Here is a 69,109-nt window from a genome sequence, read left to right as displayed (position 1 = left end):
TGGCAAATGATCCCAGGCTTCCTAACCTTTCATCACCCAACCTGGCACCAGCCCAGGGTGGAAGAAAAGAGGAAAAAGCAGGAGAGGGGGGAAAATAAGTGAGTGGTGTTTGTGGGCAGAGGCCTTCAGGTGCCACAGACCGTCTAAAACAGATTTATTTTTAACTGGTACTGTTTGTGACCTCAAACATGGATATAAGTTTTATATTAAAAGTGTGCAAGTTCTCCAATAGAGACAGAAATCAGAAGATGGTTACAAGGGACTGGGGTGAAGGGAGGGAAGTGGCTGCAAATACTAGGAACTTGAGAGAACTTTCTGGGGTGATGGAAATGCTCTGTATCATGACTGTGATCAGGAATCCATTTGTCAAAACTCATCAAACTGTACTCTTACGTGAGATGAATTTACTCTTGGAGGTATAGTTAAAATACCTCTTAATGAACCTAACTTTAAAACATGTATATACATTTTTAATTCTCAAAGCACCCCAGCAAAATGTAAAGCAAAAAAAATTAAGCCTAAAGCACGATACTATGCACTAATGACCCCAGAGACCAGCTATGCTCATTAAACCAATATTTACGTAAAGGCCATGTAAAGAAACTCTGAGCCCGCCCCCACTCTCACCCCATACCTGCTCCCCCACCGACACAAGGGGCCGGTCAGGAGACAAGAGGGGGTACACATACTGTGAAAATCTTTCTTTTATTACTGTCTCTTGTGGCAAAATAACATTTTATACAAATAAGTCACCTAAGTTTACTTTGGACACAAAGACAATACAAACTGGAATGAGGAGCTTGGGGGAGGCGGGGAAGGCAGATCAGGTCACTGACATTTCTTATATTCTGTGAAAAATAGATTTACAGAGAAAAAAATAGACTTTCACAAGTTCAATGACTTTACATGATCCTTTGTACAACAAGGGGTAAATCCACCTCCACCGGACCCTTCTTGTTCCTAAGACGTCCTGTAACATGGAATGTAAGTAACACAATGATTCGATGACCCAGCTCCTATGCCAGGTACAGCGGCACCCTCTGCATCGGGATCCTCGCCCACAGGCAATGAGTCTGTGCTGTGACTCTGAGAACTGTCCACATCCCCCTAACTTCACTGAAGTCATAGTGACAGTGGCCACCAGAAGAAAGTGACTTTACACAGGAAAAAAAAAAAAAAAAAAAAAAAGAGTACCCTGGGAGCCTAGCAAGGGTGGTAAGACCTACTAAGGCAAAACGCACCCAATTTGTACATTAGACACAGCCTATTAAATCCATTCCAGAAACGAGTCCCACTTCAACTGAAAAAACAAGTTGAAGATTCCCCCAACTTTGCCACACAAAATCTCCAGTCTCTGGATCACCCGAGTCCCCAAATCACTGCCCCTATTTGAGAATCAGATGGCCCGAAGACTGTGGGTGTCTTCAGGAAGTCTTCCATGCTCCTGAAAACTGCTTCACTGCAAGACAGCTTTGAGCTAACACATGAGGAGAGGATGACCTATTTTATTCCAGAACTACTTTTAGATATTTCCTCTGTTCACTCTTTAAAACGTAGAATGAAACAAACCAGAATCTTCTTTGCAGAAGCCAAAAGGTCATCTTAGCCCAACTGCTCTACAGAAGAGAGGTGCTATACCAGGAGGTTCCAAGGCTCCAAGGCAGAGTGACAGGAGCAGGACGGGAGAGGGAGGGCAGGCAGCAGGCCCCCTGGCGCCAGCTGGGCCTGCCAGCCTGCTGGAATGTGTTCCCTCCAGGAGCTGCCTCTCAGGGCATGGTCTCCCCAGGAAGGCAGGTTTTTCCTCCCATTGCATCACCCACAAGGTAACTGCTACCAGTGGCCCAGATTCCTTAATAACACGGCCTCCTGATTCAACTTCTGATGAGTTCAGCTACTTTCAGAGAAAGTGTGACTTCCAACTCTCTCTCCAGTTCAGACACCAAAGCTTGAACTTCCAACTTACCCTGCTGGTTACCACCTCAGAGTTGTAATGCTTCTCAAGGTTTCATGCCTAGCTGGACACAAGAATGCAGAGTCTCAGGTACAGAACACCAGACCTCAGGAGCAGAGAAGGGCAACTCCCCATCCTGCTGGGCGCAGACCGAGCGCTCAGGCTCCAAATGGTCTCCAGTCAGATGGAGGTGAGCTCTTGGGGAGAGGGATACAGCACTATTATGCCAGAATGCCTGCCTTCTCTGCCTTCCTGGGCCTCCTCTCAGCAACAGCTAATACTGCAGATAAGAGACAGCCCACCCGCGCACAAGCTGTGGTCTGCCCTGAGACACGTTTCCAAGGCAGGCGCTACGGAGCAGAGCTCCAGGCAGCTCCAGAAACCACAACCTAGGTTATAATTAAATTTCAAGAATTAGAAATTCTCCCAAATGGGCTTCTGTCACAGAGAGAAGGGGCTATTCTGAAGCTCAATGAACACAAATCCGTTAAAGGAGCCCCAGTGAGAAAGAAGGGAGAGAGGCAGTGCTGGTGTCCGTCCGCCGGCATCTGGACGGAGCCACACATAAGGCACCTGGATTTGGAGCCGACTCCAGCTCTCGGATTCGCCCCATATGGGGATGTGCAGCCCACAAGGAGCTCAGTCTCCTCTCCCTCAGGGGCTGGGTCCAGCGCCAGCACACAGGACTAACCAGGGTTTCCTCAGTGAGCAAGCTGCCAGCATCTGGTACAGCCCAGACTCTGGCCTGGCGCAAAGCACTGGACCAAGGTGCAAGGCCATTCACCCTCTAGAATCCAAACAGGGAGCAGCACTGGTGAGTGAGTGAATGCACAGGGCCTTCTGCGGCCAAGTGCGGGCCCTTCTTCCCCTGGCCCCAGCTGGCCTTTCTCCCGAGCCCCTTGGGAGACAGCTCTCCTGTCACAGAAGCACACACCTGGGCCCTTCCTGCCGTGACCTTTCTAACAAAGCTAAATCCTGGCCATAGCAACCATCTCATCAGAGGCTCAGGAGTTTGGGCTGAGCACCTAAATCCACCCACACAGCCAGGCAACCCTAGGGAGCTGAGGCAGGGAGAGTCTATCCAATGAGGGTCTGAGGGATGTGCAAAAAGCTATTTCAGAAACACCTTTCTGACAGGCCACCTCAGCTAATTTCCCCGGTTCCCAACACCCAAAACCATTCCAACGGGCAGTCTGAAGGACCAGAACACACATTTCTTAGGTCTGACCTGCCAGGATGGTTCCAGGAACTACTTCAGTACAAAAGCAGATGGGACATGAGCCTGGTTAATACTATCAGAAGTCTAGCGACACATCACATACGTTGGGAATACCACTGACATTCTATAAAACCTCCCCCTCAAAGAGCCTGGAAATAAAAAAACCCAAAACACTGAGACCTGCTCTGGCCTTGAGATACTACAGTTCCCAGAGCAAAACTGACGCATTCCACTTCAGGAAAAACTCAAAAGTCAGGAGCCAGGAGAAGCAGAGCCAGCTCATCTTTCTTCCAGAAGGAGAGCTGGAAGGCGCTGCCAGGCTGGAAGCACGGTGCAGCCCCGGGACGATAGGCTACGCCCCCTGGCGTCAACGGATGAACAGCTTCTGCATAAAGATCTCTTGGTCTGGCCCCCCTGCCTGCCCAGCACCTCCACTCTGGGCACCACTCCTTCCTGCCGTCCCTTTTCAAGTTTCTCTCCAGCGGCTGTAGGACCACGCGCAGGCCGAGGTCAGAGTGTGCTGATGGTGGCCCCGCGAGTCAGGAGGCTTGGCGTCCCTGCACCTGCAGAAGAGCCTTCTCTCCCCAGCACAGCTGTGCTTGGAGAGACGCAGGCTTGTCAGGACAACCAGGAGCGATGACTACCTGAAAATAAACTTTCTTTTTTTCTGGATTCCAGGAGTCTTACCCTAATTTTTTACTTTACTGTAGTACCTCTGTGACCTAAGGGACAGGGAAAAACGGGAAGAAAAAATACCAGGGAAGGAAACACAGCACTGCTTGGCCCCTCTCTCAGAGCGCAGAAAACTGCCACCCCAGCCTTGGCTTCTAGGGCCGGGTTCCAGATGTGTGTTGACAGGCAGCAGCTTCAACCGCCTCCGGGTGCCAGGACCTCGGGCCGCAGCCAAGCACCTCCCCATCCGCTCCTGCTGCAGCTACTGGCCCCCGTTATAGGCATAGTCAGCCTTGTTGTGCATTATCAGCTTGTTGTCGACGAAGTAGAAGCTGTCAGAACGGGTCTCATAGGGATTTTCAATCATCAGACGAACTGCAAGTGGGGGAAAGGGAAAAAGCAAAGACTCATGTGTGAGTCTGCCGTGTGGGCCAGATGAGGAAAAAACTTAGCACCCCCTCTAAAATTCAAAAGCCAGCCCTTCCCAAAAATGTGTATTTGCTGTTAGAACAATGAGGTCAGAACAGAGGGAGACAGGCCTTGAGAGCTGGGGAGAACTGGGGACCCCAGAGGCCCCCAAACTGAACATGCGATCCACTTCAACAGAAGGATGCAGCCCGTTCTATGGCCCGGCCCTCTGTAGCCACCGCCAGCCCGCTGCTCATCAGAACCCCAGGGAGGTGTGCTCACCCTTCTGCCAACACATACCACGGCAGCCTGTTTACTCAGTGCTTCTGGTCTGTTCCCCACCTCCAGACACTCAGAAAGCTGTGCCTCACTGTGCCCACTTCCCACAGGCCCCCGACAAGGGAGTCCTAGGCATGCGCCAGCACAGGGGCACAGAGGGCAAGGAGACTTCTTCAGAGACAGCTCAGGGTACTAACTCGCAAATGATCCATCAAAAGATCTGCTTGTCTTGGGAATCAAGATTTAAATCTTCTGTTTGTTCAGGCAGTTGCCCTGACCTCGTTAACCATAACTGGAGACTCAAGGGAATTAACAGTCACTACCTCTGGTCAGTTTTGAGGTAATGACTACATGCTATTTTGAATCCTCTGGAGGAAATGCTATTGCTCACCACAGTTCTCAAAAGGTGAATTGACTGTTTCAAGTTCTTTGAACCCACCCAGGCCAAGTTATTTAGTTTATATCCAGATACTGACCCCCACCCTCTTTCAGCTTATTTGGTTTCAAGAAGAAAAGCTATACGAGCCTTGGATAAAAACTCGAAATGCTATACGTCATCTTTCCTCGCAAGTATCCACATATTCCAGCCCAGCCTGGGGAGAGGACTTTAAGCCAGGGTCAGATGTTGCTGTCAACACCGTGCCCACTTCTCAGCAACCCTCACCTGACCTGGGAACAGCACTGCCAAGTGAGTAAAGAACACCTGTCAGAAAATGACAACTTTAAGGACCTGGCATTCTGAGAAGACTAGTCGGTGCATGTACACCCTTTCTCACAATCCAACTAAACTCCACCACTATTCACAGGATCCCACAGCCTCATTGTTCTGGAACAACTTTCCCTAATGCCTCGCAGCAGGTGCTAACATGAGAGAGCCAGACCAAAGCCATGGGAACTGATTCCACCTGTTCTTTCTCTGCCAGGAAGTCCATCTCCTCCCTTGCCCAGCCTTCTCCCTCAGGCGCCTTCCCCAGTCTCTCTTCCACAGAACCACAGGGTTACTGTTCCCAAGACGCTGCTTCCATCCTGCCACTCCTGCTCCAAATTCTCTAACAGCTCCCTATTTCCTGCTGGCTCTATTCTAACAGTTTACCAAGTGAACTTTCAACTTAACAGAGAAGGAGAAAGAGGTGGTCCTCAGACCTAGAATTCTATTTAGCCCACAGTTTCACATGCAGCTCTGATTAAGGAAAAAGCAAATGCTAACAGAGTGCTGAGCAGGAGCTGGTGACTAGAACACAGTGAGCACCAGGACTGACAGTGGGCAGGAGACGTGCTGTGTCTAATCGGAGCATCTAATCAGGGACTGGGCCTACTCTTATCTCCCTCAGCCACTCCCCTTCCCTCAGCAGGCATCTAAACAGGAGGCCTGTATCACTAAAACCTTCGGTGCTCCCATCCAGGCAGAGCCAGAGTTTGAAACCTGAGTCAGGAACCTGAGGTCAAATGACTAGAGATGCGTCATGTCACTATTTCCCTCCTCTGCAAAACAGGGGCGTTGGACCAGATGGATTTCAAGCCTGAGGAATCCAGATTGCTGTAAAACTCAGGGGATACGTACTGACATCCTCAGAAAGCTGGGGAAACTCATAGATGTGTTCACAAGTGTTCCTACTGCTGGGGATGCAGAAGCCGAAATCAAAGTCAAAGGTTTTCAGCAGGCGTTCCCGGAAATAGTGCCGTTCGATCATCCGGAAGTTTGACACAGGTTTGTCTCCCACCGTGAACTCCACCCTGCAAAATAAATCTCTGTGAGCCCAACTTTGCCTCCTCCCTCCTCTAGAGCCAACCCCAAACCCAACTGAGAACATTCTTCTCTGTGAGCAAGCAGCCGCTCTCCCCTCAGGACCTGCTGGTACTCACGTGGCCCCCACGGTCCGGAGGCGGAGAAATGCTGGTGTGAACTGGTAGCGGACAAAGCGGCCTGCGCTGGCATCCATGTCTCCTCCTGCTTCTTCCTCCTCCTCCTCCTGGTCTGAAAGAGCACACCGAATCGTGAGCGCACCATCTCGGCACCTCCAGTCCAGACAGCACAACCACTAAGCAGTCCCAACACCGACAGCAGGCCGGCCAAGCCTCACTGTGAACCCGCTGTAATGCCGGACCCCATGCGGACACCTCACAGGATCCCAACACCCCTGTAGGCGTTGTCTCTGTTTTACACATCAGGAAGCTCCAGCTCAGAGACTTCGCTGACGTGTCCCAAGTCCCCCAAACACAGGCAGACTCAGAGACACTGCAGGTGCAGTTCCAGACCACCACAATAAAGCCAGCCACGTGAATTTTTTGGTTTCCCAGTGCACATCAAAGTTATGTTTACACCGTACTGTAGTCGATTAAGTGTGCAACAGCCGTCTATCTAAAAAAACAATGTACATGTCTTAATTAAAAAATGAAGCTGTTGAAAAAGTGATGCCAATAGACTTATTCAATGCAGGGTTGTCATAAACCTTCAGTTTATAAAGCAAAGTGCAATAAAATGAGGTCTGCCTGTAGTAAATGGAGGAAGCAGGGATTTGAATGCAGGTCCTTAAACACTAAGCTTTTTGCCTTTTATGTAACTTGGGGGCTTGGGCTGTATGTAACAGTGACGTCTGGAACACAGGCTGGGTCCTGCACCCCTGATGTGGTCTGTGTTCTACAGACCAGGGCTGCTGTTGATCAGGTTAAACTGCTTGCTGCTAACCAAAAGAATGCGACTACAGAAGCTGAAATTAGTCAAAAGGCATCTTCAAAGAATGCAAAAATTTCTGACAGGCAGAAAAGACAAATTCCTAGAAATAATTTTGCTATTTAAACAGAAGGCACTGACCTACAGCCTCGGGATACTGTACGTCCTTGGACTAATGCCTATTCCAGCCCAGGCCCAACACTCCGAGCACCTGGGAAAGGGTGAGGCAGGTGGGCCATGAACCGATGTGTGGGGCCTGAGTGAGGGTCCGCAGGGTAACCATGGCCTCTGGTCTAGTCCATCCTCAGCACAGGAAATGAAAGATTTGAAAAATTAATCCAAGAACCATTCTAACGTGAGCAAGGAGTTAGTTCCTTCTAGCAGCCACCCAGTGTCCAGCAAGGGTATTTTTTCCAGGTCTGAGCCGAGCATATGTGCAGTATCAAAGAAGTCTTTTTTAGCGTCAAACATCTCTGCCTGTGGTAAGCCCAAGAGCAACTGAGCAACCAGACTGAGTAGGGGTTCAAAGCGAGGGACCCTAGAGCCCTGGCTCCAACAATGCAACGCGAAGAGAATCAGACCCAATCTTCTCAGGGATTTGAACTCCTCAGAACAGGTGCCACAGGAGGGCACTGGTTCAGTGTGAGCATGTTCTTAGTGAATCAAGAGCCTTAAAGGTCAAGACTGGACAGGTTGAAAATTAAGGTATTTTTACAGTATCTGCAGTTGACCTTGAGACAGTTCAGTTTTGTACTGAAATGACTACTGTGAGCCCAGACTCAGCCAAATCCACACACCTCAAGTAGCCCCAGGCGGTCCCTGGAACATTCTAAGCACTGGGACGTGCAGCCCAGGGGAGTGAACAGCACAGACCCAGGAAGCCGGCTGGCTCTGACCCTCCCAATACACGTACCCATAAGCTCAAGCCCTCAGGTGCCCCGGTCAGTACGAGGTCATGACAACACAAAGAACATGGGGTGGGCCGAGGAGGCCAGCGCTCTAGCTGTGAATGTGTAAAAACATGAGCTGAAACTTTTTCATGAATTACCTGGGATACTAACAACCATCTTATCAAATTTACTGGCATTTTCTGAATAGCAAATCAGATGCGAAAAGCTTGGCAAAAAGAGTTATTAACACAGACCACGGCGGATCCTCTGAAGGACTATGTTCTAATAGGCTGGTGTTCTAATAGACTAACTCCAGGGGGTGCTAGATCTCCAGGGATGAGCTCCAAAGACTTGCGTGTGGTCCCAGGTCTTGCAATCAGGCACCCTGGGACTGTATCCCAAGCACAGGAAGTGCCCGTTCAAAGCGGACTTAAGGAGTCCTAGGTAGATGAATTCACAGGTCTGGGTCTCTGTTCATCCAGAAAATGGTGGACATTAAAACCCAAACTACGGCTTTCTGGGAAGTCTGAGACGCTACTTAGAGGAAAGAGCGTGCCTCGTGATCTGGACTGGACTCTGTATCACCCTCCTCAGCGTCCCCAGGACTCAAGGCTCAGGCAGGCTCTCCTCATTGTAGTTTAATTTCAAGGATTCCTTTCCTAAGTGGAGGCAATATGGGAGGACGAAAGAGCACAGGACCTTAGGAAAGTCACCTGGAAATTTGGGGCTTCTGTTTCCTTATCTGTTAAAATGAGGATGATAACTCCCCACAGGGGTATGAGGATCACAAGGGCCGAGGTAAACAGAAGGATGGGGAACACAGTGATTAACACAGAGCAGATACTCAAAGCACATCAGCCTCTCCACTCAGCTTCAGGCCAGCACGCCTGCAGGCCAGGCATTAGCAGGAGGCATGGAAGCGGGCCTCGCTGGAGTCCATGACACAGGATGCACACAAAAATGAAGCTTCAGTGACCTTTTGCTCCAACTGTCAAGTGAGCGCTACAGTATTGAGGCCTACCTGAAACACAAGGCTTGGCAATCTCAAAAAGCACTGTCCCTGTCTCCAAATCTCGAATTTTGAAGCGAGTGAAATCAATACTGTAGACGTTGTCTTCAGGTTTACACAAATAACCTGAAAATGAGAGAGAAACCAATGCCATTAAGTGACCCTCCAAAACTACCATTTCTTCCTCAAGTTTCGAAGCAAACTCAGGGTTTTTTCTTACGTAATTTACTTAAAATACACCCCCAAAGCTTCCTCTTATAAGTAAAAGTTGTGTGGAGAGAATTAGGGGATCCAAGGAAGAAAAAATGCATGGACTTGGTTTGGATGAAAGATTATCGGGACACTTTAGGAGCAGGGATGGTAAAAGGGAATTTCTTTGGAAATACCTCAAAAACGGCCTGCAGACCTCTCATGACCTATTAACCCAGATGTCACAACAGGATAGAATTCTTTTAGAAATTCATTTATAAACATGTATCCTGATCTAATGGCTAATACAGTGCATGCCTGCTGACTGTATTACGAAGCTGGGATCAGCAAACTTTTTCTGTAAAGGGCCAGATCGTGAATAATTGAGGCTTTGAGACGAGTCACCGGCACAACTATTCAATTGTCACTGTAGCAAGAAAGCAGCCACAAACACACAAATGAGTGAGCGTGGCTGTATTCTAATAAAACTAGAGACACCGAAATATGAATGTTTTATAACCATGTGTCCCAAGATGTTTTTTTACAAACCATCTGAAAAGGTACAAACCGTTCCTAACTTGTGAGCTGCACAGAATCAGGCGGTGGGCCACACCCAGGCAGGCGGCAGGGCATAAGGCCAAAGTGAAGCAGGGCCTACGACAGCCCGGTTAGCTAAACGAAACAGTACTGATCACAAAAAATGTCACTGATTTCTTTCCACCACGACTCCCAACAGCATCTTCTCCACAACTCATTTTGGCACTTCATCTCATGTTACCTGCTTGGGTTAGTTGTTTCAGGTTTTACAAACTGTCTCTCCAGTAAGACGGCAAACTTGATCACTAGTGTTTATTCTCTAACTCGTAAGAGGGCTGAGATTGGTCCTGTATCTTTAGAGGGTACTCAAATAACACGCTGAATCGAACAGACTTTAAGAAGTACAACAAAATCCAGAGGTCACCAAGCTCTGACCTGTGACTTTCTTCAATCAGCTGCTGAGGTGGGTTTGAGTAACAGCACCAATCTCAAGTTCCTACACAGGAACTGAGTGCCCACCGAGAGTGCTGCTTAGGGCCAGGCATTAGAGGGACCTAATCCACCCTCGATATCAGGAGAAAGCATGAGGTTAGAGAGGTCAGGTGATAAGCATTTCTGTACCCTGAGCCCCAAATGAAAACTGGGTCAGAACAGAAGCAGCTTTTTCACAATGTTTCAATGAAACAGAATAGCAAGACCTTCTAAAGATATACTCAGGCCTGCAAAGAACAGCCCCAATTCAAACAGTGATGGAAAATGGAGTTATGAAAATGCCCAAAATCAAATTAAAGCTATTTCAGGAGATGGGCATTCCCTTTCATACAGGCTGGACCAAGGCCCGCCCCCTGCAAACTGCCATCATCAAATCACTGGAGCAGCCTCCAGCTCCCTGAGGTACACCTGAGCCCCCCTGGGCTGCCGACTCAATCAGTGCAACAGGTAACAGGACAGCAGCCTAAATCCATCAAGGGAGTGCTCCTGCGTCAAGGTTAGGTCTGAAGAACAGAGCGGATGGGTGGGGCAAGCAGGGTCTAACCCACTGAGTGCAAACTCTTAGGGGGACACAGCAGCAAGAAAAAGGGCATCAAGTCAGGGCTTGGCCTAGAAACGTACGGAAAAAGGGAAGAGAACCACGACAGGGGGTGGGCAATCATTACGTCCTACCCCGCCTCCCATCAATGAAAAGATGAAGGACGGTTGCATTTTATGCAAGAAATGCATTTCTGACACCCTGCCATGTTCTTAATTCACTAGAACAAGTGTCAAAAGCAGGATTCACATTTTGCATTTTGTACATAAAGTGAAACTTTATTAACATTTATTTTTTAAGGCGGCACAGTTTTAAATTGGCATGAAATGCTACGGCAGTGTATCTGAGGAAGAGCCCACCTGCACACAAAGCAGGACGCTTGGGACCCATAGAGGCAGGGGGCCAAGGCAGGTGGGAAAGGGGGAGGGGCCGGAGTGGAGGGAAAGGCCGAGAAAGCAGGTATGGGTCTGGACTGGCAGAGGGCTGCAGAAGCTGGCAGCAGACGAGGCGAGGGGGACTGGCTGAGCACGAACTTCACTAACAGCTGGGGGCAGCTTCCAGGAATGAGGGAGTAGCGGCCCATTTACCAGGGCCGGGAGGATCCGGTTAAGCTAAGGAGGCTCCCTACCTGAACAGATCCAGCTGAGAACGGCCCGGCCTGAGGGCCCAGCGGGGACCGGTCACGGGGAAGCCCGGCGTGGCCGGATTCAGGGAAGAGCAGTCAAGCTCAAGGAGAACCCCGTCCCAACCAGGTCTAGGTGAGGGTGGGGGGCGCAGACCCGGCCGGGCGGAGCAGTGGGCAGCGCGGCCTGGCCGGCCCGCGGGCGCCTGGTTGGACCCGCGGGGCCGGGCGAGCGGCGTGCGGCCGGCTGTGCTGAAGGCTACCCGGGGCCCGGGACCCGGCGCGAGGGGAGGGCGCGGCCGGCCCGCACTCACTCTCGGTGACCCGGCCGAGGCGCAGGACGTGCTCGGGCCGGATGGTGTCCAGGGCCAGCAGCTCCTGCTCCGTGACCGCTGCCCCGATGCCATCGTCCGCCGCGTGGTGGGGCGCCTGCCGCCGCGCCTTCAGCCGATTCAGGACGCCGCCGCCCGCCTTCTTCTTCTCCTCCTTGCCAGCCACCAGCGCCCCCGGCCCAGCCGCCGAGCCCGCGGACGCAGCCTTGGAGTTCGACCCGCTCATCGCTCCGCCGCCAAGATGGCCGCCGCCTCCGCAGCGCCGTAACTATGGAGAGCGGGGCCGGGGCCGGGGCCGGGGCCGGGGCGGGGCTGCGGGCCGCGTCGCCCCGCCTCTCGCCCATGTTGGTCCAGCCAGGTGGCGGGCATCTTTAGCGCTCCAGATTCTCCATCAAGCCCCCAAGGTCAAACTAAATGTTTAAAAAATATTTCGTACGGTCAAATGATTTTTCCGTCATATAAACTGTAGATGAGGCATCTTGAGAAAATGTTTTTTCATCTGTAGCCTAGAAGGTAAGTGAAGGCACTGCTTGTGAAAAGGCAGCTTTCCAATTAGATTGCCATTCCTAAACCCTACGGTGCGAGCTTTGGACTAGACGCTGGGCCGGGCTCCTGGAAATATAAGAATACAAAAGAGGGCAGGAATTGGGTCCACTTTATTCACCACTGTATTCCGGCAGTCTAGCTAATGCTTGACACGTGGTAGGCTCTCAATAATGATTGAATGAATGAATGAGTGAAGACAGGCCAGAAGAGCACCGCGCTACATAGGAGTTCCCACTTTGTTGGGAAAGACGGTGAAGTACCTAATCCATCACGTGGCCCTTCCTCTTGACCGGCCCAGTAAGTACGAATGAACTAGAAGACAAACCACACTGCTAACTGCCGTACACAGGAGGGGCCTGAGGGATCAGAGAGAGGCTTCATAGGGGTGACATCTGCACTGAGCCTTGGAAATTAATTATGATTTCACCAATTGGAGGAGGTGGGTGGGAGCGGGGAGAATGCTGCCCTCCTACCCCTAAGTGACTCCTTCTCTAGAAATTGTGGATTCACACTCTTCTGTGTTGGAGGCCTGGGCCTGAATGATGTAAAGTGTGTCTGCTAGGTCTGATGTCACCTCTTATCTGGATTTAGGCCGAAGTGAAACTCCAGCCCCTCCCCATGGTCAGCCTCAAGACATGATTTATGCAGGCCTTGCTGGATCCCCCTCACTTGACATGAGGGGTTTGGGAGGGGCTAACAGGCCTTGCCTGGTTCCTGGACAAAATCCAAGCCTGACTCTACCTCAGCTGCCCAGTTCCTATCTAAATGCTATCCTGTCTTTGAGAGATTACCACTTAGGTGGGACTTACCAAACTGTTCAGGGAAATTTTAAGATGTGTACAAAGAATTAAAGTCTTTCCCTTTGCAAACAATTCTTTTTGAACTACTCAGCAGTGAGTGGATACTGAAGAATTTCCAGAACTGTTAATATTTGATTGTGAATCCCCAAGAGGGGGCTTTAGCATACAGCCATTTTCCACACTCACTTGCTCACTGAACCATGTTCTCAGAGCATCAGGACGAGAGTTACCTGGACCTGAGATTTTCTCTTACTAGGGATGATAACAAACGTTATTAACCTCTTTACCTGCAGTTCCATATCCAGGAATTTAGCCTATATATATGAACTAAGATGTTTACTGTAAGACCATTCATAACATTGAAAAATGACAATAAATTACAGTTGCATCCATTCATGTTATGCAGCTGTTACGAAGAATGAGATCCAGCTCTATGTACTGGTGTGGAGAGATCACAAAGATAGGTACGCTAAAGGGGAGGGGGACAAGGCACATAATTCCATTTGTTTAAAATTTAAAAGAATATGAATATTTGTATTTGTAATTGCGAAGGAAGGGGTATTTTTTAAATATTTTATCTATCTATCTTAGGACCTGTGTCTGGAAGGCAGACTCTAAATCAAAGTAGCTTTATTATCTCTTAAGGTTTAAAAGCAACCTCAAAAAAAAAAAAAAAAAAGGTAACCTCAAACTTGACCACTTTTTTCCATTCAAAGAATTTTAAATAAATACTGCCTCATATGGGAGTAGAGGCCTATACTCCCTGGTCACTACCTACAAACTGTGGATAAAAAGAAAAAAACGCTATCTTTTGGAGAATAGAAAACACACCAAAAAGAAAAATCTATATATAAATATTCCTTTTTAAAAAGGACTAGGAAAAATTAGGGCTGAAACCACCAATCTGCCTCTGCCGCCCCACACCAAATCTTCCTAAGGTATGTTAAAAGGCTCTTTTTAAAAGGCTCTTTTTTTGGAAAGGACATATACTAGTAGCCTGTTTGGTGGAAAAAGGAAAATAGAGATTTACTGCATTAAATGGCAACCCCAAGGTTTCCTGGGGCCAGGCATGGGAAGACTGGAGTAGAAAGCCTGGCCTCCCTTTTAACCAGCTCGGGGCTTTACAGCTCCTCTCCTTCAGCTGGGTCTTTCCCTCACTGTGAGAGGTGCGACGCTGGCTGTTTTCCAGGGGAGTCCCACAGTAGCCAGGCAGTCTGCCTCAAATCAGGCCAGGCAGGTGGGGCCTGGAGCTGGTGCAGCCAAGGTAAGAAGGACATCAGAGGGCTTTTTTCTTTTAATTAAAAAAATTTTTTTTAACTTTTTTTGGGGGTAATTAGTTTTATTTTTTATTTTATTTTTATTTTTTTTAATGGAGGGACTGGGGATTGAACCCAGGACCTTGTGCATGCTAAGTATGTGCTCTGCTACTGAGCTATGCCCTCCCCCTCAGAGGGCTTTCTTCTGCTGAGATGGGGAAGTTCAGTCCTCCTTCCTGCTGCCTCCCTAAAGGTGGCATCCGCTGGATCAGTGAGTTGTGGCTGGACTGCAGGCAGGCTTTGTGGTCCGGGAAACTGAGAACTAGTCATTTCCCTAGTACCCAGTCACTTCTCTCCTTGGCTGAGGGCTGTTTGGGTTTTTTTGTTTTTTTTTTAAGCATTAATTTGTTATTTATATCCCACCTGTTTCCATGAAGGATTCCTGTTACATTCCAAAGTCATACAGCACAAGATTGCTGAGCGGAATGGAAGTGCATGTAATCTTGCTGAAGGCAGAACTTTCAAAATTTTTAAAGGCATATACTGTTTGATTCAGTAATTCCTTAATGGAATTCCAAAGGAACACTTGCACATGTGCACAATAAATATATATGTAGATATGTGTATATGAACCTATCTATACATACATATAAAACTCAAGATACACACCAAACTGTCACTTGCATTATCCTCTTGGGATTAAAGAGCTAGGACTAAGAAAGATGAATTTTCCCTTTTTGCAGCCCATACAATTTTTTTACATGTACTTATGCATTTTGTATCACTATGTCTTAAAAGGTTACTTGGTTTTTCAGAGAAAGAATAGTATGATAAACCTCCATGTAACCACCACCCAGCTTCCTCAGTTATCTATGTTATAAAAGGTTCCCTCTTAAAAATAGTACATCATGACGTTAAGAGCATGGGCTTTGTGGTTAGAGCTGAGTTCCGGTCCTCACTCTAGGTGACCTTGGGCAGGTCATTTATGCCCTCTGGGCCTTCGTTTTCTTATTTATAAGTCAGGCTAGTCTTTCCTCGGGTTATGGTGAAGAGATGAACATGGCAGTGAAAAGCCCTCTGCTGGCGCCAGAGAGAGCGTCCTGTGAAGGGTCACTGTGGCCATACGTTTAAGTGGCCTCTTTCCCCAGGACCCCTCTGCTAAGGGCGGGCAGGCACCCTGGGCAGGGAGAAGCCACGGAGCTGGATGGGTGAGTGCAGTGACTGAAAAGAACAGTCAAGTCAGAGCGGACAGGAAATGAGCTAGGGACCAAGGCTTAAGCAAGCAACAGATTCCAGTAGAAGCTGTGAAAAGAAACCCAGGAAAGAGAGTCTTAGGATGAGGCCCCAGCCAAGAAGCAAGTGGTCTATTTTTTACTAATGTAAGTGGTTAGCAACAGACACAACTAAGACTCTAGGGCCAGAGCAGACAGTGAGGTGCCTACCACCTCAGGTCGCTAGAGAACAAAGGCGCACCCGCTCCAGACCTCCCGCTCCACCTCCGTTCTGCCCTGACCCCTTGCCACTGCCATGGCAACAGGCTTTCCAGTAAATGGAGAAACTCATCTCTCTTCCTCTATGGCGGGTGGAGGGGCGTGGGGTACTAAGTATGGAGAAAGGTCCGACACTTTGGCTCCAGCCAACCGGGAGCCTGATTTCCTTAGAGATTAAGATCTGGACCCAAGAGTGGTTTAACCCAACCCCGGCTCTTGGCCCGAGACCTTCTGTCAGACGATTTCCCTGCCTGCGAGTGCCTAGAGCAGGGCTTCTTCAGGTCTCTTCCCCATTTGGCAGCTCATGCGAAGCTACTTGAAATAGTAACAGCCAAGTCTAAATTAGTAAAGAACTCCAGTTATGGGTGGGCTCAAACTAAGAAAGAGGCTCTGTGGGCCTCCTGGCTTATTTGGGCCCTGAGAACAGACTCCATCAACACTGGCTCCATTATTGGGGCTGAGCACTGAATTCTACCCTTCAAGGGATAACTGAGGGAGGGAGGGAGGAGGCCAAGCTCTCCCTCCCACTCCCCAAACCAGCAGCCTCCATTCCTGCTTGGAGAATCCAGCAGTAGGCACTGGAGCCATGTTGTGTGGCATCAGAGGGGAATGGAAAGCAGTAGAGAGTAATGATTTAAGATCAAGTCCTGGCGTAAAAATCTCACCTCTGCCTTTTGCTGGCTGTATGGCCTTGGGCAAGTCACCTGGCCTCTTAAAGGCTAATACCAACTGGTCTATTGAAGATTAAACAGAGATAACAACTGTCAAAGTGCTTGGCACTGTGCCTGGCGCATTTCAAAGGCTCAATAAGTGATACCTGTCATTACTATTCTTGTAGCCTTAGAGAGAACATGGGCTTTGCAGACAGACTGGGTTTGCATCTTGGGCTTGATCGTTTACTGACTAGCTAAATTACTGAAGTTTTTGTTCCTCAATTGTAAAATGTGACGGATGAATTATAGGGGGAAAAATCCTTCCTGCTCTTTCTGCCCCTTCCCTTGATCAACACCGACAACACACCAGAAAAGGAAAAAGCAGAGAAAACCGTCCCATGGCTTAGCCTGTCCACAAGCTATCGTGGAAGCTGAGGGGAAAACAGGAGGGGAGGCAGCTACCGGCTCTGTGTGCCTTGGAAGTGAGAGTCATGGCCTAGTGCTCCAGTGAAAGTGGAAACAAAATAACTGTTTATTTTCCCTTGAATGCGCTGCTGGGTGAAATGGCCAGGCAGCGTTTTACAGAACGTCATTCCCTTAACCAAACATCCCAGTGAAAAGAAAAACAAGACACGTGGTTAAATGGACAAAAGCTCCCCAATTCATCAGAGAGAATCCTCAGGCAACCTTAGGGCCTCCCTTTTCCCAACCCATCACCTCCCCTCTTTGTGATCAAACTCAATCCCGACACAGAGTGTCACTGCAAATTGTTTATTAAAACACAAAGCAATGGACAGTGAAAAACATCCTGATTTTGTAACTTTTTGGTGGGAGCAGGGTGGGACATGGAAGGGGTAGGGACAGATGGAGACAGCCCAGAAGGAAAGACAGCTCGATCCACCCCTACGGCTTGCCCGGGCCAGCCAGGTTCAAAGCCCCTCAATCACGTCTCACTGTGTCACCGTAAATGTGCTGTGGCTACAGACATAGTAGTAAGGTTTGGCCTCTGCAGGGAGAGGGTGGGAACCTAGAGTAGCAGCTACAGGGGCTACCATGAACTTGACACTATTCTCCAGTACTCGGTACAGAATAGGGCAGCCAGGCCCAGTCTGGGGGGCGCGGGGCTTGCTGGTTTCCTGACAAGCCGGTTAGGCCAATAATGGCTGAAGGGGCCGCCTGGCGCTCGAAGGGGCCGCTGGTCTGAGCGTGGGAGAACTTGGTGGAAGGAAAATCCAAGGAGGGAACTAATCCAGGGTCAAATTTCTTTTCATTCCCTGGATCGTGACACACCAGGGAAGAGAGGAGTCGAGCACACCTCATTCCTGGTTTGCTGCAACGTCGATCCCGCCAGCTCTCCCCTCCCGCTTGGCAACTCAGCCCTCCATTCCCGACAGTTGTCCTTTGAAAGGGCGGAAAGCGCACTCCAGTTTGTTGTTGTTGTTCCTCGTACTGAAATAAAGCCCTGAAGCTCAAAATAGAGGTGAGAATGGAGTTCTGCTTCTCCCGGTGCTCCGTGCCCCCCTCTCAAAAGACTGCCTGGATGCGAGAGGTGCCAAGGCCTCTCTGCCAACTCCAACAGGCTCTACTGTTTCCCTGGCAGCCAGCACCATCCTGGCTCCTTGTTTTTATGCTCAGGGGAGGGGGGACCCGTCCCAAGAGATCCAGCCTGCGCTCTTCCTGCCAACCCAGACAGTCCCCAGATCACCTGCCCGTATCAGAATGCGTTGGCCACCCAAAGCAGGCTAGGCACAGGCAGCTGGGCAAGGACAAACCCAATCAGCAGCAAGTTACCCGTGTCCAGAGAAGAAACCCGCCCTCGCCGGGCAGCTGACCCGGTGGTGCCAATCGAAGTCTTGTAACAAAATGAGGAAATCTCGCCCTCTTGCCTCAGGAGAGGTCTAAATACAGAGAGAGTCCTAGCTCGGGCTGAAAGGGAGCTACTCTGATCTCTCCAAAGCTTGAACATTAAGGCTTCTTCGCAATTTCTTTAGAGCTTTTTGATCCCTAATTACATCTTTCCATAGAAGATAAGCAGCTTTCTTCTAAGGTTTCCGAACTGATCCTGGGTGTTGCTGATTCTACTTCTGCACCATCACTTAGCCTCCCCCTAGGCTCCTACCCTCACGGCCACAGCAGAAGGAGGCCCAAAGCTCACCCTTGCTCCCACCTCAATCTTTTTTTTTTTTTTTCTTTTTTTAAAACAGGAGCATCTGTTAATCTCTCACTCTAGAACGCTCACCTGCTCTCAAGAGTCCTTTTGGAGAGGCACAGAGGACAGTATTACACATTGCCATTTGATGCCATCTAAGGCTCCTCGAGGCAAGGAGACACTTGAATTAGATCAGAGCTGGCCAGCCAAGGGGAGGGGGAGGGGGAGGAAGGGATGGGGAAGCAGCCCCATGGCAGGGACCATAAGACCCCCTGCCCAGACCTGAATCTGGAGGGAATGCCCACCCTGGCTCAGAGCAGGAGAGGAAAAGGCACTGTGCTGACCGGGTGGGTCCTTCCCCAACCCCCAGGGAGAGTCAAGAACTTGCGGATTCTCCCCCTGGGCTTCCCAAGATGAGCCGATTTCTAGGGAAAGGAATATGAGTGCTAGGAAAGGGAAAATACTGCTGCTGTTTTCTGAAGTTCAACTGAGATTCTAGAAGCCACGACCAGGCCTTCCCAGGAGAGGGTATAGGCAGGGTAAGGAGGAAGAGAAATTCCTTAAAACAGAAGCTTCTCCAAAAAGAAGTTAAATCATGATTCTAAAACTGGATTAAACAGTTCCCAGGCACAGAAAGGGGGAGGTAAACTTAACTCAAACTTCACTCCATCTGTTCAAAGCCTAAGTGACCTCTAATGTGATCCCCCAATTTCAGGCCAGTATTTCTTAGGCAAACAGTGGGAACAAGAAAACAAGGTCATGCTCTCAAACCAACAGGTGGGTCTGTGGGCCTGTGGGCCCGGTGATCCTCCTGCGAGTCTGACACCACTGACACTTAAAGAGAACCATCTTTCAAGTCACCAGAACTCAAGGTTAACACTGAGCAGCTTCTCCGCAATGGTGGAGATTTTTCAGAAAAATGTATCTGGTTTAGGGTACATGGGTCCCAAAGACTGTTTCCTGGCGTGTTTCCGTCAGCATGAGGGAAGCCTAGAAAAAGTCTGATCAGAGGCCAGCTGGTCCCCGAGCCAAGTCAAGGCTACGCTGCAGACTCTCAGCCCATCTCCAGCAGACACTTTGCCCGGTCCACCTGGAAAGTGAACCCAAGCCACGCTTCTGGCAAAAGGAGTTTCACCTTGGCTGTCTGCTCTTGGCTTGGTCCATTGGGCTCAGGAGGATCTAAAAACCTAGGACAGAGCATGGATCCAGCAGAAGAGCCCAGGCCTCTCCTTCCCCACCCCTAATGGGCATCACTCATCACCTCCCCAACTCCAGTCAGACTCCCTTACAGCGCAGCCTCTCAGTCCTAGCACCAGCTCAAACAGACGTGGGGACAAACAGTGCAAAAAGCAAAAGATGAACAACAGAGTAATTTTTGACACACACGATACGAAAATAAAAATAAAGTGTACCCCATCCCACCCCTTTAACCTAAACTTCATGTACCTATATCATTGTGAAGGAACCAAAAAAAAAAAAAAGCTTTCAAGTTCAGTATCACAAGCCAACTGTGACCAGCCCTGGGCAGCTCTGGGAGCTGGGTGGGCTTGGCTCCAGGGGACTCTACCCCAGCCCCCACCATAATTCTTCCTGTTTCCTCACTTCCCCTTTAGTTTTTGAGCCATAGAAAGAGGTCCCTTCCTTCCGACGCAACCAAAGAGGAAAGTGCCCATCCCTATCCCTGAACTCAGGGGGAGGGAGCGGGCTTGGAAACAGAGGCAGAAGCAAAGCTGCTTGGCTTACAGTACCGTTAGGAAATGGCCCCAGGAGCCAGGGTTTCCTTCTGAGACTCTGAGTCACTGAGGGGATGGCTGAGGTGAGGAGGCGGGGGCCCCTCCCTCAGAGAGACCCAAGCAAACTAATGAGCAAGGCAAAGTGGAGGCAGTGAGTCCACCTTCCTCACCCTGTCCACTCTGTTGGCAGTGGCCTACAGCTTTGGGGAGCTGTGATGGAAAAGGAATCGAAGCCACTGTCAGAAGCCCAATTAATAGGACGTCCACTGCCCCAGGCAGGTGGTCCCCAGGATCCAGGCCACAGCACGTCATCCTTTAACACAGGGAGCTGTGTGAAGCACTCCAGGAGTGTTCCTCTGATTACAGTTTCACGCTGCAACCGTCCAGCTGCCTGACTCAATACCTGAATACTGAGGCCCAAAGTCACAGCCAAAATAAAGGAGAACAACTCAAAGGACTAAATAATGACCTGGAGGAACTCATTAAGAACCGAAACCCAGGACATGAGCCTAAGAGCTATTTACTTTGTCACATAATGAGCAGTTCAAATACATGGAGTTCTTGGAAAACATATTTAAAAAGACAAAACTCAAAATCAAACACATTTCAAAAAGATGGGCCTGGCCTGAGACTCTGGGCTACTCTGGCCCAAGCATAAGCTAATCCTTCCATCCACATAATTCCTTGTAGCTCAGTGGGGTCCTCCCTCATTGCTACCCTACTTGGGAAAAGGATGGCGGGGACCAGAAAGGAGGGGAACAAGGAAGCTTCATTTCCTGCAGAGATGTTCTCAGGGAATTCAAGACAGACACCGAGATGCTAAGGGTGGCTTCAGAGCTGCCAGAACTATGGCTGACTGGCAATCTTTCAGCCCTGTCACCCCAAGAACCTGGCTGTGCCCTGGACAGGTAAATGAGAGGACCAGGGGGCACACCATTAGGGTCAGGGAGAGGCATCACTGGGCCAGATACAGACAGTCAGTCTAGCTCCTGGGAGCAGCTCTCTGCATAAACCAAAACCAGTTGGCTCTGATGCAGAGGGACATGGGAATAAATGAACGTCAGATACTAGGTACTCTCAACAGTGGTCAGTCACTTAGTAGGGCTCAAGTCTCTGAGGTTGCTCTTAAGTTATGCTAACATAAGCCTTTTCCAATCCAAAGACTAGAAGAGACTTTTAAGGTCAAGTGTTCTGTTGCTGCAGGCTGGAAAGCATCCCTGTCCCCTGGCAGCAAGACCCTACGGAGGGGCCAGTAAAAGAACTGCTGGGTCAGGTCCTCCTGGCTGCTGGCTCAGAGATCCAGGGAGGGAGGTACCAGTAAGGTGAGGTGGTGGAGGGGAAGACATTCAAGCAGAGGGAACCCCAAATCCCCAAGTCTCCTTCCCTTCTTGGCAATAACTTAGCGGGATGGTTGAGTGAGAAAAGAGTTTTCAACTGAGCCAGATTAAGACAAAAAGAAAAAAGAGAGAGAGAGAGAGGAAATCAAGTCCCCAACAGGCACTGAAATCAAAATGATCTGTTGCGGTAAGAAGCCAGAGGCAACTTGAGGACCTGACATAAACTAATTGTCTCGGATACCAGACAGTCCTCTCACCAGCACGCGTCAGGGAGACGAGCAACGACAAAGCTCGACACTTAAGGTGGAACCATTGCTGGGTTAAAACCAGAAAGGCTTCCAAGTGAGGAGGCGCCTACTTTTCTTCTTTTTTAATCCCCCTTCTGTCTTAAAATTTATCATACAAGTTACACACCTTTACACAAACACACACACACACTCCACTCTCAATCCCAGGACATCTGAAAACTTATCTGGACAAAACTTCAGAACACACCCAACTCCCAGCGCTGGTCTTTGCGGGTAAGAAGATGACATTGCCCTGCTGTTAATTTGTAACCTAAAGAAAAGGAACCGTGTCTGCTCTGAGTCCAGAGTCCTTTCCACTGGGTGTACAGACAAGGACCCCTGACCAGGGAGGAGCCGGTCTACCCTACGTACCCTAGAGAGGAAGAGGCAGTAGGAGACTGCTACACAGAGAGCTAGGACCCAAGCAGGTCTGCGACCAGGCGGTGGATGAGGGCCACTCTCTCCTCACTCTGCCTCTTTTCATCTCCTTTAAGTGTGTGTGTGTGTGTGTGTGTGTGTGTGTGTGTGTGTGTGTGTGTGTGTGTGTGTGTGTGTGTGTGTGTGTGTGTGTGTGTGTGTGTGTGTGTCTTTGTCTGTTTTTGTTAATCACTGTGAAAAATACAGAAACCCAAAACGCGTTTGGTTTCTTTCCCACACCCCTCCACCCTGTTCAGGACGGTACTTTGTTCTCACAACCGGCAGAGGCAGAAGAGGGTTGGAATGAAGACTCCGAAGGCCACCAGGATGGGAAACATGAGGCTGCTGTTGTCCGAGGCGTAGGGGTTGGGCGTGCGTGGGCCCGACTGCACCCGGTTCTTGTTGGTCTGTCTTTTGAGATTAGACCCTTCGTCGTACTCCTCCTCCTCCTCCTCCTCCTCTTTCTTCTCTAGTCCTGGATGGGGCTGCAGCTTTGGTACATCTGACGCACGACAGAGGAAACTTTTTAAGTTAGAGACCCACAGCACTTACAAGAGACCCTTAAGAGCAGTAAATGAGCCACAATAAAGAGACCCTACAACCTAAGCAGGTCCCACAGGAAGGAGCAGAAACAGCCTCCCACCCAGAGAACGGCAGACAGCTGCAGACACGTGCGTTCTTTAGATTTAATGAAAACATAGCCAAAGCCCTGCACACTGAGAGGCTCACTGTCTCCCCTTCCTGTCCTACTTCAGAGCCCAGAGGGAATCAGATCACACGAGGACAATGACCCGACACCCAGAACTTAACCTTTTCAAACCCCTTCTCCCCGCTCCCACAATCCCATGTTCCCTTCTGATCACACAGCAACCGAGGAAAAGCTAATCCATAGAGTTCCGGGTTCTCAGCACACACTGTCCCCTCCTGAGGGACTCAGGCTACAAATCAGTTTGGTGGCAAGACATCCTCTGGGATGTCACAACATCAGCGTGTGGGAGGACATCAAGACAACAGGATGAGAGCCTCAGTGTATCCAGGATGAGCTGAGGAAAGGCATGGAGGTGGGATGGGGGAGAAAAGTCACAAAAACATAAATAAGCTTTCTCTGCAAAAATCAGCCTGGGAAAGCTGGCAGCCAGGATCACCTCATCCATGAGAAGGAGAAATCCTCTAAGAACAGATCCCAAGGACAAGGGACACTAATAAATGAACTTCTGCTCAGTGCAGCCCGGCACACTGCACCCTCTCGGAGCATACCAAACACGCAAGGACCTTTCCTGTTGCCTTTTTCTCTTTCTGCCCCCAGGACGTCGATGTCAAAGAAACAGTACAAGGACAAGTTTTGGGCAATTCCAAATGACTGCGAAGGTCAGGGCACACCAATCGGTACCATTATTAATCCCAATTTACAGTGAGGTTAAAGCATTTGGGCCAAAACCAAACCACTGATTAAAAGGCGACAGCAAGATGGGAACACAGATCTATCTCCAAAGCTAGCACCCCACTACCCTTCAATCCCAGCCAACTGACTCTGCGCTCCCCACAATCTGGCTTTAAGTATTAGGGTTTTCAAAACAGCAGCCAGCTAAATCATCCCCCAGGGGTTTCCTCAATCATGTCCTTCAGCCCACGTCAAAAAAGCAGATCAGAAACACAACTCACCGTCCACGGTCCCGGCCATGATGTAGAGAGCACAGACCTTGGGATTGTCGTAGTACCCCTAGGAGACGGGAACAGCGGTCAGCCCCACGTGGCAGCAAACACCCCACCCCCTGCACCCACACCTTCGAGCTCCTCCCCCGCTGTGAGGGCAGAGGAGCGGCTTCACCTTGACGAACTCGATGTAGAGCTTCCCGGTGAAGGTGGACACCTCCCCCTGGACGCTCAGCTTCCCCTTCCTGATGCTCATCGGGATGATTTCATCGTGAGCTGTGCTGTGCCCCACGCGATCAAAGATATCCAAGTCCTTCACCACCACGTGGCCGTTCAGTCGCACATCAAATACCTTCCAAGAGAAGAAAGGGAGACAAGATCAAAATCACCTGCGTCACACTCCTTCAGCAGCTGGACATCATGGCCCTGCCCAGGCTTCAAGTTCAAAAGTAATTTAAGGAATGACAGGGCTGGATCTCTTCCAGGGCGGCCAGAGTCCTTTACCTGAGCCAAATCAAAGCCATTTTTTTTTTTTCACTGTCATGGTCTCATACTGGCCTTAGGGAACAAAGAATACAAACAAAAAGTTCAACATGGATAGAAGGAAATTCACAGGGACAAGAAACCAACAGGGCTGAAAACAAGAACATGCTGACAAGGAAGGAGAGATTATAACCAAGAGAGCCTTAAGAGTTGCCAAGAACGAGGATTCTGGCATTGCCTTCTGTCACCATCCCCAAGGCAAGTGCAGCCTTGTGAGTAACGGGACACCGCATCTTAGGGGGCAAAAGGAATCCAGCCTTTCCTCAAAGCTCCTCTGTTCCTCCCTTCTAGGGAAGCTCTCAGCAGAGGGCTATGGAAGAGTGGCAATGTCCGCTGGTTAAGCAGGGGTCCAAACAGGCCTCACCTTCTGCTGGGACTGTGCAAAGTAGACTTCGGCAAATTTCAACACCAGCACATAGTCCCCCTCTTCCTTGATGGGCACCTCATAGCCAAAGGTCTCCTCGTTGTACCGCTCCGTTTGATACAGGATCTGGTCCTCGGGGTTGGAACGCAGGATTGGCAGTTTCATGCCATAGTCAGAGGCTGGGGACAAAAGACAAAGAGAAACCACATCAGAGGCAAAACACACAAAGAAGAACAGAGACCCCAGAAACGCCAGAGGCATTTCCAGGGCAAAGCTAATTAACCCTCCCCAGTGGAAGGGGCCACCCCCACTGCACCTGGCTCCAAAGAGATCAGACACAAAGGCCAGAAGCAGACAGCCAGCACCTAGGAAGAGGAAAATGAAAGAAACCAAAAGCTAATCACCCCAACAGCTCCCGTAACTCTCATGGTGGAACTTTTTGAAAGCACGTGAAACCGACTTCCCCTAACTACAACCAGAGTGATGGGAAGGGAGCAAGTCTAACTCATTATGAGAACAAAGCACGGGGCTCCAGCTGCCGGTTCCCCAGTGAGGGAGAGCTGCACAGAAACCTCATAAAACAAGGGGGGGAGCCAGGAGCACTAGATTAAGTTCAAAGAGTGTTGTTTTCCTCATTCAGAAAAGCTCAGTCTAAATGAAAAACAGGATATCTGTTAGGAGAGTCTTCATTGTCTTTGCTACAAGTAAGATACCAGCTTTAGTGGCTTTTTACAACCTTTTTTTCATTCAAAAAGTCCCAAGGCTGGTCAAAAGAAACATGCTCATAAAAAGAAGGATCCGATGCTCTTGAATTTCCTTTGGGTCCAAGTGCCTTAGCTTCCCACACTCACAAAACTCAACCTCATCCAAGCTTTGAACATTCCTTGAGTCAAACCAAAAGAAGAAGTTTCCTACTGTGTCCCCAGCCCCTAACACAGTCCCTGACTCAAAAGGAGGCACCTGATGTGATTCGCTGAATGAACATATAGCAACAATGAAGGTGCGTGCAGCACAGTGACGCCTCACCGTCCTCTCCACAGGACGGGAGCCAGCCTAGTGGGGAAGGGAAATGTGCCCCGATCCTACTGGCACCTCTGGCTTAAGATGCCCAAGTCCAGAGGGAGCTACTCTACCCCTTTCAGACAGACTAGGAATGAAGCGGGGTAACAGCAAGAAGTTCTTACTTACTCGGGTGGCTATCAGAAGGGCCAGAAACCTCTACTGTGCACAACCTTAGTAGGAGACAGGTCTGCACGTGTTTTTCTTTCCCCCACATAACCAACTAAACCCAGGTCTTTCCTCAAATGTAAGATTCCAGACTCCGGCCCCAGAGATGAGTACTCATGCTAGCTACTGCTCCATAAATCTACTTTCCAAACTGCAGACTTGGTAGTGATTCAGTACAGGCCTCGTCTCTCCTCCACTTTGGAGGAGAAATCTTGGAATTCAGATTTCAAAGCCACCTTCCAATCACACACGGTGACTCTGAAGACATTTGACACCCAGCTTCTTCAAGAGATGTTCGAGAGCTGCCATCTGGGGAGCCTTCTCCTCTGGAACTCCCGGGGAGAGGATCTCTCCTCTCCAAAGGAAGGCAAAAGAGTAATTGAAAGACCCAGTGACTAAGGTCAAGCGCTCAGAAAAATAAACAGACCTGTTAACAGTTCCTGTAAGTGAACAGGAGCCACGAGATTAGATGAACACATGAGACAATGAACAGGAAACTCATTGCACTTTTGTCTCCAGACTTTTCTTCTGCCTGTTTCTCCTCAAGATATCAAAGACGGGCAGCTGAGTAGGACTACAAAGGATGTGCTGCCAGCAGGCTTCCCGGGGCTCAGACCACTACACCGGGACACAAACCTAGACAGATTAAAGGACTGCTACCCGCTTTCCAACTGAGTTCTGAGAATCCCCTTCTTCCATGAGGACCGTGATCCTTACAGATCTGGAACGGGAACGAGACTTGCTCTTCAGATACACAGAAAATGGTGTGCACGTGTGGAGAATCTTTTTTGTTCCCCTCGCAGCGTGGAGAAAGTGAGAAACTGACGGTGACACAATCCATGGCGGCCTCAGACACACAACTAAGAAAACTCATCCCTGTGAGCAAAACGGACTTAACTTTGGAAGAGCCTCTCAGTGTTTTCCCTTTAGAGCCCAAGTGGCTTTCCCACGCGATGTGCCACGTGCAAAGTGGAATCTGCCCAAGTCCCAGGAGAGACAATAGCAAAAAGGACTTTTTCTTCCACCCTTAGCCTTGATACAGTCACAGCTAACAGATTTCTCTAAGATACAGTGAAGTGTAGACAGTCGGCACATGACTGAAGTTGGCACAACAGAGCTCAGACTGTGGGGGGAGGGAAGAGGCCAAAGGGCTTATGCTACGTCCACTGCTTGTCTTATTCTGAGCGATGGAGTCACCAGGCTACCTGGAAAATCAGCCCAGGTGTGAGAGTGAGCGAGGCCTGGATTTGAATCCTGACCCTGCCACCTCTTATGCAATGCAGAACAAGCTGTCTTCTCTACATTTTTCTCAACCTGTAAAATGGGGATATCACCCACCTAAATGCTCCACCTGTGAACTTCTGCCCCTCGGAGGGCCTGCAAGTGAAGCCTGCCCCTGACACGGCAGTTCAGGGAGAGAATTCTAAACACATCTCTTGGCCTGAAGCAAATCAGAGGCAGGATTCTCAGGCTATCTTTCAAGCTCTTATCTCCCCGAGGCCAAACCCTTTCCCAGCCAAAAGGAAAGGGTCTTCCTTAGGCCTCCGGAATTTGTCATCCAACAGACTCAGGCCCCTCACCAGCTTTCCTCCCCTTCAGAGCCCCATTCTGGCCTTTTAATTCCATGTGAAAGGTGATCAAGCAAAGAAAAAGGTAGGGGACACTTTAACCTACTCTGGACAGGAGAATTTTCAGACTCATGTCACTGACTTCTAAAGCAAAACAAGTTTTATGAAGAAGGCAAGCAAGGCTCAGGGAGGTAAAGCCAGTTCTTCCAGGTCATACAGAGAACTAGCAGGCATCTCTCCTTTAGGACATCACCTCTATGCTAAAATCAAGCCATTCTATGCCCTCCGGCCAAATAACCAGGTCTTTTCCTCCTCAGAGTCAAGAGGAACCCAGAAAGTGCAAGTTTAAAAGAACCTTGAATGTGCAACAGGCCAAAATTCCAAGCCGAGTGCTCCCGAGTCACTCTCTGTAATGGTGCTTCGGTCGGCTTCAGTCTGCCAAAGCACACAAGCAGAAAAGCCTTTCCCAGGCTGTCAGCATCTTCTATGAGCAAGAGCTATCCGCCAGGCAGAAATGAAATTCAATATAAACATTACGAAGTGCCTTTGAAAGCAAAAGCCCCTAGGTGCCTGGGGCCACTCAGCTGCGAGAACGCTGAACTACAAAGACGCTGCAGAGAAACGGCAAGTTCAAAAGCAGGCCAAACTCCTATCTGGATTAACTTGGCAATGACTACCTGAATTCATTCAGCATAAAAATGGACTTTCCTCGTGTGCTGGAAACAGTATCGTGGGTATGTGGGAAAAGAAATAAAGGCACACAGCTCCTACTGCAATTAGTGTAAGTAGCTGTAGGAGACAGGGGTCTCCCAACACCCGGCACACACCCTCATCCAGACAGCGCCAGGCAAGGGAAGGCAGGGTGAACAGCTGCACCCCGCTTGTGGTGCCGACTCCTTAGCACAGAAAAGAAACCAGAGAGCTGCCTTCTGAGAGGAAGATTAATCCCTCCTCAGCCCCAGACCTAATGCCAGCAAAACGCTCCTCTCGGGAGCCCGCTGAGTGCAATGTTGGAACTGGCTGGTCCAAGCTTCAACCACCTCCAAGTAGTAAACCACCCTCCCTTCCCCAACCATGCATAAATACTGCTACAATGTATACCCAAAGGGACTGCCAGGGCGGAGCACGGAACCCCCGTTTACAGAGTGCCAGGGTCTGACACGGGACTCCAGCACACGTGAGCTTTGGTCATTTGGTAAGTTGCACACGTTTACCTGCTAAACTCTTGGGAAGGAACTGCCACCATGAGCCAATAACCTGAGGACAGAGAGCCTGGCTGACTGATGACCAGGCCAAGAAGGAGAAGAAGAAAACAAAATCAAACCCACCAGCACCAGCAAATTAAAACAGGATTTCTGAATACGGAGAGCAGCTGGGGACTAAACCTGCGTGGTCTTAGCTCCCTCCCCTGCACAATGGACCTCGCAGGAGAATGTAACCTCCGTAAGCCTGGTATCTGTTAAGTCAAAGGAACCATCTGCATTGTCTCACCACAGCTATCTCAAGATGCAAAGTCCACAAACGGTCTCTAATTTCCTCAAGGGCTCCTTCCTCCCTGTCCACACCCCTGAAGAAAGAGGAAGGGTCCAGGATGGAGATAACAGCAATGTTCTCCTGCTATTAAGTCTGGCTTTGGCTGCTGTTCCAGTTGCTAAAGACCATGGCCCTGACTCAGCTTGAACCCAAGCTACTGAGACCTACATGCCAGCACTAAATAAATACCAGCTCTAAACTGAAGACAAACTTGGGGCTTCAGAAACAGTCCTGTGTCCCAACACCCTCACATGCTTGGAAGCAATAAACTCCCTAATATAACAAACTCCAGAATGCTGCAATTAATTTGGAAGAACTAAGTTAAACCCTTTAGGAAAGGCAAGAGCCAAATCTGGGCATCGTGGAAAAAAAGAGTGAGAGAAGTCTGCTTCCCAGTTTTCTGGAGATGGCGTGTTGCCAATTTGGCAGCCTCTGAACCCAACATACAGCATACATCTCCTTCCAACACATGAAGCAAGGAACTTCCTTCTTAAACCCATTTTCCAAGCCTACTGACAGAAGAAACAGAGTCAAGGGCAGATTTTCCCAAACAGTGGTCTGCAGATGACCTCCATCAGAGGGCCCTGGTGCAGAAACCTGGGTTTAATCTACAGGTCTGGAATATGCATTTTTAACCAGCTTCCCTGGCAATTCGTACGCTAACTTTGAGAACCGGCCAGCTCGGTAAAAACTCCTGTTGCTCAGTTAAGCCAAAGTCATTTTTCCCATCAGTTGGAATCACACCTCTCAGAGCCACTTAGGCTAGGTTCTCGGCACTTGCAGATAGAATAATCCAATCTTACACTGGCTGACCCAGTTGACACACCACCAGCCCTATGTGCAGTATAGTTCTGATATAACCACCCTCTGGGGAGGCCTGCAGCTTCTACTTTTAAGCACACATATTCCTCCCTCCAAAGGGGGGCGGGGGAGGAGGTTACAATCAAACTTTCCTGGCCCATCCTCTGAAGATTCCTTTCTATTCTGGCTAAGAATCAAGTCCTGCTCCTGCAGAAGGGGTATGGAAAGCGGCCGATTTCTAGGTCGGCAGGAATCTACCAGGAACAGACTTCATAGGACAGCAGAATCACCGGGCCAGGGACACCGATAACCTAAAAACCGTGAGGCCTTGAGGTGGCAATAGACCGCCCGTGTCTTTACTTTCCCAGCTCGGGTGGAGGTGAGGGCTTAAAAAACGCAGGATGCGAAGTCCAAATATAACTTCTGGTCAATTCTCTGCCTCGATGGCTCCTGGTAGCTTCGAGCCAGTGCCAGGCTCTGGGCTCTGATCGGGTCCCCGAGGGAACTGTAGAGAGAAACTTCGCTCCAGAGACAGAGCCCCAGGGTCGAGGAAGGGGCTCGGGGCCCGCAGACCTCGGCGCGCTGCGCCCAACACCGAAGGCCCAGGATCCCGCGGCTCAGCCGAGGGGTTCTCACCTCGACCAACCCGGCCTTCCAAAGGGTCCTTGCGGAAGTGGATCCCGTGCACGTCCACATGCGCCTCCCCGCCCGCGTTGACGGCCCAAATCACGCTCTCGGGCAGCCCGGCCCCCGCCAAGCCGACCACGCCGAGCCCCGGTCCCCGGAGCGCCGGCAGCAGTAGTAGCGGCAGCAGCAGTCGCACAAGCGCCACGGCGGCTCCCTCAACCGCCTGGGAGCCCAGCATGGCGGCCACCACCGCGGGGGCAGCCTCCGCCAAGTCTCGTCTTCAGCCTGCCGCCAGGCCGCCCCGGACTCAGAAAAACAGCGCCACGGGCCGCTGTGCTTCAGCCGCCGGGGACATGTCGCTCTCAGGCCTCCTTCTCAGCCACGGGTGCCGCCTCCCACCTCAGGAACAACCTACCCTACCGCCCAGCCCCCGGTCACAACCCTGCAGCCAATCAGCGCCCGGCCCTCATTAATTACCCACCACCTCGCCGGAAGGCGCCCTCCCACTGGCTGCCAGATGCGGGAAGGGGCGTGGCCACGCTCAGGCGCCGGCCCAACCATCAGGCACAAGAGGGAGCGCGCGCAGAGGTTTGGAGTTCGGTTGAAGCGGCGGTTTGATGCGGAAGTGGTGGGGTGCAGCACCCAAGCGGCCCCGGAATTCCGCAGATGAATAGGAAAGGTGGCCTAGGGGGGAAGGTTTAGGGTAGGGCGCACAGACACGTCGCCAATACTTCCGGTGCTCCAGATTTGGGGGACTGAATAGGCTCGAGAGGGGGCGTTACCTATTTTCCTGCCCCCCTCTTCTTTTCTCAGAGAGAGGTATAAGCATAAGCTCTAGTAAGAGAAGCAATGAACACTCTTCCGACCTGAGACTCAGTCTTTTTCCCTGCATTAGGGCAGAAAACGCATCTCCCCTAGAGAGGCCACGTGCACAGGTTCTCAGGGCAAGGGTCCCACTAGGGCAAGATCCCGCCCCCACCCCTTAGCGGACTCGGGGCTCGTGGTAGCGTCCAGATGGCCGCCCAATCAGAAGGCTCCAACGCAGCGGAAACGCGTGGCCTTGATGGGGAGGGGCTCTAGGCTACTCGTGTCTCCATGGCAACAGCCTCCGGCCAGCCCCAGCTATGAAGGGGCGGGGCCGGGGCTTCCCCAGCCCTGGCAAAATGGGTCGAGGGCGGTGCCCAGTCTGGAGGTCCAGGCTTTCCCACACAGGCTTGACCCTAGCTCCCTCCTTGCTCTTTGGCGGTTCACCCAGCGCTGTCCTATTTTGGCGATCCCTGCGCTATGGTCGCTGTCCGAACTCCCACCTCTCAGGTGGAGCAACTGAGACCCAGAGAGGGGCGGAGCGTGGCCCAAAGGTTCAAGCCGCAAGTTTAGGGCAGAGCCAGACAAAAATCTAAACCTTACTACTAGGGTTGTCAGATTTTGCAGCTAAAATACAGGAAGCCCAGTCAAATTTGAATTTCAAATAAATGGGATATACTTACACTAAAAATAGTTCATTGCTTGTCTAAAATTCAAATTTAACTGAGCCTCTTGCATTTTATCTGACAACTCTACCTACTACCTGCTAGGCAATGAGTGTTGTGCAGCAGTGAACAAAAACACACCCAGGGTCTCATATGAGAATCACAGCCCCACGACTCAATTATTTAGTTAGAACAATGATGAGGGCGCTAAAGGAACAAAGTAGGGTACCGATATAGAGTATAGGTTGGGGGGTTAAATGCACCTGAATTCCTTCCCCAGCCCCCAAGAGCAGATCCCACAGAGGTAACTTGAAGTCTCACTTTTTCCCCCTATTTTGCAAGGATCTGGACCTGCTTCCTCCCACAGACATGTTTTCCCTCCCAAGGCCACTTTGGGGCCCTGCCCTGGAGTTTCTAATCCTACTCTCCTCTGAAAATTGCCATCTTTGGAGGAACCTGGCAAGTCAGAGCTCAAAGAGCCCTCAGAGCAGGGGCGTGGTGCATTGGGGAACACGGGCACAAACAGGTAATGGGGGCTTCCTCCCTCCCAGGCAGTGGACCTGCAGAGTCCACATTCTGGCCATATACTACATGGCCTCCGGGAGCCCATGTTTATTTTATCCTCAAAGCAGTCTAGTCCAGGAGAAACTATTACAAAACAATCAAACTTTTGAAGAGGACTCAAAAAGCCTAACCTTAAGCCTTCTCTCAGTCCCCCAGATCCTTGGTCACCCCAGAAGGTGAAGAAGATACTTGGCTGGTCCCTCCCCCTGGACACTAGGCTCTTCAGATTACATTCCTGGCTAGGCTACGGAGGAGCCTGGCACCATTTTTGAGATTCGGATGCTTGTGGATCAGGCTACCTCTTAGGTAAAACAAAAGTTCTGAGGCTCTGGAGGCAGGATTAGTGTGGAATCTGAGCTTAACTGCCTAGGTTCCAAGCCTGGCTCCACCATTCCATCACCATATGGCCTTGGGCAACCCCTCTGTATTTCAGTTTTCTCAGCTGTGGAAGACATAATAATAGTTCCTACTTCAAAGGGTAGATTTGAGAATTAGAGAAGGTAATGCAACCATTTGACTCAGCAATTTCAGTCCATTTTGTAACAGAAAAGAAATCTGACTCCATATAAGATCTGTTTCTTTGGCTTTAACCCTGTGCCCTGTTTTCTAGGCTTAGTTTTGCTAGCTCTGCACCTTTTGTAAAAAAATGTTGCCTTTAGCCTGAAATATACAGGAGAGCCTATTCTCAAGGTTCTGGCCTTTAAGGATATTAACACTTCTGCATTTATATAAAGATGACAAGTTGCACAATAAAAATAACATTTGTTTTGTTAGAGGTTTTACAGGGGCACCATGACCTGACCCACGTGGACAGCTACAAGAACAAAGAATTCCTACAGCAAGAAGTTTGCAACAACCAACCACACCCCCTCCCCTTTTTAGTACACAAGGAGCCTGAATTCTGACTTGAGGAAGATGGTTCTCCAAGACATGAGTCTGCCGTCTTCTCGGTCTGCAGGCTTTCCGAATAAAGTCGCTATTCCTTGCCCCAACACCTTGTCTCCCGATTTATTGGCCTGTGGTGCAGTGAGCAGAATGAGTTTGGACTCAGCAACAATTTCACCCAAGAGAAGTAAAAACATATGTTCACACAAACACTTGTGCATGAAGGTTTATGGCAGCATTACTCATAATGGCCAAAAAGCAGAAGCAACCCAAATGTCCAACAACTAGTGAATGGATTTTAAAATGTTATGGTATATCTATCCAACAGACTATTCAGCCAGAAAAAGGAATGAAGTACTGCTCCGTGCTACAACATGGATGAACCTTGAAAACATTATGCTGAGTGAAAGAAGCCAGACAGAAGGCCACAAAGTGTATTACTGCATTTATAGAAAATGTCCAGAAGAGGCAAATCTGTAGAGACAGAAAGTAGATTAGTGGTTGCCTGGGGCTGGGGGAGCAAGAAGATTGAAGGATGATAACTAAAAGGTGTGGGGTGTCCTTCTGGGGATAATGAAAAATATCTCGCATCGATGGTGGTAGGGTTGCACAACACTGGGAATATACTAAAACCCATTTAATTGTACATGTTAAAAGGGTGAGTTGTATGGTATGTGAATTATATCTAAATAAAACTGTTACCAAAGAGAAGGGGGAGGAGGCAGAAGAGGAAGGGGAGGAGGAGGAAGCAAAAGAGGAGGAGGGGGAGGAGGAGGAAGGAAGGGAAGAGGGAGGGGGAGGAAGGGGAGAAGAGGAGGAGGTGATGTACATTCGAATAGATTCTACATTAGAATAGGCAAATAGTCAACCAGTTATCCTGGAATGGAAGGGTCCCTGATTCTTGCTTTTTACAGCTTGTACCTTCACCCTGCACTGTGAAAGGCTGCCAGAGTTAGGCCTTTTTCGGAAAGCCCAGAACTTGTGATAAATATAATCACTGACATTGCAGCCTCCTCAGACTCCTTGCTGTGCAAGGGTACCCTGTGCCCCTTGGGGGTGATGATGACTTATGGAGAATGGTACCCCATTATCCTGGGGCTAGTGAAATTGGTGGTACCATTTAACAGGAGATTTCCTAACAGAAATTGGACCCCTCAATTCACCCAGCTCTTTCTCTTGTCTTATCTCATGAGATTCTTGCACCATATAAAAGGCCCATAACTTACTATCCCCACATGTAACTGAGGAAACGAGCCCACAGGGATAGGGGCTGGCAGTTTTCAAATGGGGGGCATTCTTCCTGCAAGTAGAAGTTAGTGCCTACACAATGGGGTCTCATCAGAGAGAGTCTGGCTCAGGGGCAGTCTCCTAGGGGGCAAGAGGGGACTGAGGTGGGGGGAGTCAAGTTTCTAGGAGCGGAGGGGATATTAGGGGTGGGACTTAGGGCTGGGATGGGGGTGAGGGCAGGAAACAAAAGGGCTGGATCCCAGCTGCCAAGCCAGACTGGAGGGCCTGACCCCAAGGCAGGATTACATCCAAAGTTGCTGACCTAGAGGAGTTCCCAAATAGCCCCAGGCCTGCTCTCGGGGCTGGCGGTCCACAGGCAGGGAGTATGAGCTCTAGGAAAGCTGAGAAGAGTGTCAGCTCCCTGGGCACCAAGCCCAGGCCATTTCTCTCCAGACAATGACAACTTGGGACTCCGGCCTCCAGTGGCTCCTGCCTGCTGTGGAAGGTCAGCCCCATCTGAGAGCCCGAGGACCCTAGAGTGGCTGCATTCCTGCTTCTTCAGCCGGGCTGGTTTTCTCCAAAAATTGCTTCAAATCTGTGGAGGAGCAGAAACTCATTCATCGCTGGTGGGAATGGTCAGCCACTTTGGAAAACAGTTTGGTAGCTTCTTACAAAACTCAACATGCTCTTACCGTTCGGTCCAGCAATTGAACTCCTGGATATTTATCCAAAGGAGTAGAACACGCATATCCACACAAAAACCCGCACACAGATGTTTAGAGCAGTTGTATTTGTAATTGCCAAAACTTGGAGGCAACCAAGATGCCCTTTGGTAGATAAATGAATAAATAAACTATGGTACAACCGACAATGGAATATTATAGTATTATTCAGTGCTAAAAAAAGAGATAAGCTATCAAACTACGGAAAGACATTGAAGAACCTTAAATGCATGTTACTAAGTGCAAGAAGCCAATCTGAAAAGGCTATCACTGTATGATTCCAACTGTGTGACATCCTGGTAACAGCAAAACTATGGAGACACTAAGACCAATGGTTGCCAGGGGTTATGGGAGGAGGGAGGAATGAATAAGCAGAGCACAGAGAATTTTTAGGGCAATGAAACTATTCTGTGTGATACTGTAACGACAGGCCCATGTCATTAGACATTCGTTCAAATCCATAGGATGTACAACACTAAGAATGAACCTTAACGTAAACTGGACTCTAGGTGACAATGACATGTCAATGTAGGTTCATCAGCTGTACCACTCTGATGGGGGATGTTGATGGCGGGGGTAGTTGTGCAGGGGGAGGTGGCGGTAATATAAGAACTCTATGTACTTTCCACTCAGTTTTCCTGTGAACCTAACACTGCTCTAAAATATAAAGTCTATCTTAAAAAATCAACTTCAATCCCTCCAGAACCCTCATAGGATGGAGGAGTTGCCCTCCATGGAGTGGGAAGAATGGAGATGTGAGGGTCAGACAGAACTGAGTTCAGTCCCTTTCTCAATGACCTCCCAACTGTCACTCCTTTTCGTGCTAATCGCTTCTCTCCTAAAATGCAAATAAGATCATCTGTCTCCTGGATGTTGTAAGGATTAAAGGAGATAGTTTAAAAATGGACATAAATTATTTTTTCTCTGTTTGTGGGAGAAGGATTCATGTTTTATGGAAAAGTCAGAAGAGAATTTTACAAGGATAAAATTCACCATAATTCCATCCCAAACTGGAGTCAGGCATAAACTCAGACCCTGAGGGAGAAGATTCTCAATAACCACTGGTTTCCAGCCATTTGATTCTCACAATCACCTTTAGAAGTTGGGAATAGAGACTGTCTCCATTTTGCAGATAAAGCACTGAAGTTCAGAGGGTTAAGTGAATTGCCTACACAATGAAGAGCCAAATTCTGTGGCTTTTTTTGGCTTCTAATCTACGACGTTTCCTCTGAGCCAGGGTACCTATCAGACACAGCTTGGTGCACATCCCAGCTCTACCATTAATCACTGTGTGACTTTGGGTAAACGAATTTACCTCCCTGAGCCTCAGTTTCCTTATCTGTGAAATGGAGAGAATAACTGTACATCCTTTGTAGGATTGTAAGAAGTAAAAAGACACATTTTAAACAAGGAAAAGAAAACGGATATATTTGAAGAGCTAGCATCATGGGACCTCGGAGCCTAGAGCTAAGTGCTCAATAAATAATAGTCGTGGGTGTGTGGAGGCATAAAGCCCAGATTCAAAGCCTAGCTATACTTCTTAGAGCTGAGCGGCCTTGGGAAAGTCATTTCTTCTCTTTGGGCCTTAGTTTCCTCAGCTGTAAAATGGACCCATCATGTAAGGGTGTTGGGAGCCTTTAACAGATGCACAGTAATTATTCAGTGCACAGTGGTTACTAATCACATAAGAAGAAATAATTGTAACATGTAACGCTGGTAATTCGGTAAATAGAGAAGGCCTTGGTGAAATCCTCAGGCTAAAGATTTGGGAAGAATCTTCCATCCCAGGGAGCAAAAAGCCAAAGGGTACCAGAGTTCAAAAGCAGAAAATGGAGCAGCTCTTTGGAAGCCCCTGGGGGCAATTTCACTTTGACCCACAAAACTAAAAAGGGGTGTGTCTTCCTGTACGGATAAGGATCAGAAGAACAAAGCATGCTATTAATTAAGTCTCGCCTATTTTAAGTTTATGGAATATTTTTCCCCTTTAAAGATAAGCTCACAATAAAAGTTCAAAAGGTAAACACCCAGAGGGGGCGGGGGCCAGCCCTGCCTTCTGCTCAGCCCACCCAGCCAGCGCTTGGTCTTGGAGGTGGGTGGTCTGGCCCCAAAGCCAAGTTTCCTTGCCCAGGGCCTCTAGTAATTAGACAGCAGGGGGACCAGAGCCACCCAGAGAGGCAGGGAACTAGCCCACAGTGTCTCCTGGTCCTGGCCCCAAGTAGGCAACTTGAACCAAGAGAAACCTGGCCTGGTCTCCAACTTCACAGGAGGGAGAATGGACTTGGCTTTTCTTTGCTTCCCCCAGGAGGATATGAGTCACAGGGAAGAAGCCAGCCAGGCCTGGGATGAGGACAGAAAAAGCAAGCGCCTTCCCATCTGTGTGGCCTTGGACAAGTCACTTCCTTTGCGTGCTTCAGCTTCCTCACCTGCAAATGAGGTGGTGAGAAACCCTCCCAGGGTTGGGATGAGAATTATATAAAGCAAACTTCCAAGACGGCCTTACCTGGCCATCGTCAGCACTTCTTATGCATTAGCTGTTTATCACCTCCCAGACTCTTCTTGTGTTAAGAACACAAGTTTTTGGAGTTGGGAACACCAGGGGCAATCTTGGCAAGTCACATGCCTTCTCTGAGTCCCAATTTCCTCAACTGTAAAATGGGGCAGTTGTGTGGACGGAATGAGATGATGAATGAAAAGGGCTTAACACGTACAACAATACCGCATCAGTAAACAAAGAAGCTGCTGTTTCTTCTCTACCCTCTTCCGCAGAGCTGGACAAACTAGGGAAGCGAGAAGAGATATGACAGTCAGCGCTTGCACATTGGGTTGTGAATGGCCAGTTGACTCATCAGCTGTCCCTTTAGACTAGAACTTTCCACCATGATGGAAACGTATCAAATCTGCTCCATCTAGTAAAATAGCAGCCACCAGCCACTTGTGAAATGTGCCTGGTACAACTAGGGACCTCAATTTTTACTGAACTTCAATTAATTTTTTTTAAATTTGTAATTTCATTTCCTATTTTTTAAAATTTATTTCAGTGGAGGTACTGGGGATTGAAGAGGACCTCGTGCATGCTGAGCATGCGCTCTACCGCTGAGTTACATTCCCCCCTTCTGGAATTTTACTTAATTTAAATAGCCACATGTAGCTAGTGGCTACCATATTACAGATGAGAAAACTGAAGCTTCAGCAACTGGCTGAAGGTCCCAGAGATTGTTAATGACTGATCATCAAAGACTCGAATCTAGGTCTGCTCCAATCCCAGTCCTTTGTCTGTTTTCCCATTCCACGGCACAGCCTGTGACTTTGAGGCCCCTGTAGCACAAGGAAATGGCACCCCAAAATCCAGCATTGAAATGGAGTGAGACCTAAGGTCAGAAAATCACTACGAACAGGGCCTGGAGCCTTTCCTGCACAGGCGGGCAGTGGTCACAGATGGCCGCCTCCCTCTGTACCCCAGGCTCCCATCCACCAGACAAGTATTTATTGAGCGTGCTGTTCACACTGGCCAGGGCAAAGGGTTCAGGAGACACAGCAGAGAACAAGTCAGACAAGATGCCTGCATTTATGCCACTTACAAACAGTCAGGGAAGACAGGTGACAGAGAAGTGAACAATATATATATTTATATATTCGTGGACTTTGTTCACTCCTTCAACAAATAATTGCCGAATACCTTCTAGACACCGAAGTTACTCCAATGACCCAAGGTAGACACGGTCTCTGCCAACATGGAACTTACAATCTTGTGAGGGGCAAGGGGCGTCAAACAGTAAAACCAAAAACAGATTGTAATAGATTATAATAAATACAATATGCCAGGCCAGAAATGTCGTATATGCTCTAAAGAATGTAAATGAGATATGGCAGTGGCTTCTTTCCTTCCTTCAATAGGGAAGTCAAGGAAACATTTAAGCCCAGCTCCAGCAAATAAGAAGGATCCAACTATTCAATGAATGCAGGGAAAAGCATTCCAGGCAGAGCGAACAACATGCATGAAGGCCCTGAGTTAGGCCCTCTATTCCGTATTATGCTCAGATTATTTCTACACAACCACCATCCCATATGTGTAATTATCACTAACAATGGATAACAAAGCTCAAAGAGGAAGAAGGACTCCCTTAACACGTATATCCCTTAACTTCTTTACGTGGCCCAAATGGAGTTAGAAAGCAGGTTCATGTAACCACCGAAGCCCATGCCTTGATCATAATACTTAGCCCCTTTGTCCTCATTCTAGGAAAGACAGACATCAGCAAGAGAATGGGAGCAGGTGGCAGGCACCTCCAGAGGGATGAAGGGATATTTTGGCCTCGCAGCCTAAGCCACAGGCACAGCCAACAGCGTCAGGGCCACTTTGCTGGACCATACTGTGCAGTCGGTCACTCCCTGGCCATAGAGCCAGATCCCAGACTTAAGCTGTGATTATCTTGTCACTGTCAATGAGAGGTTCAGCCACCGCTATTAAAGAATACCAAGGCTGGCTCCCCCTTCCCCTTTCCTTGAGAGGGGATCACGAAGGCAGGAGGAGGACACATGGGAAAGAGGGATAAGGAATGGGGAAAAACAATGCAATCGTAAGAATAATAGGAAAAACTTGTATATGCTTACTGTGTGCCAGGCACTGTTCCAAGGGTTTCAAGTACCAGCTTGTTTAATCTTCAAAACAACCCTGTAACATCATCCCCATTTTACAGATGTGGAAACTAAGACCTAGAGGGTGTTATAAATTTATCTAAGATGACACCACTTATAAAGTGGCAGAGGTGAGATTTGAAACCAGGTGGCTGGCTCCTGAGCTCACAGTTAAAAAAAACAAAACAAAACCTCTTTCTATTGTAAAACAAGACAAACAGAAAAACATACAGAACAAATGTACGACTTGGTGAGAGGCAAACACGCTTGTAATGATCACATGAGTAGGTCAAGAAATAGAACTTTAAGCTGACACAGCATTGTAAGTCAACTGTAAAAAATAAAATAAAATAAAAGGCAGGTTGAACAAGTGATTGAAGCGTGAGGAAAAAGGAAGGAAATAGAGCTCTGTCCGACTCCCCAAAAGTCCCTCTCTGTGCCCCTCCAATCACAGCCGCCTCTCCCTCTGTCTAAAAGCAACCACTGTTCAGACTTTTATAGGACTAATTCCTTGGTGTTTCTTTAGGGGTTTTTTCACTCAAGTGCATGTCCCTAGACACTGTCATTCACTCAGGCCCAGTTTTTTAAAAGTGTGATAACTTTCAAGGCTCTTTTAATCTACAAGTCTTCTCCACCCCTTTCTTTTTCTTGTAATCTATCTGTTGAAGAACTTGAGCCCTTTGACCTGTGAAGTTTCTCAGTCTGGGATTTTACTGATGGAATACTCACAGAATGGATGGAATCTCTGTCCTCTGTCCTCTAAATGTCCTCCCAATTGCCCGCTGGATCCAGAGGCGTGGTCAGACTCAGGGTTTTCTCCTTTTGGCCAAACCTCGAGGGGTGTGTTCTTCTATCAAGGACACAGAATGTGTTTTTCACTTTTGATCAGACCCAGGTTCTCAACCACATTCCTATAGAGATGCTTCCTGGCTGCCCTCAGCTGCCTCCATCTGCTCTGTGATTTGCTCATGTCTCCAAAGGTGAGCCTTTTATAGTCACCAAAATTTCTGTTGCCCGTGGGCCCAGCTCACACTAGAAGGCAGCCCCTCAGAAGTCCCACCTGAGCCTCTCCACCCTCCGAGGTCTGCGGTGTGGTCGGGCCTTGCCTCTCTGACCAGCATCATCTCTGCTCCTCCCTCCAGCCCAGCACACCAGGCAAGTTCCTTTCTGCTTAGTTTCCCAAAAGAGCCACATTTTCCTTTACCTCCTGGCCTTTGCTTCTCCTGTTCCCTCAACCAGAAACCCTCTTCCCCTCACTTCCTCTGACTAAGCACGGCTGATCCTTCAGGTCCTAGCAAATCTGTCCCTTCCACCCCACCCCTACCCCACCAGATTGGGCGGGTGCCTTTTAGTACTGAGGCGGGAAGCCCCATAAAAAGACTGGCAGGACCCCTAGGCAGGGCCGCTGCTCTCCTCCCAGCACCGTCGGGTTCCCTGGCCGGGAAGCTCTATCTCACTTTCTGCCTCTAAAGCTGCTAACTTACACCTAAAATTCTATTGGTTCCCTGAGCTCATTTCTGATTGGTTATTTTCTTCACTCCTGATTGGGTATTACTCTCACTTCTGATTGGTCCATGTGTAGTACTTTATTTGCATGGAGCTCACTACTGATTGGTCTATTTCTACAAAGCTTGTTCCTGGTTGGTCAACTTCTGTTATACTTTATTTGCATATGATGTTGCAAAGTGTAAAACTGGCAGCCTATAAAAAGAGCTTGAAGGGTTAACTTCCGTAGGCGAGCTGGCGTAATAAACTTGAGTTCTGCAACTACCTGAGCGCTGCTTGGTCTCCCGCCCGCGGATCCAGGTTGCTGTCACAACTGAGCTGTAACACGTTTTTTCCACATCAGTACCCTCACTTCTCTCAGGCTAACTTCAGAAGTAACTGGGTAAATAGCATCTGTACTACTACATTAGGCTTGTCTGATTTCTTATTTGTTTTCTCTATTAGAATCTGAGCTTCTGGAAGACAGGGACCCTGGCACAGACTAGGTGTTCAATAAACACTGATTGAAAGAATACATGAATGAGTCAATGACTTGGACTTTACAGGTCACAAGGAGGCAAATCTAGCCTCACTTTAAGACTTTACAGACAACGAACACCAGAAGCTAATACAACATTGTAATCGACTATACTTCATTAAAAACAAAAAAAAAAAACCTGAAAAGGCATTGCATGGACAATAGATTGTACCATGAGCTGACATCCAAATGTCTTTAGCTGCCAACATCCTAGTCCCAGAGTGTTTCAAAACACAGACTTTTTTCTTTTGCAAAAATCTCATCTTGCTCTTTCAATGCAATATGTACACATCACCAGCAGTACATTAAATAAGGAGTACTTATGACTATTGTAAAAAATAAAAAAGACCTTAACAGTGAAAGCCTTTCTAAGATGACACACACCAAACTTTCCCCCAACCCCCAGCCCCTGGAGGGGAGAAGATTTGGGGGTGCAGTTTGCAGAAAGAATTCCTGCCTGAGATAGGGACCATCTAGGAAAATGAGTCTCAGTTCTTGGAAAGTGTGAGATCAAATAATACATGATCACATGAAAGTAAATATAAATGATCTAATCAGGAACGCTTAAATATAAGATGTGACCAAGGGGAGGAGTTCTGGTTTCAGTATTAGAGAGGCCTCCCTTTGTCCTGAGCAGGAGGCCTCCTCCAAGAAGTAGCCTGGCATCTTCTCAAGTCTTTTATCACAGCCACCACGTCTATGATTTTAGCAGGCCACAATACTGAGGACAGAAATGTCCTAGCTGACATCCTAACTCCACCCTCTCCCTGCGGTGCCCCCAGTGGCTCATTCTGTCAGCTGAGAGAGATGCCCACAGAAGCCCCCTTCCTACAGATGGCTCCTCTGGCCCTTCAAGGCCATTGGATTTCAGAAACAGTGCAGGTCTGGGGTCTCTGAGCAGAGCGACGTACAGGAGCAAGCAGGGCTGCAGGCTGGGCACGGAGCCAAGGGCTTAATCTCAGAATTGGATTATTCAAGTGAATTTGGAGCTCCCAGGCCCCCTGGCCTCAGGGACATGAGGATTACCCAGGCCTCTGGCTGGGGGCCCACAGTCCTTCCCTGCCAGTCCCCGCCAGATCTGAGGACACGGATCCCCCTCTGCCGCAGCACACAGGCAAGGGATTCTCCGCTTACCTCCCGCTTCCAGCCTTTAGCGCACAGCCTCTCCCAGCTACACCTGCCTCCCACGTGTCTGGGATTTATAGCATTGAGGTCCTGGCGGCATCAGTATCCCTGGGAGCTTGTTAGAGATGCAAATTCTCCAAACACTGAATCAGAATCACTGGGGTGGGCCCAAATCTGTGGCTGAACAAATCCAAATAAATCTCCCAGTGTGTGGAGGAGAGGTAATTAGGTTTATTTATTGATTTATCTGTTTATTTATTTAAATGGAGGGACTGAGGATTGAACCCCGAACCTTGTGCATGCTAAGCACGCACTCTACCACTGAGCTAGACTGTCCCCCTGCCCCCAGGTGATTCTGATGAATGAGTTCAAGTTTGAGAACCGTTGGCTCAGAGTCTACAGGTCCATCCCACATACCTGTCCGATTAGGCCGCAAACTTGTCAAAGATTCTGGGCCACTTCTACCCACAAACTTCTCCTTTGGGCTACTTCAGCCCTTCACTTATAGAAATGAAGTACAATGATTACAATGGGTCCTGGTTAATAATGCCACGTTGCACAGTTCCATGGCCATCATAGGAATAGTGGCCCCTGGAGGCGGACAGTGCAATGCCCTGAGAGCGTTTACTGTGGACTTCAGTATCCTTTATTGTCCCCTTGTTGCATATGAGGAAACTGAGGTTCAGAGAGGGGATGTGACTGGCCCCAAGTCACACAGCAAGTAAACCCAGGGCCTAACTACCATCCCCTCCTGTTTCCCACTCAGCAGAGAGGACGGCAGCTGTTTCTCAGTCCGTCTCCTCAACTCACACTGGGATTTCCTCCAGGGCAGAAACCCTGTCATCACTTCCTCAGGAAAGCCTGTCCTGACCTCCTCAGAGGAGGCCAGGCCTTATTCTACCCCACCGAAGGTCCCTGCATTTTCCCTTAAAAGCAGGATCACAATTTGTAAGCACATATGGATGTAATTATTTCATGTCTGTCTCCCTGACTAGTGTGAAAGCCCCAGGGCGGCAGGAAGTGAGGCAGACCCAAGCCGTAGCCCGCCTCCTTTCCTTAGAGAACCCGACTATTGGGGAAAGCTGTGTACCCAGCGACATTACTCCCTGGTCTCCCTTTCAATGAAAAGTACCAGCTTCTGAGATGAGCCGGGAAGAGGCTGGGGACCTAATGAGAGCTCCATATTGGAGGCAGGGATGCTCAGCCAGTTCTGGGCGTGCAGCTGTTACTCGGGCAATGCGTCTGTCATCTAACCAGGCCTGAGAAGCAGAGACCCCCACGGTGGCCTTTCTCTTGGAAATATTTTTATTGGTTCTGAGATAACAGGTCTGAGGCGAGCCGGGATGGGCACAGAGCTAAGGAGGGCGGCAGAGGCTTTGCCCCGGGTCGGACATGCTGTGTGGGGCCTGCTGGCGGGCTCCCGGGCCCACCCAGCCAGCAGCGGCCGGGTCCATGGCACTGGGCGCCTGGCCTGACCTCTGCCGGCTTGGCGCGGCAGCCTCCTGGACGGCCGGCGCCCCCCCTTTCCAGTTGCAGGAGTCGTGAGTCTTTCACAGTGCGGAGGGGTGGGGGTCCGGGGTGGGCACCTCCCCGGGGTGCAGGCAGGCCCCATCCGCCTGTCCGTCCTGGGCCCCTGGCGGCTACGGCGGGCTGAGGTGGGCTCCGCTCCTCTTCTCCCCGCCACTGGAGCTTGGCGGTCCTGGAGGGACCCTGGTGGCCTCAGCGGGACATCATCCGGACAAACTCTGGGAGGGCACAGCGCGGGGTGGGGAGAAAGCAGCAGTCAGGGCCCAAACCTCTCTCAGATCAGTGGCCTCTCTCTACTGTCACTGTCCCTACCAGTGCTGGTCCCCCACATCCACTCAACCTCTTCAATCCATCCCACACAGCAGCTGGCAGGAGTGTTCTAACCTGCATATCTGACCCTTCTTAAACCTCTCATGGTCCCCACTGGATAACGTGCGACCGCAGAGCCCTCCCTGTTCCAGCCCCCGCTGACATCTCCAGCCTCACCTCTCACCGCTCAGCCCCAGCCTCTAAGCTGCGACCACACAAATCTCCTTGTCAGCATCTCGGCTGGCACGCCTTCCCTCCCTCTCACCCCTCAGCTTTCCTGCAACCTGTCCCCTCTCCCTTCTTTTTTCTTTTAACTAGACTTTAGTTTTTAGAGCAGTTTTAGATTCACGGCAAAACTGAGCAGGAAGTACAGATATCCCATATACCCCCTGCCTCCTCCACCATCGACACCCCCACCAGAGCAGGATGTTCGTTACAACCAAGGAACCTACGTTGACACGGCATCATCGCTCCAGGTTCACGGTGACATTCAGGCTGACTCTTGGTGCTGTACATTCTATGGGCTTTGACAAATGTGTAACGACACGTGTCCACTATCATAGTATCACACAGGAGAGTTTTACTGCCCTCAAAATCCTCTGTGTTCTGCCTGTCCATCCTTCCCTCCCCCTAACCACTGACCACCACTGATCTCTTCACTGTCTCCACAGTTTTGCCCTTCCCAGAATGTCATAAGTTGGAGTCACACAGTTTGTAGCCTTTTCAGATTAGCTTCTTTTACTTACTAACATGCATTTAAGTTTCCCTATGTCTTTTCATGGCTAGATAGCTTGTTTCTTTTCAGTGCCGAATAATATTCCACTGTCTGGATGTACCAGAGTTTATTTACCCATTCACATACAGAAGGGCATTTTGGTTGCTTTCAAGTTTTGTCAATTATAAGTAAAGCTGCTATAGACATCTGCTTGCAGGTTTTTGTATGGACATAGGTTTTCAGTTCCTTTGGGTAAATACCCCTTCCTTTTTCACCTGGTGGCTCCTACTCATCTCTTAGGACCCTACTTACTTGTAGCCTCCTCCAGGAAGCCTTCCCTAATCCCCCTCCAGCTTGGCAAAGGTGCCCCCACTGTACCCAACTGCCGCTATACTTCCCCCCAAACAGCATGGACTGTACTATTGGCTTCTGTTTTCCTTGCTGGTCTTGAGCTCCTCAAGGCAGGGATCAGGTCTCGGCACACCATGGGCATACAGTACATGCTGGTAGAGTGAATGGGGGTGCTGGGCTTCCAGGGAAGGGCTGTCATCTGTGGGGGTCCCTACCTGGACACGGGGTGGCCCAAAATGTTCAGATCTGGTGGAGCAGAGCCTTCTCTCAGCCCAGCCACACTCCCCTCAACCTTGAAGACCAGCTACTCCCCAGAAAAGTCCTCCCAGTCTTTGTGTTCTGGGCACATCCATGGTCTAGCACACATTTATCTTGCTCTTCTGCTCAGAATGCAACTTCCTGGAGTGCAGAGACAATGTTTTGCTGTGTTTTTTGCCCTGTATCCCATGGGCCTCGAACAGTGTCATGCACGGTGTAATGTACGTAGTGGCTGAAATTCCAGGCTTGGGTTTATGAGGCCAGCTCTGCCTCTTACTAGTTAGGAAGTGATATTACTTCTCTGAACCTCAGTTTCCTCATCTGCAACACGAGGTAGTAATGGTACAATCCCTAGAGTCATCATGAAAATTAAATGAGTTACATTAGGAGTGTGAGATTAACACATAGATAACCAACAAGGGCCAGCTGTACAGCACAGGGAACTATATTCAATAGCTTGTAGTAACCTACAAAGAATCTGATAAATAATAGATTTATATATAATATATATATTATATATTATAATATATATTTATCAGATATATATATATATAGCTGAATCACTTTGCTGTACACCGGAAACATGGTAAATTAACTATACTTCAATAAAAAAAAAATTAAATGAGACAATACATGTAAAGCTACTCAGTAGAGTGACTGGTAGATAATAAGTGTGCTGTAACAGATGATTACTAGTATGATTACTATTATTTTTAAAACACAGAGCATTCACTATCTGTCAGGTACTGAGTTCTGTGGGAATTACAGAGAGAAAGAAAATGGGGTTCCTCTTCTCCCAAAGTTCAGAGTCAAGCAGAGCTATAACTAGTATTTAGGGGCCAGTGTGAAGAATAAGAGGGAGCCTGAGGTGCTGTGAAGGCCCAGAAAGGAGGAAAGTCAACGTGGGGAATCAAGCAAGAGGTGCTGGAGGAAGTGGTCCCACTGCTGGGTCTTGAAGGATGAACAGAATTTAGCCCAAGTGAAGAACAGAATAAAAGGCATCCTGACACAAAGACTAGTATATTCAAATGAGAGCTTTGCAGGTTCATGGACCACAAGTATTGTGAGATGGTTTTAAGGTGGAGTGTGAGTGAAGGAATGGTAGGAACTGTGACCAGACAGGTGAGCTGTGGGCAGATCTCAGGGGGCCTGAGTGTCAGGTTGAGGAATGTGGCATTCAGAAAATACCCACATGGATGGATGCCAGAGTAGGTGGACAGACAGATGGATAGAGATGGCTGGGGCAGATGGACACAGGGATAGATGGATGGGTGGATAAATGGGTAGATGGATACAGATGGGGAAATCACTATACAGACTGATGGACAGATCAATGGACGTATAGGTAGAAATATAGGCAGATGGGTAGAGATTTATAAATGTATGAATAAATGTCAAGAGGCACAGATGCTTGGATAGATGGGGAGAAGTACATGGGTAGATGGATGCATGGATGAATGTGTAGAAGAATGAATAGATGCGTGGATGGATAGATAAGGGCATATATAAGTGGTTCTATGGTTAATTGTTTAGAGATGGATGAGTGGATAAATGGGCACCTGGACAGATAAAGAGATGGATGGATGAACAGATAGAAAGATAGATGGAAGGATGAGCTCAGGGATGGAAGGGGGATTAGAGAGGTGGCAGGATGGAAGGGCAGGGAGGTGGAAAGTTGAAGTGGACTGACGGTTGCATGATGGATACACACATGGAGTGCTCTATGGATGCCCACTCCTGCCTTGGTTTCTCTTCCACTCTCAAGACCCACCTACCTTCAAAGTCCACTCGTCCATCCCCATTGAGGTCCACATCTCGGATAATTTCCTCTATGTCTCGATGTCCCACCTGGTGACCCAGGAGTTTCCTCATGGCCTCCCGTAACTCACTGGTGCTTATCTCTCCATCACCATTGGTGTCAAACTAGAGAGGGCAGGATGGAGGGAGAGGCAGCTACAATACGGAGACTTTCAGAAGCAGATCCCAAGGTTGAGACCCTTCTCCAGCATCACTGTGCCTTTCCCAGACCCTTCCCAGAGCCCTTCTCTACCCAAGCTGCTTCTCCTGGTCTAGGATCCAGAGCTCAAGTTTCCTTTCAAGTAGTCATCTGGGGACTGGAATTCTAACACACTACCCACCCTCTGCCTGTCCACTGCCCACCACTCACCTCTCGGAAAGCATCTCGCAGCTCCTTTACTCCAATCATATCTGCCGTCTCCGCCAGGAGTTTAGGTCCCATTAACTCCACGAAGTCATCAAAATCCACATGGCCACCCACTGGGGACAGAGGAAAGGGCTGGGTCATCCATCTAACCATTGTCCGTCTCTGACCAGGCAACCAAGAGAACTGCCAAGCCCTCCTTGACCTGCCCCACACCAGGTCCAGGGGATAAGCAAAGGCTAAATGAGGACAGAGAGGTGACCATGGAAGGGGTGTTGTCACAGAGTGGCCCATGGGAGTGGCCAGGGCTTGACTAAGGGGCCAAGTCAGGAAGTGGATCGGGGTAGTGGATGGGAGAAAGAGACATGAGGTCACAGAGACAGGCAAAAAATTTCAGAGAAGGAGAGACAGAGACACGGGTGCAGAAAAGCAGAGAGAGAAGTCATGGGCACACGGGCTGCAGGCCTTACCCTCGCTGTGCACATGGAGCTCACCTTCCAGCAGGCTCTCTCAGTAGTTAGAAGTACTGGAGAGCTGCCCCTGGGGGCCTGCTCACAGCACTATCAGCCAGTGACTGATGGCAGCTTCGGGGATAAGTACCCAGTTGGAGAGGGGAGGGCTGGGGGGACAACTCTGGGGCGAGCCCGCTACACGAACTCCCTGCGCTCCCAGCGGAACTAGCTGCCGTCACCCACAGTGGCAGTTGCTTGAGCGCCTCCTTCACTGGCTCCTCGTCTTGGCTCCCTCACTTCCCTACTCCCTACCAACACTGTCCTTCCCTACGGAGTAAACCCCGTGCACACAAACCCTTGTCTCCTGCTCTGCTTCTGGGAGAAGCCACACAAAGACAGAGAAACATAATAATGATAGCCTCCCTCTGTTCAGCTCTTACTGCCTACCAGGTTTTGGGCTGTTTTAAACAGGTCCCCTAAAGAGAGACAGACTCACAGATGTAGAGAACAAACTAGTGGTTCCCAGGGGGGAGAGGGGGAGAGGGAGAGGCAAGATGAAGAGGTACAATTTTATATTTTATATTACATATAAAATAAACAAACTACAAGGATATATTGTACAGCACAGGGAATATAGCCAGTATTTTACAATAACATTAAACAGAGTATAATCTATAAAAACTTTGAATCACTCTGTTGTACACCTGAAACTAATATAATATTGTAAATCAGCTATACTTCAATTAAAAAAAAGAAAGAAATTTCCAGAACAGGTAAATCTGTATAGACAGAAAGTAGATTAGTGGTTGCTGAGGGCTGTGGAGGGACTTCGGGGTGATGGCAAAGTGGTACAGGGTTTCCTTGGGAGGCAGTGAAAATATTTTACAATAGATGGCAGTGATGGTTGCACAACAGTATACTAAAAGCCACTGAAGCGTATGCTTTAAATGAGTAAATTGAGGGGGAGGGTATAGCTCAGTGGTGGAGCCTAGCACGCACGGGGTCATGGGCTCGATCCCCAGTACATCCGTTAAATAAAAAATAACAATCATAATAAATAAATAAATATACAAATAAACCGAATTTACTCCCCCAAAACCCACAAAAATAAAATAAACGAATAAATTGAATGGTATATGAATTATAGCTCAATAAAGCTGTTGCCAAAAAATAAATAAATAAATAAACAAGAAAAATAAATAAATAAATATAGCCCCTGATTGACTCGCAGTGCTCTGCTCCCTGTATTGCACCCTTCATTTTACAGGTGAGGAAACTAAGGCACAGAGAGGGTCAGTGGTTTGCCCTGGGTCATGGAGCTGGGAAGAGGTGGGCCCAGAACTTGGGCCCGGGCAGAGGGGAGCAGGGGTGAGGACGGGGGCGGAAGGAGGCGCCCAGTGGAGGGACTCACGGTTCATGTTGATCTGCTGGGACAGCTCGATAAGCTCCATCTCGGTGGGCATGTAGCCCATGGTGCGCATGCAGTTGCCCAGGTCCCGGCAGTTGATGTAGCCGTCCTTGTCCTTGTCAAATTCTCTGAAGGCCTCCCGGAGCTCTGGGGAGGAGAATGAAGGTGGACGTGGCGGGGTGGGGTGCTCAGAGCCTCTGGGGCAGAGGCAGCCCGAGGGCCCACTGACTGGCGCATTCCTCCAATGCCTGGCCCCGCGGAGGATGCCCGGCTCCGTACCAGGTGTCTCTGCCTCTCTTCTCACGCATCTCCCTTCCCTCACTTTCCTGGATGGCCCCTAAGGGGCTGGCCTTACCTTCAATCTCCTCCGGCCGCAGTGATCTGTCCTGAAACAGAAGAACATACCCTATTAGCAGCTGCGAGGGGCCCGGCAGTCATACCATGCCCAGCCGTGGGCCGTCCGAGTGGCAGCGGGCCCTGGGGGGATGTGATGGGGCAGCAGCAGAGGCGTGCCTGGACCACGTCCTGGAAGGGAAAAGATGCAGCCCCACATCTCCTGCAGACACAGGAGATGCCCAGGGGCCCAGGACCCCCATCCAGCCTGGGCACAGAACCCCTGCGCCCCCGGCTCCTTATTCCAGACACAAGAATGTGTCAGGGAACAGAGCTGGTCTGGAGGCAAAAGCCTGTAAATAAAACAGGGTTAGCAGGAGGTCACGACAGAAAGAGGAGGGCACCCCCTCCCCACGACGAAACCAAGAAGAGCAGAGGAGAAGCGGCCTGCAAAGCAATGGGAGAAGTGAGGGGCAGTGGGGAGAGAAAGCGGGGACCAGATGGGCACTGAGAGGGAGGAAGAGGAGGAGGAGGAGCTGAGGGTGTGGAGGCAGGATGAGGGCTGTGCCCTGCTTCCTGGGCACCGCCCCACCTTCTCCCATTGGACCCCCAACCCAAACCTCGCCCTGTCACAAGACACAGCATAGGACCCTGGGGGCAGCCAGTGCTTCTGGCGGTGGTGGCCACTAGGGTCCAAAGTACAAGTCTCCAGCCTCATGCAGGGCCCAGGTCTCCTTGGGGAGTCAAGGCAGCCCTGGGGCGAGGCATCCAAACAGATGGCAGAGACATCTCCAAAGAGCAGGCCCGGAGGAAGCAGGGGGCAGGCTCCGGCTGGTGAGGTGCCAGTCGCCCCAGGTCTGCCCAGGAGGGAGACAGACTGACATGAAATGGATGCGGTGCCCAGCTGGACATGCTTTGCAGGCTCCGAACTGGTCCACGGGGCTCATCCTCCCCATATGTCACAGCTGCCTGCCTTTGGGCGGGTAGAACATGGGGCAGGGTGTGCCTGCCCTGAGGAAGAGCACTCCAGGTGTGGGCACACCGACTGCAAAACACAGACAACAGGAGTGTGCCACAGTGAGTGTGGGGCATCTCAGCTGTGCACATGGGCCACTCTAGCCAACAGGGTCAGGGCGGGAGGAGAGGCTGCTGCTCACTCACCCGCTCCAAAGTGGCCCCCCGGGGCAAGGGCCCCCAGCACTGGGAAATCTGAGAATCTTCTAGAAAGGGGCGGCTGAGCAACATCTTTTGGGACAAACATCTGCACAAGAAGGACCCAGCACTCAGAAGTGGCCATACATGGCAGGACTGTGCCGAGAGCGTACGTGAGCTTGGAACGAGCAGGCTGCAGGCTGCCAGGTCCTGCCGGTGACGCTTCTAGCTGCGGGTAGGATTCACCTGAAGGTGTGTGTCTCTGTGGGATGACTGTAATGACTTCCACTTAAAAAGCCTGTCACGATGCCCAGGGCAGGGGTGGTCACTGCCTTTAACACCTACCTCTTCCTAAGTCTGTCACCCACTAGCTGTTCCTAGCAACCCGGAATCCTGGGTAACCAAAAAGGAGGTTTTACCCAATGCCCTGTACCCCCAGTAAGTTAAAGTGTCAGCGTGTATATGCGTGTACACGCACGTGCAGAGAAAGCTCGCTGGGACAAGGGACAAGTCCTTTCCCACCCCTCAGGCCTCACTTCTCCAGGACCCAGCTCTGCAGCCCCCTCTATACTTCTTGTAAACCTGGAGCCAGGGAGCAGAAAACCTGGGTACCCCTTGGCAGTGTGCCTGTGGCCAGAGCTGGTCTGGCTGGTCCCTGAATCATACAGTCCCCACTGCGGAGCAGGGGGTGGTGTGTGGTGGAGCCGAGGATGCCCACCAATGTGGCAGAGAAACCATGAGGACCAATCCAGGGGGTCAGGTGGGAATGGAGCCCACCACACTCCTCGCTCCCTAACTTACGCGGCTGGGGAGAAGAACTTGGCCTCTTGACTTCCTAGCTATAAGGCCTTGGGCAGATCGGTTCAGCTGTGTGAGTCATACTCTCCTCATCTGTAAAATGGGTTAATACCAGTACCCACCCTACATTGCCTTTGTGAGGCGAGAATTGTAAAGCGTTCAGCGGGTGGTATTCAATAAACAGAACCTACCAGTGTTTGAATCTGTAAGATCATCATTAACCCCCTCCTCTCCATGACAGTTCAGATACTTCTAGGAGGCCATCCAGTGCATTGGCCACCGGTGACTATTTAAATCTGAACTGGAATCAAAGAAAATTAATAACTCACTTCCTCAGTTGCGCTAGCCACATGTCAAGGGCTCAGAGCCACACAGGGCAGTGAAGATTGTAGAATGTTTCCATCATCATAGAAAGTTCTGCTGGATGGTACCACGTATTCAGTACTGTGGTTCAGAGCACAGGAGGCCCTTGAGTCAGACTCCCCAAGTCTGAATCCTACCTCCGTTGCCTACCAGCCATTACCTTGAGCATGTTACCCCTCCAACTCAGTTTTTTCATCTATAAAATGGAGGTGATAATTGTACCTACCTCTTGGAGTTGCTCTGAGGCAATGCACCAATGCCCTTACCACAGTGCCTGGCACATAATAATTGAATAAAAAAAAAACCCCGAACAATATTAGCTGCTATTATTTCTGGCTGGTGGATACAGACTCCCCAGTGCTTTGCAGCCACGAGCAGGAAAGTTTGGAGGTCAGATTCATAAGCTGAGGGTTTGAGGTGTGTCTGTTGGGGGATGCGCATTGCTGTGCACAGAGCACCCTCTTCTTCCCAGCACCTCCTCATGCCCTGTGAAGCCAAGTCGAGCACAGCTCCATCGGGCCCAACTTACGTACAGGCTGCCTGTTCTCCGCGAAGCCCTTACGCAGGAAAATGCAGGCCGGGCCCAGCAGGTTGTGCATGACGGCACAGTTCTGGGCCAGCATCAGGAGTGGTCCGGGGAGCTCACCGCTGGCTGCCAGCCCCTCCTCGCTCATCTGTACCACCGTGTAGCTGGTCTCCTCCTGGCGCATCTTCAGCCGGCACCCAGCAAATACAAAAGAGGCAGAGCATCACCTCTCTGCCCAACTGGGTCCTCCTGCCCCCAGAAGGGGCCCTTCTCAAGAGAAGACCTCTGAGAGGCAAACAGCTGGGTGCAGAGAGCCCTCAGGATGTATGGGGGCAGGCATCAAACTGGTCCAGCGGATAGAGTCGCCGATCCTTGACCAAAACGATGCTCCAAGGAGAACTGGGTGTGATACCCACTGTGTGGCACACGTGCGGGCACACACACACACACACACACACACGTGCACAGAACCACATGCTCGTGTGCATGCAGAAGCTCAGAGAGAGAAATAGGCAGAGGGAGGCTCCTGTGCATTCAGGGAATAGTGTCCTTTCCCAGGATGCTCCCAACAGCCCCGTACAATTCCTGGGGCTAAGCCCCCCACTGACTTTTGACCCTACTCCCTCTGGAACCCACTGGAAGGCAGTGAGGACTGTCAGAGCTGGCCCCAGAGAGCAGGATCAGCTAGTCTGCTAGACCAGAGGTTGCAGACGCAGGTGCCATAGCGAATGGAAATGAAGCAGGCAGGTGTGAGAGGTGGGGCCTGGGGCAAAATGGATGCTGTGTGTCCCTTCTGAAGGGACAGCATTACATAACTCCAGCCTGGTGTTGCCAGACCTTCTGATTTAAAGCACCGAGTGGCTAAAGAAAGCGCATCTGTGGGTCAGATTCCACCCAGTTTGTGGCCTCGAGCCTGGACGCTCTCTACCACCAGCAAGCCTCCTCCTAGCCCCTCCTGCCCTCCCTGGCTCCCTGCCTGGCCCAGCCCGCAGGACCTCCAGAGGCTGAGGCAGGGGCCCTCTCTGCTTACCGAATATAGCTGTGCTCCCAGGCCCCGGTCAACCCATCCTCCTCCCTGATGGTTCCCACGCAGCTATAAAAAGTCAGCACTGCCCACAGACTGTCCCCTTAGGACCACAGCAGCGCCCAGACATAACATTCTATTCCCCCCAGCCCCCTCAACCAGGATGCCCAGTGTCCCCCCGGAATACAGGTCAGGGCAGTCTGCCTTCAGCCCTGAGCTTGGATGCCTCCCCCCTACATGGGGATTTGAAGCCAAACCTTCCAAGGAAAGAGAGAGCAGTGGAAACTCAGAGCTCTGGGGTCCTGCACACCCTGCCCATCCATCCGGCTGCACCCTCGGCTGCCAGGTTCCTCCAGCTCAAAGAAGGCCACGTCCAGCAGAAGATCCTAAGATCTAAAGGGTAGGCTGCCCTCCCAGGCGGAGAAGCAGAGCCACTTCCCCATCTCACCTTGTCTTCTCATGCTCCTTCTCCCCAAAGCCCCACACTGGGGGCTACAGTCTTGACTCCCTTCCAACTTCCTAAGCTTCTTCCAGAGAAGAAGGAACAATATACTGGTTCCTCAAAGGGTAAGCAGCAACTCAGACCCGAGGTGCAGGACCTCAGTCCAAGGCCCAAGTTCAGAGTGCCATAAGGGTCACTCCAGGTCATCTTAGAACTTGAGGGTGTCAGATATGACCAGGAGTCCACTCTGGTTTAATGGCCAGCAGAGGTTCAGCGCCTCAGCCACACTCATGCAGGCTTCAGGGACCAGGCTAGAGCAAGGGCAGGACCACAGAGACTTTCCCGACTGGGAGGGTGGCTCAGAGGAAGCCCAGGAATTGACAGTGGCTTAACCCCAGGAAGTAATCCCAGGAGATGTGTGTAGAGAATCAGCCTTTTCTTCGTTTCTGGCTGACTCTCACTCCCTTGGCTCAGATAAGCGCACCCAGGAGGAGGAGGCAGCAGGCGGCACAGAACTCCGGGAGGAGCTTTAGTATAACTGGCTTTGGACTCAGTCTTGGGGACAAATTCTGGCTCTGCTGCTTGCTTGCTTGCTGTGTGACCTTTGGCAGGCCACTTCACCTCTCTGTGCTCTGGCTTCCTGCTCTGTACTATGGGGATAATCAAGGCTCGTCACAGGATTCTGTGAGAGGTAAATGAGCTATTTCATTGTGCCTAGAGCGTGGTAAGAGCAGACTACGTGGAGTTGCCATGGTGATGACAATGACGATGAAAACGATGATGACAATGATGATGATGCAACTTAAGAGATACTGGGTACCAGAAGGCATTTACTTCTGGCTGCAGAGGAAGTGGGAGAATATTTGCCAATCAGGAAAGAAGTGAGAAGGGTAGAGAAAAATTTTCTCCCACAAAGGATGAACCAGTGACGACTGGGGAATTTCCACTGCATCTCTTGATCATAACCCTGCCTGGCACCAAGTTGCCCCGGGAGGTTGCTGTTCTTCCCTGGCCAGTGATGGTACCTGACAGCCGGTCCTGCCCTGCTCAGATCCTGTAAGAGTTTGCCTCTCTCTGTCTGTGACCAAATCCCGGCTACCACTTAGGAAGCCAAGTGGGCAACAGCCCACAGCTGACAGTGTTTCCTGGCACTGAGGGGACATCTCTTGAGTGTGGCAGGGCAACAGGAGGGGCCGGCACGCCTCATGACCTAACAGCTTTCTAACAACACAAGCTAGCCAGGAGTGTGTGCCCTCTCAATGAAAGGATTCCAGGAGAAGTTGAGTGAGGAAGTATCTGGTGAGGCGGGAGAGGGCATTGCCGCAGGGAGTGGGAATTTGGACTAAGATGACCTGTAAGGTCAGATTCGGGACTCTATGAACACCATCTCTGAGAATACCTTCTCTGCAGGAAAAAGAGAGAGGCAGCCTCTTTTAGAGACAAAAATAAAAACAAAATACCAGCCCTGGATTCACACAGACTAGGTTTACATCCCAGCCTTGCTTCCAGGGGACTGTGGGATCTCAGGAAAGCTCTTATCTCTGAGTCTAGCTCCTTTCTCGATAAAATAGCCAAGAGAACTACTTGGCAGAAAAGAGCAGAAGAGATAACCAATATGGAAGATATTGTAGCTATTCAGGAAAAAAGCAATTATTACTATGAAAAAAACCCCATGAAATTGAATGCAACAAATTTTATGATCTTGTGCTGTGGTCTCTAGACTCAAAACCTCTCCTGTTTCCCTTTTTTCCTCCATCCCCCTTCTCAGAAAACCCAGAGTGGAAAAATGATGATTATGATGATAATACTAACTAGCACTTACTGAGTACTGTATTCCAGGCAGTGTCCACAGCAGTTTAGCCCTTTAGATCACCTTAGGTGGTAGATGTTAGGACTTCCACTTGATGGACTAGGGAACTGAGACCCAGAGAGGTCAAGTAATTTAGCCAAGGTCATATGGCTAGAAAGAGGAGGCCTGAGGAGTCTGACTCTTAGGGGCTCTCCTGTGTAAGGGAAGACGGGTGGGATGGGACAGAAGAACAGTTCTTGTTCTTAAGTACACCTCTTTAATTAAGCTCTGGACAGAACCCAGGAGAAGCGGTCCTCTGGACTAATTCAGATCCATCTCTGCTTCTCTGCAACAGTGTGGAGGCCACTTCTGATGCAAAAGACTCTCCTTTAAGATGACAGATGATGGTGGGGGGGGGGGGTGTGCACAGACGAAACAGTCAGCCCTCGGAAGGATCCAAGGAACAGTGAAGATTAAGAGGAATTTGATGTGAGCAGCTTAGCTAAGTGAGGAAGACGATGAGCAGAAAAGCCCAAAATGTCCTAAATCAAGAGGCTGTCAAACTAACCGAGGAGGTAGGATGGGGTTGGGGGCAGAGGTGCCATCAGCTAACCTGAGACCTTGGGTAAGTCACTTAACCTGAGTGGTAATCAAGTTCTTTGTCTGGAAAATGAAAGAATGGGAGGAAAACATCCCTACCATTTCTTCTTCCTTTAAATAACATCTATGAGTTTCTTCTCTGACTACAGAGGGCTGGAAATACAGGCAGAGCCCTCCTCAAGAAAGACCCTCAGATGTGAGCCCAGGCTTGCAGGAAAGACGCTTTGGAGGTGATTATTTGCTTTCCGAAAGGAATTCTTGCAAAAGGATATCATCCTGGTGTATAAGCAATACGTCTACTACAGAGAGCAACTTACATCTGCCTTTGCTCTGTATCCTATTTCTCAGTGGAAACAACCCTGGGTCTGGTCCTAGCTGCAATTCTCTGACCTGACTCAAGAATTATCAAGGGTAGAAGGGGACACCCGCCTTGGTTCCTTTCAGTAGCAATAGGATCTATTTCAAAACCCACAACTCTGAAGGCTTACAGACCACTAGAGAGGATCAGAGACCCTCAAAGGAGATGAATCAGCCCCCGTCCCACTGCTGGGATGGAACCGCAGCAGCAGCACGGTCAAAACCCTCTTCTGATCCCACTAGCTCCAAGCTGAGGTCTGTCCAGTCACATCCTAAGGATCCGGGCTTTTCACTTTACAGCCCAGGAGCTAGCGGTTTCTTTCCTAAATCTCATGCAAATTCCCAAACGCAGCTCCCCATGCAACTCTAAGTCCCAACTTCAGCTCAGAGCCTGGGACATAGAAAACTGTTAGGGGAGGGAATCTGGAGGTAGGAACAGGGAAGCGGCTCTAGACAGAACCCACGGGAAGGGTAGCAAGCTTCAGATGCCCACCGTCTCCACGCCCAGCCTCTGGGGCAGATGGCAAGATGCCCAACCGCCCCCCTCACCCCATCTTGGGAACTCCAAGAAACATACCTTCCTTGAGAGATTTCTCAGTGGAGACTTGACACAGTTGCCCATCCTAAGCTGAGACAGCCCCTCTCAGGATCCCCGGGTCCATGAAGGAGGCTCCTGGGGTCTAAGAGACCTTAGTCCCAGTCACCGCCAACCCCAGCCTCCCTCTGCCTGCGCCGCTCTTCCTCCAAGACCGATCTGAGCCCTCTCTCTTGCGTGCGTGCTCTCTTACTCGTCTGCCTGCTCCTGCTCCCTGATTTTTTTTTTTTTTTTGGTGGATTGTGTGTGTGTTTGTGTGTGGAGGTTTAACTTTCTGGACACTTTCTTAAGGAGATGAAGGCAGGAGGGGAGAGTGCAGGCACAGAGAAAATCGCCTGGAGAGCGGATGGCAGAGGGCAGCCAAGCTGGAGAAGACAGCCGGATCATCTACATCAGATTAGAGCTGAGTCCGCTCCCCGGTTCACTCCCCTTCCCTCGGCCCCTCCTCTCCCGCTGTCAAATCTGCAGGGAGATTGCCTCGGGGAGGGGAGCCCAGAATGGCAGCTGCGGCTGGGAAATAGGCCAGCAGACCCAGAAGGGGAAGCAGGCTACTTTGGGCCCCCAAAGCCAGGGTGCATCTCAGTTTCCAGCCTTCTGTGTGCATTCATAGACACACATGCGCTCGCGCGCACACGCACACACACACACACGCATATGCAAGTACCCAGGAACAAACACGCATCTTAATTGCCCCCCGGTAATTGCAGCTGGATTGAGAGCCGGCAGCTCCAGTTGAGGCTCTGGGAGATCTTGTGACGACTCTCCATCACACTCCATTTTTCACACTTGCCTCGTCATTGAAATGGGATGAGGCTCCAGGGCTGGACGCACAGCTGAGCCAACGGCAGCTCCTTCTGCTCCTTCACAGTGTGCTGTCTCTCCCACCCAAGGGAAATTGAGAGCCAGCCCTGAGCGGGTCCTGATGGAGGCAGTGCTGGCACAGCAGGCGGGAGCAAGCCAGGGTTATGAACCTTCTAATCCTCTGTCTGATCCTGAGCAAGGATCTGTCCCCAGCTTCCTCGGGGTGCAGAGCAGAGAGGCCACCCTTTGCAAACCGGTCTTCAAGGTCTCACGGGTAGAACTTTTTAGGTAACTGACAATTCCTGGTCTCTCCAGGCTCCAGCTTTGATGGGAATTCATCGAAAGCCTCACTTGTCACCTTCGAGACCTACAGCCCGAGCCAGGGGAGCCAGAAGAGGAAGTGTCCCCGTTTCCCTGCACCCAGCTTCTCCCAGTAGGGGGCACCAGAGTTAGGCTGGGAGGCTGAACTCTTCTCAGGATGCAAAAACCTTTACAGGCACCGTTTGTAAGTTTCAGTTCAGAGAGGCTCCTCTCAGAGGGACTTTCAGTCCAGTTTCTGGGGACTAGTCAGAACCCCCCCGAGGGAAGATGGGTGGGGGCGCTGCCCAGGTGCCACAGGCCCGCTCCCAAAGGGCTGGGGAAGGAAGTCCCTGGATAGCTCTTGTGACGGGACTGCTGACGACAATGGAATAGTTTAATCAGGGGAGTCATTCAACAGTCAAACCTCCGGAGGGAGATAAGGAGAGGGAGGGGCACCCCCTGAGGACAGGAGGAGGGGGCTGGGGGAGGGTTGCTGACACCTCCAGGGCAGGAAAAGAGGGGAAGACGCTGTTGAAGGCTGGCATGGGAGGAGCTAATAGGTAACCAAAATGCTTTCTTCAAAGACCTGTTCCTCGGAACCAGAGACCAGAGCGGCAAGGCAGGGTCAGGGGAAAAGCAATGGACTCAGATGAATGGGAAGGCTCTGGAAGCCTGCAGTTGAGTCCTGGCTCTGCCAGCTTCTGAGTTCTGTTTCCACACTTGGTTATAAGGTGTCCGTAGGAAAAGTGCGTGGCACATAACAGGTACTTGGTAAGTAATTATTAAAATGGAAGAAAGAAGTTTCACTTGTTCCACGTGCTTGGCTCCGGGGACATTGTGGGAACAAGATAAACACGGTCCTTGCTTTCAGGGAGCTTATATTCTAACAGGAGGGCAGGAGATATTAAAGAGCTAACAACGTACTTAATTATATTTCAGGGAAATGCTATGAAGGACAAAAACACAAAAACTCTGAAAATATGAGACAGAGGGATCTGACTTGGTCTGAGGGGATCAGGAAAGACTTGTAGATGAAATCTAGAACATTGATCATCTGCAAACTCTTTTGAAAAGCTAGAACCCACCATGGACCCCAGAGGGGAGATGAGTTAGGCTCCAGGTACAAACCCAGTGCATATTAACTAAATGGGTGAATACACGAAAAGGCAGCACGGTGTAAAGCAGAGGTCCTCAGTGCTGGCTGCAGACCAGAATCCGCGGGGATGCTGACGGAGTAGGTGTAGGTGAGCCCTGGGTATTGGTGTTGTTTAATAGTGCAGGTAATTCTAACCTGCAGCCAGTGTTGGGAAGCACTGATATAGAGGTAAAGAGCTTAAGCGCAGAATTTGACAGACTTGGGTTCAAATCTTGTCCTGCTGCCTACCAACTACGTGACCTCGAGGACTTGTTCAGCTTTCTGAGCCTCAGTTTCTTTATTTATAAAATGTGTACTCGAATAACCCTTCCCTCATGGGACTCTTGTGAGGGGTTAATGAGATAATGCACTCTAAAGGCTTGGTACAGTGCCGAGCACCCAGAAGATGCTCCTTCCTCTGCCTGGCCTTGGTCTTAAAGGCCCTGGCAGGAGCCTCCTTTCACACAGCAGGGCACACCCACTGGGTCAGCCCTGGTGACTCCCGCCCCCTGCAGGCCAGCTCAGAGCACAGCACCCGTTTGTCGACCTTGGATTTGCCTCTGTTCTTGGAAACCGGAGACAGCAAAACCAGGCCCCTATGGAGAAGTCATGCACTTTGAAGAAACCCCACCCTTATTTAGGGAGAGGGTGCTGACACTAGCTGGAGGCTTAAGGGCAGCAGGGGATTTGGGATTCAAACCCAGAGCTTGCTTACGCTATTTTGGGTTGGTCAGATAACGGTGGTGGTAGTTCTGAGGGACCAGAGTAAATACTGACCTTGAGCAGGCAGATGGCCTGACCTTCAGCAGGAATTTTATGAAGGGTTGAATGGTGGGGGCTTCCCTAAGGAGCAAAGCACATCGCATGGCCCTACCTCCCCAACCCTATGCACTGCGGTAGCAGCCCCCAGGCCTCCAGAAGCCACACTTAGAGTTCTGGAATGGGATAATAGGATCAGAGGGATGAGAAGGATAAACCCGTTGCTGATGATTCCTGATTAGGGGGGAGGCTGGCTTTGGGCCCTGACCAGTCCTCTCGCCAGCATTTGAACTTGGATGGTGGCCCAGTGTTAAGGCATTCTGGGAAAGCTGGGTCGTAACCTGAGAGGTGCTTTGTGGATGCTTCTGACAAATAGGAAACACACATATGTGGCTTTCCACCAGCCGACATGGCGTGACCCTGGCAGGTTGGTTGGAGAGAGACACACCACATCACAGTCCTGCCATTTACTTCCTCCATGACCTTTGAACAAGCCACTTCCCCTCTCCTGAGCCTGTTTCCTCATCTCTAAAATAGGAGAGCATAATGCTAACTTTCACAGGTTGCTATGAAGATAAGGTAATGAGATGACACTTGGTCCATCGCTTACTGGGCTCTGGACAGAGGTCTCAAGTACCAGTGTCACTTCCACTAAACCTACAAACTGATACGAAGTCACTCCTATCACCTGTGACTGATGTTAACCACAAACTGACCTTCTCTTCCCCTTCCCCAGGCCCCAGAGAAAAGCCACAGGGGTCCCAGCCCTCTCAGAGAGCAGTAGGGAGCGCCTTGGCTGGCAGGATGAGTAACATATCCAAGCCCTCATTCTAGCTGCTAGGAGGAAAACCATTGTGGTCTCCCTCTCTCATTTAAACTACAGGAACTAAGAAACTCTGAAGTCCAAAGACTGGACATAACCAGTCATTCAGTTTTTCATGTATTACATACCTTGAATTCCCTTATGTGCAAAGCAGTTTGGGAACTGGGCTAGCCTACTCAAATCAGAACAGATGTCTCTATAGCTAGAGAAAGGGAAAGGATGGGGTGGAGCTATGGGTTTTATTCACATTTGCCTCCTCTCCAAGAGGTGTTTCTTCCCAAACTCGGGATAAGGAATGGGAAGACTGTTCTTAAAAGGGTCTTCCAAGAGTTGCCCCCAAGTCATGCCTATTCTGATTTAATTTCTGATACCACATCTTCTCTCTAGGCAGCTGAGTGGCTTGACCTTAGCTGGCCACAAAGAGGGTACTAGGGGAGGTCCTTTGTCATTTAGCATCGTCCTTTAGTGGCCTTCCTCACTTGGCTCAGAAATAGCTTTCAAAGCATCTTACATAGGCCCTCATTCTGACAATTAATCTATTAATAATAATAATAATAATAATAACATTAATGAAGGCTGAACCTTTTTATAGCACTTACTCGGAGCCAGGCCATTTGACATCCTTAATCCTGTATAACCCTCATAATAGCTCTGCAAGGTATATTTTGTCAATCTCATTTCTGGATGAAGAAACCCGACCAGAGAGAGGAAATAGCAGACCTGAGGTGACAGCAATAGGAAGTGACATTGCTGGGACTGGAACCTGAAGCTTCATTCTCTTCCAAGCCACCATTCCCTGCTGTAGCCTCGAAACCACACCATCTCCCTGCAGGCAGTAAGTTTGCTCTGTGAGGTCACTGGAAGAATCCTAACTCCTGTCTCCCTCACGCAGGAGTATCTCTTGGTACCCTCAATGTCACTTCAGCCTCTGGCCCTCCCTGACTCTATTATGAATGGAAAGAAGTCCTGACACAGCCCTTGGTGGTTAACGAACAATAACAACAACAGTAATAATAACTAACATCCATGGACCCTTGCTCTGGGCCACTCACAGGGCTAGTTTCTATACATATCTCTATATCCCATTGAATTTCCCCCAACCCACTGAAATACTATGATTCTATTTTGCAGATAAAGAAACACAGGCTTACTGAGATTAAATGATTTACCGAAGGTTAAAAAAAAAAAAAAAAGGAACTTGGGAGACAAGAAAAATACACTTCCCCAGGGCTATATTTTGCCCTAAGCAGATCCTATCTGGAGGTTTATATATTCAGAACCTCATTTCCCTTCTCTTGGTCTTAACCCTGTCTCTAAGGACAGAAATCTCCATGCAAAGAGAAGGAATGGAAAGATTAATTCTCAGAGGAGCCTGGAGACTCTGACACAGAAGTCCCAGGCCGGGTTTGGTTGTCGTTACTGTGGTTGGAGCAGATGCCTTCGAGCTGTCAGCGGGAAGCCCAAACCGCGCGCACCAAGCTTTACAGAGAAAGTGTGCTGCTCCAGAGGCAAGAGCGTCCAGAGGGAGTAAATATTTGATGGGACCTTCTAGGTCTTCCTGAATCAGGTGACCCTGGTGACATTTCAGAACATGAGGCTGGAGAACAGCCTTTATTTCATGACTGAGAAGGTAGAAGGAGGAAGCACATGAGCTGAAATGCCCTGAACTCACCAAGGGCCCAGGCAGGCAAATTCTGCAAGACTAGAGAGAACGGGCTCTTTTTCCAGCAACCAAGTCAGATCACCAGCCAACTCAATAACGAGAAAGTGTGTGATTGTACCCTTCCAAATGGCTAGACCGAAGGCTCCAAAGTAGCCAGAACCCTGGCTACCCTGTTCACTTTCATCTCTGTAGTGCCCAGCAAATGCCCGGGCAAAGTAGGCAACCAAAAAATATTTGCTAAGCAGACGAATAGCTGTCACCAACTCAACAACACAGTATCTCTTGTGCAACCCAAACCCACTGACTTCACAGACCACTCCTGCCCTGACACCCGACACCCCCTCACTAATACAGAAGCCACTGCAGTGAAGTCCCTCAGCACATCACCGCACTAACTCTCACAGCTCTGCATCCAAATCTCGACTCTGGAGAACTGTTTCCAGTGAACTCGGCTAACGAGGGCTCCCCGCAGGAACAAAGCCACACCGCTGCCCCATCACACCACCACAGCTGCCCCGTGCAACCCGAGTCTACGTGCAGCTGCCTTCATGTCAGACCTCCACAGGCATCAGCTGCTGCGGCGTAGTATTTTGAAAAGGAACGTGCAGATCTGAAGCAAAACACACACGGCCTCCTTGGAGTTCTGATCCAGCATGGCAAGCCAGGAGCCTGAAACGGCTTCTTTACGCTACATCCTAGCACAGAAACACACAGGCCCCCCCTCTTTTCCCACACATCACGCAAACACTCTGATCAGACCTCCGCATTACATCCCTCCTCAGCTGCCGCAGAACCGTCTCCATGCTGTGCCAAAGAGCTTGACTTAATTATGGACTCAGAACTAGAGGAAATCCTAGCTTTGCTCAGAAGTTCACAGGTTCCTTTCTGCTGAGCCTCTCTCCCCAGCAGCACATCCCCAAACTGTAGACCTGGATTACACACCATGGGGCTATTTTTAAAGGGCAGCTACTCAGCTGCCTGCGGCTCTTGAGAGAAAGGAAACAAAACGAGCCACTAGCGAACCCTTAGTGAACTTTCTGACCCTAGAATGTACACCAACTCAGGCTAGGGGGTCTCTGGGTGTTATTGCACGTCCTACAACTCAACAGCTGCCCACTGCCATCCTAACATCATCCCTGGAGTGACAAGCTCCTTCAAACATCCCGAAGTTCCAGGTTGAACCACAGCTCCACATAGCCCTCCAGGTCTGTCCAGACATTACTTCTCTTTTCTCATATTTTTAGCTCGCCTAACTTTCCCCAGGTCTTTAGGACCAACACAGGAAATGGCTAGGGTTCCTCATCCCCAGGTAAGGCCGTGTACCCCGAGGTCTCCACTCTTGACCCCTAGACTCCAAACCCATTGCTCTCTTGGGATCGCTCACTGGCCGTCTTGGCCGGAGGCCAGAGGAGTGGGTTTGGCGCCACCTGCTCGGAGCACCCCTGCTTGACCCTTGCGAATCTTCTGGCGGTTTGTGGAGGTCGCTCCCTTCCAGGACTGGCCCATACTGGCCCATGGAGGGAGGCTAGGAGGTGGTGCCCGCCCAGAAGAGGCCCGGAGCGTGGACAGCGCACAGGGTGCTGAATCAGGCACGGGGGAGGAGGAGCGCGGGCCGGGGCGCCGGGCTGCCGAAGGACCAGAGGAGCACGACCCCGGGGGCCGCGGGCAGCGGGAGGAGGGCTGTGGGCGCGCAGCCGCGGCAGGGTCCCGAGCGCCTCTCCGGGAGCGGGCGGGAGGCGCGGCCCTTACCTGGCCGAAGGCGGAGCTGAGCATGGGGCGCAGCTGGTGGAGGAACGGGTCTGCCTCGGACGCGGCGGCTGGAGCCGAGTCCCCGCGACCCGGGGCTCGCAGCGAGCCCCGGAGGCCGAGCGCCGGGGACAGCCCCCGTTCCTCCCCATCCCGCCCGCGGGCCGGCGGCAGCGGCGACGGCGGCGAAGGTCGGGACGCCGCGGCCGGCGGCGCCTCCCGGGGCCTGCAGTGCGCCTGGGGGAGCCCGCGCCGGCTCCCCCGCGCGCCCTCCTCTCGCGGCGCCGGCCGGCACAGGGGCCTTCGCGAACTGGGGTCCCCGGACGGCGGCGGCGTGCCCGGACAGGGGCCGGGCAGCCGGCGGCTGGGCAGCACTGGCTCCCGGGCAGGGCCGTGGCGGGGAGCCCGGCTGCCCCCGCTCGCCGCCGCCGCCTTCAGGAGCGACGTCTTGGACTCGCTTTTGGCGATGTGCGAGCTCATCGCGGCGGGGCCCGCGCTCGCATGGCCCGGCGGGGGCGGCGCGGTGCGGCGCGGCGCGGGGCCCCCGGCGGGCAGAGAGCGGGGCGCCCGGCGGGAGCCGAGCCCGAGGACGCGCTGGAGGCGGGCGCCGTCCCCCGGCCGCTTAAATGCGGCCCCGTCGCCGCCGCCCATGTGACAGCGCAGCTTCTACGCCCGGAGCCCCGAGCTCCCCGGCGGCTGGCGGTGCGGATCTGGGGGGGCTGCCGGCTGTCCCCGAAGAGCCCACCCCCGGCTCCCGGGCAGCCCAGGTACCGCGGCGCCCCGCCTCTTGCCCCGCCCCGCGCTCAAGGAGCCCCGCTTCCGGGCGGCCCCTGGCGGCCGAGGGGGCGCTGCGGCGCGGAGACGCGAGTGCAAGTAAAGGGGCTTGGCGAAGGGCCCCAAAGATGCCCAGACCTCGGTGGCACCAGCAGTGCCCCCTTAACACGCCCGGAGGCTCCCAATGACCCGGAACAGCCGGTACCTCCAGAAAGGCTGGTGGGGTGCACTGCCCAGGGGGTACAACTTTGGAAATGAGGACGAGAGAGAGGTGCAGTAAACTCAGACCCGAAGAGGATGAAGGCACGCTACGTATGCCACCGTCATTACAAACGCCGGAGCCGAAACGGCGTGGCAGGACACTGCAGGAAGGAAAGGCTCCACTCTGTGGGGCCTTCATCCACTCCCAGTACCCTGGAGTGAGACCAGGATGACCCTAGTAAAGCAGCCACAGAATTTTCTGTTCTCATAACAGAAGAGAAGCCAGGTGGCATCGGCATAACCTGGATATTGCAGGGTCTGGAGATGCTCAAGTCTCAGGTAGGACCCATTAGCTGCCCCTCCACCTTTCGTCCCCCCTCTCACCCTCATGCCCATCTAAGATGTTAGAGAAATGCCTGCTCTTGGTAGGCAGCCAGAGAGCCACACAGACCTGGTTTGAATCTCAAATCCCAGCTCTGCCACTTATTATCTGGGTAACTTGGGCAAGTGTCATCAGCCTCTCTGAACCTTGTTTTCCTGTTATGTAAAATGCAGATTATAATCATAACTAACTTCTTGGTAACATCCAAGGACACCGTCACATAAGAGGCCTAGCCCAGTGGTGGCAATAGGGCACTTGTGCCGTTTAGCCATTTCCCTTCCCTCCGCATCTCATAAGGCCCCACCCACCACTCTCGAGTTAACAGGATACTTGAGATTGGAAGAGGGTGGGGTGTGACCCTCCCAGGCTCTCCCTGTCCTGGTTTCTGGCCCAGATGCCATCTATGCATGAGAATAGGACAAGTCTGGTCACTGCTTAGCTTCCATAGAAGGACAGATGGACAGATTGCCAGTATGCTACACGTCCGTCATGCCAAGGGTTCATCCTTCTCTGCATTGTCTGCATATGCAGGCATATAATTCCATATGCAAGGAATTAAGAAAAACAGGATGGGTGGGGAAAATAACTGCCCAGAGGCCAAAGAGAACCAGGTAGGTTCCTCTTGTTCTCCAGCAAATTGGTCCCCAGCTCACCTCATCTAAAGGACTGAATGGCCTTATTAAAGCCATTCGGGTTCCTAAAGCACAAATACTGAGGCAGCCTGGGGTGCAGCAGCCCTGAAACCTCATTGCCATGTCCACTCGGAGAGGAAGATGTAAAGGGTCCACTCTCTCGGGGTCTGAGGTCCACTAGCGTCTCACCTGTTCCAAACCTCAGCATAATCAGTGTTAGGCAGGATTAACAACAAACGTACATTCTGGATAAATCACAGGAGATAAAGTACCTTATCAAATCCCTCTGGAGCCGATGATGGGATGACGTGGGCTGAACGGTATTCTAAAGCTCTGCTGTGCCACTCTTGGTCAGCTTTCTGCACGTCCCTAAATATTCTTGGGCAAGACCTCTGTCAGCGACTCATTTCTGAAAAAGTGAAGAACTTGGTTATATCACTTATGCTGTCAGAGTCCACAAAACAAATCAAGATTATGTTCATGGAAGGAAAAAAAAGATGATGTTCATGGAAAAAATAGATGAAACACTTGCATTCAGATCCTGGATAATCCTGGATGTACGCCAAGATTCCATTTCATTTGTAAAATTCATTAATTTGGTCATTTACTTTACAAATACTTCCAGAACCAGGCACTGAGTTAGATACCAGGGGTACAAAGATTTATTTATTCGTTCAACAAACACTTGAGTGCCTGTCGTTTGCCAGGCGGTCTGTTAGGTACCAGGGACATGGTGGTGAACAAAACAAAGAATGTATCCCCAGCAACAAATGAACAGCTATAGATGCACAGATAACTAATGGTGACCAAATGCTTGCGTTCCGTGCCGTGAAGGGATATAAAGCAGGTAGGAGAGGAGGGCTTAATCTGAGACAGTGATGAGGGAGGGCCTTTCTGAGTGGGGGACGTGTGAGCAGAGATCACAATGAAGTAGGAAGCAAGCCATGCATGTATCCGGGGGATGCGCTTTTCTGGCAGAGGGGAGACAGTTGGAAAGTCTGGAGGAGGGGACAGCTTGGCACCTTCATGGAGAAGCACAGAGACAAGTGGGGCTGGGTGAGCAAGGGGGCGAGGGGGAGAGATGAAACAGGGAGGAAGGCGGGGGGGGCAGAGAGTCCAGGGCTTCGGGTTTTTTCTAGGTGTCAAGGGAAGCCTCTAGCAGGTTTGTGGTAGAGGAGAAGCATATGGTTGTTTACATCACTCAGAGAGACTGGCGGCTTTGCAGCAAGTCCGCCGTGGCAACATGGAGCGGGTTAGGCGCAGGTGCTGTCGCAGGAGCAGGTGAGCGAG

At 50.4% G+C, this 69,109-nt stretch overlaps 3 protein-coding genes and 1 long non-coding RNA gene across 6 annotated transcripts; 1 reads left to right on the top strand and 3 right to left on the bottom strand.

Moving 5' to 3' along the window:
• Window positions 1-686: 686 nt before the first annotated feature.
• Window positions 687-12,090, bottom strand: UNC119B (unc-119 lipid binding chaperone B). Of its 2 annotated transcripts, XM_031442775.2 has the most exons (5): window positions 11,792-12,085; window positions 9,112-9,225; window positions 6,393-6,504; window positions 6,091-6,263; window positions 687-4,217 (listed from the first exon to the last, which is right to left on the bottom strand). In XM_031442775.2, the coding sequence occupies exons 1-5, from the start codon at window positions 12,033-12,035 to the stop codon at window positions 4,105-4,107; spliced, it is 756 nt and encodes a 251-aa protein (XP_031298635.1). In that variant the 5' UTR covers window positions 12,036-12,085; the 3' UTR covers window positions 687-4,104. The 2 variants fall into 2 exon arrangements, with proteins under 2 accessions (XP_031298635.1, XP_064337274.1); XM_064481204.1 differs by lacking the exon at window positions 9,112-9,225 and having other exon boundaries at window positions 11,792-12,090.
• Window positions 12,091-17,309: 5,219 nt separating this feature from the next.
• Window positions 17,310-31,201, bottom strand: MLEC (malectin). The gene is made up of 5 exons (XM_010995255.3): window positions 30,803-31,201; window positions 25,038-25,216; window positions 24,306-24,482; window positions 24,140-24,197; window positions 17,310-22,979 (listed from the first exon to the last, which is right to left on the bottom strand). The coding sequence occupies exons 1-5, from the start codon at window positions 31,029-31,031 to the stop codon at window positions 22,750-22,752; spliced, it is 873 nt and encodes a 290-aa protein (XP_010993557.1). The 5' UTR covers window positions 31,032-31,201; the 3' UTR covers window positions 17,310-22,749.
• A 1,349-nt stretch (window positions 31,202-32,550) lies between these two features.
• LOC135319744 (uncharacterized) lies at window positions 32,551-33,818 on the top strand. The gene is made up of 2 exons (XR_010378586.1): window positions 32,551-33,132; window positions 33,601-33,818. It is a non-coding gene; the product is annotated as an uncharacterized LOC135319744 (long non-coding RNA).
• Window positions 33,819-44,732: 10,914 nt separating this feature from the next.
• CABP1 (calcium binding protein 1) lies at window positions 44,733-66,534 on the bottom strand. Of its 2 annotated transcripts, XM_064481201.1 has the most exons (7): window positions 58,586-63,525; window positions 53,804-53,980; window positions 50,980-51,010; window positions 50,628-50,771; window positions 48,771-48,880; window positions 48,379-48,526; window positions 44,733-45,188 (listed from the first exon to the last, which is right to left on the bottom strand). In XM_064481201.1, exons 1-7 carry the CDS (start codon window positions 58,628-58,630, stop codon window positions 45,163-45,165), a joined length of 681 nt encoding a protein of 226 aa, XP_064337271.1. In that variant the 5' UTR covers window positions 58,631-63,525; the 3' UTR covers window positions 44,733-45,162. The 2 variants fall into 2 exon arrangements, with proteins under 2 accessions (XP_064337271.1, XP_064337270.1); XM_064481200.1 differs by lacking the exons at window positions 53,804-53,980; window positions 58,586-63,525 and adding an exon at window positions 65,834-66,534.
• Window positions 66,535-69,109: the final 2,575 nt, after the last annotated feature.

Source organism: Camelus dromedarius, chromosome 31 (genome assembly GCF_036321535.1).
Source record: "Camelus dromedarius isolate mCamDro1 chromosome 31, mCamDro1.pat, whole genome shotgun sequence".
Taxonomy (NCBI): Eukaryota; Metazoa; Chordata; class Mammalia; order Artiodactyla; family Camelidae; genus Camelus; species Camelus dromedarius.
Note: the sequence above shows the minus strand (reverse complement) of the source record. Positions and strands in the feature narration are given on the sequence as shown.

What these genes read in the sequence shown, in the direction of transcription:
- MLEC (XM_010995255.3), bottom strand. Translation starts at nt 31,031, where the DNA reads ATGCTGGGCTCCCAGGCGGTTGAGGGAGCCGCCGTGGCGCTTGTGCGA. An exon ending in GGAAGGCCGGGTTGGTCGAG is followed by an intron (nt 25,217 to 30,802) that starts GTGAGAACCCCT and finishes TTTTGTCCCCAG; the next exon opens with CCTCTGACTATGGCATGAAA. An exon ending in TCTACATCGAGTTCGTCAAG is followed by an intron (nt 24,198 to 24,305) that starts GTGAAGCCGCTC and finishes CCCGTCTCCTAG; the next exon opens with GGGTACTACGACAATCCCAA.
- UNC119B (XM_031442775.2), bottom strand. Translation starts at nt 12,035, where the DNA reads ATGAGCGGGTCGAACTCCAAGGCTGCGTCCGCGGGCTCGGCGGCTGGG. An exon ending in CCTCGGCCGGGTCACCGAGA is followed by an intron (nt 9,226 to 11,791) that starts GTGAGTGCGGGC and finishes TCTCATTTTCAG; the next exon opens with GTTATTTGTGTAAACCTGAA. An exon ending in CCAGCTTTCTGAGGATGTCA is followed by an intron (nt 4,218 to 6,090) that starts GTACGTATCCCC and finishes CCCCACTTGCAG; the next exon opens with TTCGTCTGATGATTGAAAAT.
- CABP1 (XM_064481200.1), bottom strand. Translation starts at nt 66,481, where the DNA reads ATGGGCGGCGGCGACGGGGCCGCATTTAAGCGGCCGGGGGACGGCGCC. An exon ending in TCAGCTCCGCCTTCGGCCAG is followed by an intron (nt 51,011 to 65,833) that starts GTAAGGGCCGCG and finishes CTTCTGTTTCAG; the next exon opens with GACAGATCACTGCGGCCGGA. An exon ending in TGGACGAGTGGACTTTGAAG is followed by an intron (nt 45,189 to 48,378) that starts GTAGGTGGGTCT and finishes GTGCCCTCCCAG; the next exon opens with AGTTTGTCCGGATGATGTCC.